The sequence below is a fragment of the Diabrotica undecimpunctata genome, chromosome 3 (assembly GCF_040954645.1).
Source record: "Diabrotica undecimpunctata isolate CICGRU chromosome 3, icDiaUnde3, whole genome shotgun sequence".
Taxonomy (NCBI): Eukaryota; Metazoa; Arthropoda; class Insecta; order Coleoptera; family Chrysomelidae; genus Diabrotica; species Diabrotica undecimpunctata.
In genome coordinates this window covers 148229550-148301638 of record NC_092805.1, presented here as the reverse complement: position 1 = coordinate 148301638, position 72089 = coordinate 148229550, and the positions used below count along the sequence as shown (strand labels likewise).

At 32.1% G+C, this 72089-nt stretch overlaps 1 protein-coding gene across 1 annotated transcript; it reads left to right on the top strand.

Annotated features, from left to right (window-relative positions):
• Positions 1-23960: 23960 nt before the first annotated feature.
• LOC140436083 (uncharacterized) lies at positions 23961-64546 on the top strand. Its single transcript, XM_072524791.1, has 3 exons — positions 23961-24519; positions 64257-64290; positions 64366-64546. Exons 1-3 carry the CDS (start codon positions 23961-23963, stop codon positions 64544-64546), a joined length of 774 nt encoding a protein of 257 aa, XP_072380892.1.
• Positions 64547-72089: the final 7543 nt, after the last annotated feature.

The window sequence follows — 72089 nt, the reverse complement described above, 5'->3', positions numbered from 1 at the left end:
ACTCCTTAATAAAATAAGTTCTGCGTCTTGCTTTTCTGTTAAGCTGAGTAGATATATGGCACGACAACGAACTCAGTTTATATTTAGATGGACAAACAAGAAGTAGAAGAAATGCAAAACTCTCGAGGGAAGAACAAACTTGTTGCGAAAAGTTTTATAATAAATGGCGATACGGCTGAAAACTGAAATGCATTTTAAAATCGTTATACTAAAGTGACTTCTTGACGCTGAGACGAAAAACTTTTTTAAATACACTGCTTAAAATAATAAGATAAACAAAAATGTGTTTAAACACGAATAAATTTAGTACTTAAAACAAAATTTACTTCACTGGAAATTCTATCTATTGTTTACCTACTACAGAAAAATAAGAAAATTTAAATTTTATAAATACATTTCAAAATAAAATATAAGAAAACATACAATTTATTGACATATAAAAAAATTAGAAATATGGAAAATACCGAAGGAACAAATTACACAAAGCAAAAAAAAAAATATATATATTCCTAACAATTATCTGATCAGATCTATAACTCTAGTTAATGCCAGTATTATTTCTTATCCTGTAAATACTAATAACAATAATTGATTTTCAAAGTTTATAATAAAATATAAGTACTAGCGTCCTTGTGAGTCTAGAACTAATAAAAGAATCTCTAAAACTAGAAAGTAGAATCCGGATACAAAATGAATTAACGGAAACAAAAGATGTGAAAAAGGGACTACGCCAGGGAGACGCTCTATCATGCATCTTGTTCAACATCGTACTCGAGAAAATACTGAGGGACACAACAGTCAATACACGAGGAACAATCATTAATAAAAGCGTGCAAATACTAGCATTTGCAGATGATGTTGACATAATCGTAAGATCAAGAAGAGAAATGATAGAGGCATACAACCAAATAGGACGAGCTGCACAAAATAGTGGTCTTAAAATCAATCAGACCAAAACAAAATATATTCAGGTAAGTAAAAACGCAGAAATAAGACAGCCACAAAATATAACAATAGGAGAATACAACATAGAGGGGGTAAAAAACTTTATATACTTGGGATCCCTAGTCACGTCTGATAATAACGTTACGGAGGAAGTGAGGGGGCGAATATTTATTGCAAATAAATGTTACCATGGCTTAATTATCGAGATCAGATAACGTAGCAAGAAAAACAAAATACCAAATATATAAAACACTAATAAGACCGGTACTCACATACGGCTCAGAAACCTGGACACTCACTAAAAGAGAGGAAATGTTGTTAGCCACATTCGAAAGAAAAATCTTGCCACACATACATAAGGGCACAAAAGAAAACGGAATATGGCGAAGAAGATACAACTTTGAACTATACAAAATATACCAGGATCCGGATATTATAACATTCATAGGACGGCTGCGTTGGATAGGACATGTAGAAAGAATGGAAGAAGGTGAAATACCAAAAAAAATATTCAAACAGATGCCAGTAGGAAAAAGAACAAGAGGAAGACCGAAGCTGAGATACTTATAACAAATAGAAAATTATATAACAACCTTAAAAATAAAAAACTGGAGAAAAAAAGCACAAAACAGATCAGAATGGATAAGAATCCTGGAGTAGGCCAAGATCCAAAAAGGGTTGTCAAGCCAGTGATGATGATGATTAGCGTCCTTGTAAAAAAATATAGTTTTAAACGGAAAAACTGACTTTCTAGCCAAGTCGGAAAGGTCAATACTTTTATAATAGGAAATGTTCTTTTCTATATAAAATAAAAAAAAACTTCCTGATAAAAAATAGTCAATTTCTGGCCTCCGATAATAAACAATTCCTCTTCCAAAATTTGTCCCAATATATTGCAATAAAAAATTGCAATCTTTCGTCTCCTTCAGACCAAAATCAGGATTATGAACTTCTCGAACCACATCAACAAATTAGGAAAGTATATAACTTACAGCTAATCTCCCTTTTAGCTATTTTTAAACTTTTCTAGGACACGTAGAACAAACGCTTTCCCTCAACTTTTTTCATCTTAATCTATGGAATTGACTTTGGTAAAAATTCACTGTTTATCAACTTCAACTCTTCAAAACTCTTTATAAAATTTTCTAAGATCCGGTCTTTTGCCTGTTCCCTTTTTCTTCCCGCCAGACTTTTTCTATCTCGTAATAAGCTCATTTATAACAAATTTTACAATAGAACAAAATATGAAAATCATGTGTACATTTTGACAGAAAAGATATCTATAAAACAACATGGATCTCCCCGGATGATAACACTACCAATCAAATATACCACGTTTTAATTGAAAATAAATACGTCAATTCTATCACGAATATTAGACGTTTCCGATGGGCACGTCTAATATTCGTGAAGGGTCCATGATGATTTTTACTATCGATATCCATGCGGATCTTTAATATCCGTGGCTTTCCATATCTCAATGCCGTGGACTAATTTAGCACCTTCGCCTTCGGAATCAATTTCTAAGCTCCGAGTCAATAAAGTGCCCTACCATGTGTCAGTTCTTCCACCCGCTGCTGCTGACTAACAAGTTCGGTATTACTTATTGACCAACATTGATAACCGAATATTCAAATATTCTTCTCATTTGACTTCACTCTCTTGAGGCCTTCACCTGTAATGCTAGACAAGGGGCCCTTATTGCTATCATCCGGGCCACAATATTCCTGGGTTTTATAGAGGTGGCACTCCTCTCTCCCTACTCTTTTATCCAGGCTTGAGACCGACTAAATCAGAAGTAAATCTACTCAATTCACCTCACAACAACGTAAATAATGTCTAACCTCTACTGATGTATTATCCTTAATGACTTTTGTACTTTTAAGCCAAAGATAATCAGAATAACAATTTTATTTCCAAATCTAGAAAGAAATTTTTGTTGGAAAATTTTAATTTGTAGTAGAGACTTTTGAAACCGACTACCTTTGTTTATTTAAAGCAGTGTATTCTGTTCTTTTGAACATGTAAACAAGCTTACTGTTCACTTGTATTTATGTGGAAACACAGCAAAACTTATTTCCTGAATACAGACATATAAATATCTGGATATATTACAAACTTAGCTGTCTAAACTTTATGAAACTTTTAAGCATTACCTATAATGCTGATAATTCAATAATATTATCTATACAGCAAATAATACTCTAACGAATGAATACAAAAACAGTAATGTACAAAAAAATTATACAAGATAAGAAAATTATAATTAAAAAGATAATCAATATTACCGCTGTCAATAATTTTTATTCGTTTCTCCCTGAATTATTTATTCATTATAATTTGATTAGTGGGTTATTAATATAACAGTATTTTTTAATTTTGTAAGCTAACCATGGACGTCTGTATTTAAGTGCATTTCACTTGTTTCTGCTAATAGTACATTGGTAGGAGCTGATTTCATACATCCGAGAACCCCTCTCAACGCTTGAAATTCTCTCAAATGAGATCTTATTAGCCCATAGTAGGCCAGGAGAATTGTTGCTGAGTCTACCCCCTCCCCCCAAACACTGCTGAATGATTTTAATATCTTTCAGAGCTTCACCTGTTATGTTATGTTTTCTCTATGGTTTTTCCATTTAAGCTTTTCGATAAATGTATTCATAAATAACTCATAAATGAATTAAATTAAATTAAGTGAGTTAAACTGTTTAAATATTTTAACTGTCTTCTAAGCGGTGGTCTACTAGATGAAAAATTATTTGAAAAATTATTATTCCCAGTTTTAGTTTCTCCCGGCGAATTCGCCAAAAATTAAAAGAAAATTTATGACATTTCAAAATTTATATTGCAACACCTATGGAAATACATTTCCAATAGTGTTTGGTAAATTGAAATTTATTTTAGTAAGAAGAAACTCACTAGTGTATATACCATATGTTGTATGGTAGAAACATGTAAATTATAATAGATAAATAATGGAAAAGTTTTTTAAAAATATAAAGTCGAGTTTCATGTAATTTACTCAAGTTTAAAAAAATTTAGTAGATATTTTGGGTGAAATAATTAAAAAACAATACATTTTACAATAGTAAATAAAACAGTATTTTGTAAATATATAAATGGACTGAATAAACATAGTAGGGAAATAAATTCATTTTTTCCAATATGCGAGAAATCCCGAAACAAGTCAATTTTTATTTTATAAAATATGATTTTTGGTATATACCATAGAGACGTTATCCATTTGGGCTTGATGACGCAATCCGTAATTTTTTTAAATGAGAATAGGAGTCCTGTGGTAGCTTATTCAAAAGATTACTCAATCTATTCAGTGATATAAAGATTAATATAATTTTAATAATAAAGCACTGAAAACTTCTATTTTCAACACTTCTACAAAATTTATTATAATTTATTATTAGTACAGCTGTTTCGGTAGAGTCTCTTTCTCAAGTGATGTATTTTACTGTTTTTACAATTCTTTATTTACCCCTGTCTCTGGCAACTCTTTTCCAATCTCTAACTAATAGATTTCAAATCGTCCTCTAAGTTATCTAGGTCTCGGTCTTTTTCTGGTTCATTAACCCATCGGCCCTCTCCGTCAAAAACTTTTCTGAATATTACAATTTTACAACTTCAGGTTCCACAAAACTTCTGTACAACTTAAAGTTGCATCGCCTGCTCTACAAACCTTTTTTTCCTCCATATATTCCTCTTAGGATTTTTCGCTTGAAACGTTTGTGCAATTCTTCACCCTTTTGGGTAATTGACCACGTATCTGCTCCATATTAATTTTTCTGAATAGTTTTTAGGTCATCTAAATTTTCAAGCCATAGTAAGACTTATTGGCAAGCACTATTCTCTTTTTTTGTTCACTTTTATTTTCTTTAGTCAACAGCGAGCCTAGGTATATGAAGGTGTCCACACCATCCAGTTCTAAACTGTCAATTATTCTTCTTCGAGGTGTCTGGTTGCATGACCTAGTACAAAACATATATTTGGTCTTTTGGCATTGATATTTATTCTTATTCTTTGTAAAAATGCCCTTAACGACCGAAATGCATCGGTTACACACTCTGTGGACCTAGCTATGATGCCGACATCATCTGCAAATCCGACAACTTATACATATCTGTTAAAGATAGTGCCCTATGTGTTGCTGGGACTCTCGAATTACCCTCATGAGTAGGCACCAGCCCAAGAGTGCGCACACCCGTTTTTATTAAAATATATATTTTAGAAGTGGTATTGACATCTATTCTTTACGTTTTTAACTTTTACATGTATAAATACAGACCCTCTGCTGGCAAATTGATAAATTAACACCTTTTTTTAGAGGCCATTGTCTAGAAAGGTTCTTGCAGTATACTACTTTATACACAGTTTTGCTCTTAATGCTTTTGCTGAAATTAACGTGTTGTGAGATAAGTAGGCACATTTATTACCCTTGAATGTGATTATTCTACAGATTATGTTTGGCTTTATTTATTTCTCTCTCGTTTTACTAGGTTTTTGTTTCGAAAATAAAAAAAAAACCGATTTTATATACTGGTTGGTATGCTGCCTCAAGAGTATGCATTTTAAACTCCCCAAGAGTACGCAGTGCGTACATTTGGAAACGATGTACTATTAAAGTACGTTAAAGTGCAATGTACCTACCATCAAGGGGAAAAATGAGTATATATTATAATCTAAAGCAAACACTTTGCTGCACTAACAGTTAGCCATTTTTTTAGAAAAAGAGTGCTCACACCTACAAGGGAACGTCCCAGAGGAAGCTGGTTTTTACCGAGTAACTGATGGAACAAATACGGACTGATATTAAAAATGGAAAATCGAGAAGGCAAATGTCTAGAGACCTGAATATTCTTGAGGCCATTTTTTACAAGCGCTTAAAATTTGGCACGATATTATAACTATTTAAGTGGATTCAAATGTATTTTTTCTAATAATATGGAAACTCAGCTAGCAGAACATTTAAGGAAACTTGATGTAAGGTTTTATGGATTGATAAGAAAATACCTTAAGAAATTTTCATTTAAATATGATGTCAAGACTGATATTGAACATCCTTTCAATTAAATTAAGAAAGCTGCAGGTGAAAAGTCGGTTAGGAACTTTGTCTATGATAGAAATTAACGCTTCGACAACTCGAAAAATGTTACATAGAGAGGTAATGTAATAAAGTCATTAATTTTTTGCTGATAAAATCATATTCATCTTGTGACTATGGCACCCCACATAAGTGACAGACTTCAACCACCTGATAAAGGGTTTTTTGGGCTTTTTAGGTTGACTGATAGTCAATTTTAAAGTAAAGTAAATAAAATCAACCAGACTGACGTAGATGGTTTGTTTTTAAAAGGTTATTATTAAGTTTAGAACATTGAACAGGCTGTAAACGCTTTAAAATCAACCACAATTTTTCCGTTTTCACTAATATTTTCAGAAGAGGACTTCACACACCCAAAAGCAACCTGAACAAGAAATATTGTCGGTGAAAGTAGCAGAGTCTGCATCAAATAGGGAAAACAATATGAATCAAGTTAAAATAATGATTGTTCCAAATTTAACATTGACAATAATTTAAAGGTGGTCCAGAAGACAATTAAGCTAAACAAGTTCCAGCAAGATCAACTAAGTTTTGTATTGACAACGTTGAGCTTTTAACTTCCATTCGGTCTACATCTGAAATAAGGCCATTAACAAAAATGAAATGTTCTGAAGTTCGAAAAAGAAGAGCTCAAAAATCAGAAATTTTAACCAGTACGCCCTTTAATGACACTCTTGAGATATTTGAGGCAGAAACTTAAAGAAACAATTTCAACAAGGCTTTTAAAAGGTAAATAGATGGAAACAAAAGTGAAAATGAAAATAAGAACACTGTAGTGTTCCTAAAGTTTGAATCCTAAAAAGTTAAAAAGAAAAGTGTTCTCGAAAACGGAATCTCCTAAAATAAGTATTGAGGATAAAGAAAATAAATCTGAATTGAATCAAATGTTAGAGAAATACATATTTTGTCCTGCATGTAATGAACAGTTTGTAGAACCACCAGTTGAAGACGGAATCCATTTCTTTCAATATAAAGCCTGGCGGCATGAAGCGTGTACAGTTGGTCAGTTCTGTTGTGACTTCTGTAATAATTAAAGATTCTAAATTTTATATTTTTATTTAACGTTGATTATAAATAAACTTATATGTAAGAGTAAGTCATGTTTTATTTATTTTAACGTTTCTTGCTCTGTTGTGCTTTTAAAAAGCTATGCGCAGTCTTAAGAAACACACTGCGTACTATTAAGACGATGTATCCCAAGAGTACGCATGTGAACCATTTCAATATTATTGAATTTTTTATTTACCGATTTTTCTATCAGATGTCGCTATTGCGTCTATAACGAAGCCATGTTATTGTTGCTTCCTTAAAAGACAGAGAATATTATTTTTCACGTTAAGAACGGCTATGAATAACTATTCTGATGAGACTTATTAAGTCGAAATACATATCAATAGATACATAGACGCTTTGAACGTGAAATCAAATCTTTTCTGTCTTTTCATTTTATTCGGATCTACTCTGTATGAGTACGAGAAACAAATTCGTTAAGGATTTCTGCTTAGATGAATAGACATGTCGTGGAATGCAAATTTTAGATTCCCCATGTCTCTATTAACATTTTCATCATCGTCTGGCCATGCCTTGCAGTTTTTAGAAGGCTCCAGATTAAAGCAGAAATCTGAATTTGTTTCGAAACTATCTTACCGATTTTTCTATCAGATGTCGCTATTGCGTCCATAACGAAACCATGTTATTGTTGATTCCTTATAAGACAGAGAAGATTATTTTTTACGTTAAGAACGGCTATGAATAACTATTCTGATGAGACTTATTAAGTCGAAATACGTATCAATAGATACATAGACGCTTTGAACGTGAAATCAAATCTTTTCTGTCTTTTTCATTGAATTTTTTATGTTTTATGTAACTCTACAGTCAAAAAGTTTTGTCATTTTTCTATACAATATAATACATATTTCAGCCATTAGTTATTTAATAATTAAAACCGAACCATTTATTTTGTAATGACAAAAATATGTTACATGCGTAGGTACTCTTGGGCCACTTTACCTTACTACATAAGAAAACTTTTTTGAAATTTTAATAACCATTAATTAAATCTTACCATCTTAATCAGACAAATACTTATAAGAATATAAGAAGTTACGTTAAATGCACTCTGTGTTAGTACAAATAAAAACTAATTTCTGAGAATGTTTGTTTTTCTTGCACGATAATATCTTGTGTATCTGTTCACAGCGTTCATTAGACACCACATGTCAGCGCTATATAAAAGGATTGCCTTGAATGTCCGGTTATTTGACCGTTTCTGGTTTGGTTTTTACTAAATTTATTATTTAATGAAATTTCAGACCACTTTTAAAAAGTTCTTTTACAAAAGTGCTTTTACAATAATAATAACAGTTGCTTACAGAACTAAATATTAGAAACCGAAAATTAAAATTTCCTAACTCTTATTGCATGATTTAACTCAGTTATTTTAATTACTGCTTTATCGTGTTTACTCTTCTGAAAGATGGAGGAAAATAATTTCTCACATGCTTGATATCACATACATTCAAATAATCAAAAAATACTGACACAATAGTTTAGGATACTGCGATACTTCTTCTTCTTGACTGGCTTTACTCGGTGGTAACTTAACTCGGGGTGAGTCTTCACCGCATCCACTATAGCCCTCCGTCTTCTACGATCTTGCGCTTCCATTTCCCATTTTTGTACCCCAATCATAGATAAATCGGCAATTCAACATCATCCTTTCATCTTTTTCTGGGACGGCCTACTATCTCTCAAAAAACACTGTCTTTAGCACTATGTCTTCTTCTGATCTTACCACATGGCACCATATCTTTTGTATGGCTGATGATGTTTTCAGTACCATATAAAGTCACCAATTCAGCATTGCGACGCCTTCACCACTCTTCTGTCAATTCATCTCTTTGAGGTCCAAATATTAGGTCCTAGCTTATTTATTTCTCGCTGATGTAGAGCTGATGTTTCACTTACATATGTAATAACTGGGCGAATAATTGACTTGTACGGTCTTAATTTAGATTTTTTTAAAAAGCTTAGATCTTAATAATAATGATAGGGAGTATAATGTTCTATTTTCCGCAGCTATCTTTACTGAGACTTCTTTTTCTATGTGGTCTTGGATTTTTCATCACTAGCATGTATTTCGCCTTCTATTCATTTATTCGAATTCTTGGTATTCCTATTTTTAGCATTGTTAGCCATAGTCTACTTCTTTTTATCCAATCATATGCTTTTTGGAAATCTACGAAAATTTGGTGTACATCTCGGTTAAATTCCCAGTGTTTTTTTAATATTTGTCAAATCGTAAATATTTGATCTACTGTTAACCTTCCAGCATGAAAGCCGGATTGGTAGTCACCTAGAATATCTTCCGAATACATAGTGAGCCTGTTCAGCAAGAAAATTTATAGAATTTTATACGCTGTGTTAATAAGCGATATGCTTTTATAGTTTCGAAATTGTTCTTATTTTCCTTTCGTATGTATGGGTATTATAAAGCTTCCATTTCATTCGCTAAGCATTTTCTATTGTTACCACACTTTCGGAATATTGTCATACAATTTTTGATGTAAAACGTTGCCTTCTTTTTTATTAATTCCCATTTATACCATCTTTAAGAGATGCTATCGCATTCTTTACTTCTTAAAGTATTGGTGCTGGTATTTCCAGATCTGCAGAATGGAATGTAATATTTGCTTCCTTTATCTCACTTTGAATTTTTAGTAAATTTTAAAAATATTCCTTTCAAAGTTCGACGATTTCTGTTTTTATCATTATTACCTCACCTGCTTTATTTCTTATAGCTTGTGTTACCCCAACAGTTCCACCTTGTCTGACTGTCTTCTCTTCGTTAAAGAATTTCCTCACCTAATACCTTTCGCGACTTATGTCCATTTCTCGTGTTTGCTGTTCGATATAGCCCCTCTTTTTAGTTCTGAGTAGCAACCCTTTACTGTGCTTTTGTTCTGTGAAAATCTGCTTCATTCTCATCTGTAGGGTTTTGTAGCATTTTTAATCTTTTGTGAGTTTTTATTTCCAGCATTTCCTTGCATTGTTTATTAAACCATTTTCGTTCTGGATGAGTCTTCTTTTTTCCAATGGTTTATTTCGCTGCTTGTTCTATAACTAATGCCATTCGCTGCTATGCTTGTCCTGAATTATGCTCTTTTTCTTTCAGCAATTAGAATCTATTGCTTATTGCTACTTGATAATCCAGTTCTTTATTTGGTTTTGAAGAGCTTCTATGAACCATATTTTTCTTTGTTCTTGTTGCTTCAGCTTTTGTACTGATATTCGTCTTCTCAGCTTAGATACTGCACAGTATCTAAGTAACAGTATAGTAGGCAATAAGAAACTACTATGAATCCTTAATCAAAATATAGTTCAGAAAATTTTTATACAATGTTTTCCACTCAAAGAGATGAATACAGCAAATAAAGAGAATAAATATAAAATAAATTGTAAATCTATGCTTGATGTTTTGTTTACACTCAATAGTAATAATATTTACAGGACAGAAAAACGCAAATACAATGCTTTACTCAACTTCCAATCTCGAAAAAATTGTTATAAAGAACGATTGAAAATAGCGAAAATAAAACTAAAATGATAAATGCAATAAATATATATATAATAAAAAAAAGAAAATAAATCAATTTATGATAAATGCAACACCAGAAGCTCTAAATAAAATAAAGCATGTAAAATATTTTTAATTAATACCGAACAAAATAATCACTGCATGTTTCTAACTTCCTTTTCAGAGAAAGAAATAAATAATAAGTCATAATAAATAACTTAGTAATAATAAATAACTTAAAAATAAGTCATAATAAAAAACAAGCATAGCTCTGGTTATGATGAAATATTAACCAACATAATTAAATATGTTTCATCAAAGATTTATCTTCTTCTTTCTTTTATACTTAAGGCAAAGTAAATTTCTTCAAAGTTTTAAACTGGTAATTGTCAAGCCACTACATAAAAAAGGTGATGTTACTAAGATAGAGAACTATAGACCAATAAACCTTCTTACATCATTCTCAAAAATATTCGAAAAAGCAATATATTCGAGACTACAAAACGTTTTTAATACAAACAACTGATTTAGTAGTTCACAGCATGGTTTTTTTTTGCAGGGAGATCTGTTAAGAAAGCTACATATAATTTTATATCAAAAATTTTAGAAAAATTAGAGGCAAAGATAAAAACACTAGGTGCTTTTTTGGACCTATCTAAGGCTTTCGATGGCCTAGATTATGTTCTCTTATTACAAAAACTACATCTTTCATGGAATACATGGACCGGCATTAAAATGAATAAAATCATTTCTCACAGATAGGTCACAAAAAGTATGGTTGGAGAAAAAGGGATGTAAGGTTTACTCTCTAAACCGATCAATTTAAAATTAGGGGATTACCACAGGAGAGCGTCTTGGGGCTTTTTCTCTTTTTGTTCTACATAAACGACCTTCCAAATGCGTTGGTTAGTAGTTCCTCAAACCTTTGTGCTTGTCCTAAATGTGCTTTTCTGAAAAAAACATTAGAAACACTCCTCACAGTGGCAGAGCAAACTTTAAGCAAGGCTAAACAGTGGTTTAGTGGAAATCGGTTGTTGCTTAATACTGATAAGACAGTTTTTGTTTACTTTAGAACCAGATAGTCACGAGAAGAGTTCCCAGATACCAGATAACCAATATACTTACTTTCTCAGCCATCTATATATTTGAATGTATTATGTTCCTTTTTAAACATTTTTCTTTGTTTTATCACCTGCTTCTCAATCATAAATATAATACAAGAAGCCTTAATTTAATTTCCCACTTGACAGATTGTCTATAACAGCGAGAGCTTCTTTGTATGCGTGTGTTAAATTTTACCAGAGTATACCATTTGACATTTAACAGGAAACACACTATAGAGCTTTTAAAAGAAAGGTTTTTCAACATCTAGTTAACATTGTCTATATTGTGGCGGAGTGCCTGGCCTATCATTCTTGCTGATCAGCATATTTAATTTGTAATGTTAATATATTTTAATGTGTGATGTCAATATATATATATATATATATATATATATATATATATATATATATATATATATATAAACATATATATTTTTTTATTCTGTGATTAATAATGTGACGTTATTTGCTCAATATTATGTTAAAACATTTATGCAAATAAAAATTTACGACACTCTACTCTAATCCGAATGACGTTTGACATTCTTCTGCGTTTAAGAAAGGTAGTATGAACTTCGGTTCCATGACGTGTCGTAATACGACAGTTTGTAACCCCACAAATCGTAACGGACAATTCCTTAACGCCATCAAACTTGTCAGTTCGTAACTACCACTATTTGTAACTGTATAATTCGTAACGCCAAAATTAATTTTTTTTAGAAAATTTAACATTACTGGATGTAGTTAAAAATTCATTTTGCATAATATCCTACACTAAAAATGGTGGTAATTTTTTCAAACGTATTTCACATATATTTTTGCATTTTTTTGTTAATATGACAAATAAAGAATATTAATGTTTTTTTTATATTCTTATCCTGAATAATTATTATTTCAAAGTAGTGAAAATGTGTCTTTTTATTCTATATTTATTTTGTGCCCAGATGCAGCGAGACAACAAAAATAGACGGAAACTGTAGAAAGTCTTAATTTTCAAACATCAAGTAGGCAAACCTGGATACTACTAAGAAAATTAGGAAGCGGAACTCCCATAACAAGAAACAAAACAACAATTAACCCAAATACTATTGCTTCACATCTGGTATCGAAATCTAGGGCCCCGAAAGACAAGCCACACACAATCAAGGTAATACGAGAGCTCAAAACTTTAGAATTAAAATCTGCAGAAACCGAATACTCTCGCCCTTTTACTTGCGAAGAAGACACTACAGCTCTCAAGGATATAAAGCCCCAGGTTTTGACAATATTCATCCTGAATTCTTAATTAACAGCGGCAAATATGCGAGAGAATGGATGGCCCATTTTTTCACAGATATTATAAAGACCGGTACCATACCACAGGAACTCAAATGCTCAAAGATTATTGCTATATTAAAACCAGGGAAGCCAAATGATAACAACCCTAAGAACTATAGACCAATAGTCCTACTATCGGTAACGTTTAAGCTACTAGAACGACTTATCTATAACAGAATTAGTCCAAAGCTACTTGAATCAATACCGGTTGATCAGGCAGGTTTTCGACCGAAAAGAAGCTGCGCAGATCAGGTTCTTTCACTTACCACATTTATTGAGACAGGGTTCCAGAGAAAACTTAAAACTGCAGCCGCATTCATAGATCTAACAGCGGCCTACGATACAGTCTGGAGAGAAGGCATGATATACAAGCTCCTCTGTACAATCTCCTATAAATCCACCGCTTGAATAATCAACAGCATTCTAGCCGACCGAACGATTCAAGTAGTCATGGGAACATGGGAAAACTTAAGAATGGACTGCCTCACGGATCTGTCCTAGCTTCTCTTCTCTTTAGCCTGTACATCGCTGATATACGTGTGAAAGTATTTCCGTAAATGGAGGCTCCAACCAAACGCTACCAAAACAGAGGTTTCCAGTTTTTATCTAAATAACAAGCTTGTAGGAAGAATACAGAGCATCCGATTCGAAAACACCACACTCGCTTACAATACCTTGGGATGACAATACCTTGACAGAACCCTATCTTTCAAGGAACATCTGTCAAAAACAGCGGAAAATCTGAAATCCAGAAACAACATCATCCAGAAGCTGTGCGTCACAACATGGAGAGTATCGGCTTCCACCTTGCAATGATCTGCCCTGGGCCTTGTTTTCTCAACCACAGAATACTGCTCTTCAACCTGGCTTAACAGCCCACATATACACACAGTAGTTGCCCAATTGAACAGTACAATGAGAATGATTACTGGTGTTACCAAATCCACCTCTATGCAATGGCTCCCAGTACTGAGCCACATTCCACCACCCAAACTACGGTGCATACACTCCCTCACTAGTGAGTACAAAAAGATACTTAGTAACGAGATCCTGCCAATTCATCAAGATATAGATGCTGCCAACGGTAACCCTTTACGCTCCAGACAACGTCCAATAAAAACAGCACAGATTGCTGTGGAAAATGAGTTCAACTTAACGACCACTTGGACTATAGAATGGATGGAACAACAAAATAGCAGCTTACCCTACATCACACAAAAACCACCAGGTTTTGACTTACCACGCAACACATGGACTATGCTGAACCGAATCAGAACCCAACACGGTAAATACGGATACATGATGCACAAATGGGGTAAACGTCCATCCCCACTCTGTGACTGCGGACAACCCCAAATCATCTGTCACATCACAGAACAGTGTCCCACAAGATCCTATCAAAGCAGGTCAGAGGATTTCCTAATGGCGACTCCAGAGTCGATAGACTATATTATAATATACGTATTATATTTTATACAAAATATATGTAAATTTAAATGCAAATGTGTCAAGTGCCATACGATAAATAAAATGAGCCCAGAAATTTGTATATTTAAGTTCACCATTATTATTAGGTATATATTAAATTTTCGTTTTGTACCTACTATTGTTTCGCTGCCAATTCTTGTATTAATGTTTCCCAAACTTATTATTGCAGTATTTTTTGGTATTGTGTCCCACGATTTCGACATTTTTTTAGCGAATACAGTGCCTAATGCATATTAAAAACTTTTATATATTAAATTATAATTAGGTAATAATAAGAATAACATATTTTATTATTTTGGTCACAGATTTTGAGAAATTCATATCTATATTAAAATATACTCTGATTATGCAAGGCACGCTAATGCTCGCCACAATTTTACGAAGACCCGAAAGAATCCTGCGCGGAAAACTTTAAAAAGCTTACCTGAACTTTTTGACAATGTCGTGAATAAAATTCTAATTAGTAAATATACAGAAAATAAAAACGTACGTAGTTAACAGCTATTAAGTTATGTTTGAATAGAAGTAGCCACGCAATTTTTGGCACAAAAAGTCTTATTATCAGTTGGTACAGTTTTCGCACATGTTTCATCATTTAGCATATACGAATTAATTTTTTTTTATTTAACATCCAATATTTATTGCAATCTGTCTCATTACAAATAATAAGCAATATGTATAATTTATGTACAATAACATAGTGGGAAGCTGCCCAGTGGTGAGCACCCAGGTAAGACATAATATAAATATAATCTATGATATAACAATTAATTTAAACTCTCACTTAACAAACAGAGTTTAATACAGATAAATATCACTGACACACATATCAGTATTACAAGGCTAAAAACACAAATTAAGGAAAGATTTAGAAAACACCAGAATAGAATCTTGTTATTTCACCGCACCATGATACTATGCTCTATTTCTCCTGATTTACTAGAGGTCCAAAGGGTCTGGTCGTTTTAATCTTCTTACGTGTGAAATGTCTGGTGTAAAGTGTCTGTGTTTGGTCTTGTATAGAGAGTTTACAGCAGATATTGCTTCGCAAACTGTTGGTAGCTGTAAATCGTGGTGTAATCTGTGGTTCGTGATATACCAAGGGGCATTACAGATCTGGCGCAGTACTTTCGATTGGAAAGGTTGAAGTTTTTGTATGTTGGTATTACTTGCTGTACCCCAGATTTATGCTGCATATTGCCATACCGGTTTTAAAATACATTTATATATCAGAATATACGAATTAAATAAAAATACTTAAAATAAGTCAAGCGTAGTCATCGAAGGGGGTTAATTAGAGGTAGAATGTTAATTAACGCACAATAATAATTATTACACCACGAAATCGAACAACCTAGGTATAGATTAGGTATTATATTTCTTAAAAAACAAACTTGTCAAAACTCCAGTTTTATTAATGTATTTGTTAGGGGAGGATGGGACATTGTGGACAATCGGGGCAATGTAAACCACATCGGTTTTTTTATAATCGGCAACACTGCATCTAGTAACTACCACAAATATCCGTAGAGTTTGGAGTTTATTTATGTACGAATGCCTCTCTACCCTAAGGTGTGAGGTAATTATTAACTACTTAACAAATACAAATATTGTTTGTAGCTAGTCAAAAATACATAGTATGCAAACAAGTAATATAAAACGTAACTTAAATATATCACAAACAAGAACACACATTAAACAGAAAATTATTTATGGCAAAGTCACGGTAAGTAGTTCAGTGGATGTTCTGCAATGAGTCATATATTCTTCTGAGCAGTAAATGCAATGTTTCAGAATATATTTTTCTTCTTTCTTCTTACTTTGTCGAAACTGTTACAGCTTAGCTGTTTAATACTTTTTGATAAAATATTGTTACAACTAAAGCTCGGATTATAGCCAAAATGCCTTTTTTGCCTATTTTGCCTATTATAATTGTTTTTTGCACTTTTTGCCTTTTTTCGTAAATTCCGCCTATTTGTGACTTTTTAAAATTTCATGGTACTACCCACGATATTATTCTAAATAATGTAATTTGGAAAAATTAAATTCCTCTAAGTTAGCCCAAATATCTCTGTGGGATAGTTTAAGCAGTTAAAAAACAGGAGGAAGACGCATATAAATTTGATTTATGCCAGATGATGATTGCATCCAACATTCCTCTATACAGGGTGGTCCTTAAGTAATTGTACAAAAAGAAACAGTAGATTCTACACTTTAAAATATTACGATTTAAGCTAAATTGCTTTAATAAAATGTTGATATTAAGAAAGATACAGGGTGTTAAAGTGCAAATTAAAAATTTTATTTTTGGCTATAACTTTCATGTTTGTAAACAGTTATGCATAAAAATTTACAACTGGGTACTTTTAAATATGAGAAATTATAATTTGATGCACACTTTGATGTAGCGGATAGAGGGCGCCACATATGCCACATATGTGGCATAAATTTGCACTTAACTTTTCTGCTCTTTGAGTGAACTGTATTTGTGATACAAAATATTAAAGATACATTATTTCAACAAAAAAAAGGTATACCTGTTAATAACTTTTAAACTCAATAGTTTTCGAGATAATCGCATTTTACAAATCAGCTGCATATTTCTGAGATAAGGCAATTACCCCAGGCAACGAAGGAAAAATAGACAAAAACATTAATAAATCTAAATTTTGGTATAAAATACCAATAACTAAAGTTAATAGTTAACGAAATATTAAATAAAATAAATATATCAGCAGGATAATTAATAATAGGATATGACAAAAAACAGAATAATAGGATTTTACATCAAACATTTTATATTTTATGTTAAATTAAAGTCGTAATCAAAACATTTTGTTTACAAACCAAATTAAGAAATAGTTAAACTAAATTACTAAACTTTTTTTTAAAGTAAGTGTTCGATATGTCTACCATTTTCATTAATTCATTTTTCAATATATTCCATAAAAATCATCTCATATTAAATAGCATCATTGGTTCTAAAGAAACTGTTGCAGTATTTATTGCTTCCCATATTTGGTTGCAAATGTTTATGGCATTGTTGCACGTTGTTTTAATACGCCCCATACACCAAAATCAAGCGGATTAAATTCTGGGCTACGTGGTGGCTATAATGTATAATGGACGAATCTATATCCAAATCTTATAGTATATTATGTTGCAAAGGTTAAATAATGTATTAAACTGTGATGTATCTCATTCATTGGTTACTTATATACACTCATATAAGCTTACGAGTAACTATAATTACATATCGAACAAATGGACTATTATGATAATGATGATAATATTATGAACTAACGAACTAATATTATGCTGAACTAAATTGCCTGTTTGTTTACTATATTTATAACAATATCGATTATTAGGCCAACGATGATGTTTTTGTAAAAATGCTGAGTCTTTAAGGTAAGATTTGTAGCAAAAGTATTATGAAACAAGACACGTGTGTTATTTCATACCTGTGCTTTAGTTTCCATTTGTCATAATAAAAATGGGTAAACAACAATTTACGTAATGAATAATAAGTATTATTTTGGGTTTTTTAATAAATTAAATAATTATATCAATATCTCACCACATTGCCAAGGAATATGACTGCCACGTCCAATCCAACGTTCAGAAAAGGTATATTTAACTATGTTCTCAACGCCTTCTCTCTAGAATGTGGTGATGTACCATCTTACATAAACCATATATTTTGGTTTTTCAGCATTTTACAATAGGGAAAAAGTAATACAAATACAACGCCAGTAGGTATAGAAATTTAAGAAGCGATAGAAAAGAAAAATTGTATACATGATGACGGCCAGCGTCTGAATACGGACACGGCACCTAAAGGAGAAGATGAAGAATATTTTCTCCAATAAGACATTTAGCAGCCATAACAAAAATTTTGTAATGTTACATTATCATCTTTGAGTTGTTTTAATAAGAATAAACTATGAATTATGCTTATCTACAGGTATTGAGTGCTTTACCGCACAAATATCACAACTAAGAATTATGAGGCAGCTGACTTATAAAATGCGATTATCTCGAAAACGGTTAAATTTTGAGGTTACTAACAAGTATATCTTTTCTTTGTAAAAATAATGTATGTTTAATATTTTTTAACACAAATATAGGTAACTTTAAGAGCAAAAAAGTTAAGCGCAAATCTATGCCACACCTGTGGCATATGTGGCGCCATCTATCAGTAACATTAATTTATGTATAAAATTATAATTTATCCTACTTAAAAGCGCCCAATTATAAATTTTTGTCCAAAAATATTTACAAACGTAAAAGTTATAGCGAAAAATAGAATTTTAAATTTCCACTTTAACACCCTGTATCTTTCTTAATATCAATATTTTATTAAAGCAAGTTGGCTTAAATCGTAATATTTTAAAGTGCAGAATCTATGGTTTCTGTTTGTACAATTACTTTAGGACCACCCTGTATAAAGTTAATAACCATAGTTTTAAATGCTTTTTCGAAAAATATCTTAATAAATCCTTACCGGACGAGACTACATTGAAAAAACATACTGTGTAAAAATGTCATGTGGAATGTATTTTAAAAAAATTAAGCGGGAGTTAGAGGGCAATTTTTTGTATATTATCGTGGATGAAACGACAGATGTATGCGGCAGGTATATAGCTAATTATTTATTGATTGGAATTTTATACGAAAACTTTGCGAGAAAACCTTATTTAGTTGCCGTTAAAGAATTGGAAAAAACAAACAATTTAACAATAAGTCGATTTATACAAGATAGTTTAACAAACCTCTTTTTACCCAACGCTATACCAGTGAATAAAATAGTTTTAATGCTTTCAGATGCTGCGGCATATATGTTAAGCTGCTGTTAATTTAAAGATTTTTTATCCTAATTTAATTTATTGCACTTGTGTAGCCTACGGGGCAAATAGAATTGCTGAAGAAATAAGAAATCTGTTTCCGTTGGTAAATCCAACGGAAACAGTAAAGGTAAATTCCGGTGTCCCTTTGCCACCTAAACCAGTAATTACAAGGTGGGGAACCTGGCTCGAAGTAGTTTTTTTTTTACTTTGAACACTGCAATGAAATATAATTAGTTATGTCAGAATTTGATGATGATATTTCCGAAGCCATTGGAGAAGCAAAAAAAATATTAAAAATCCATAATTGAAACAGGAACTCGCTTATATCAATGACAATTATAAATTAATAGTTACCATAATTACCTTATTAGAAAAACAAGAGATAAATTTATGTGAGTCAGTAAAATTAATAGATAATTTAAAGACGAAAATTAAATCGGCACCTGGAAGTAACGGTCAATTAATTAAAAAAAAAAAAAATGAAATATGTTTTCGACAAGAATGAAGGTTTTTCGTTTTTATCTAATGTTGCTAAAGTTTTGAATGGGACATTTTCCGAGGAATTTCAAATTATGCCAGATTTATTATCCGCTCTGAAATATGCTCCAATTACATCTGTCGATGTCGAACGTTCGTTTTCAATGTACAAATTAATTTTAAGTGATCGAAGACATAGTTTTAAGACCGAAAATATTGAAAAACATTTAGTTGTTTCTATTAATGATAAAACTTTAAGTGGTTACAATGTTTAATTATTAATTTACAGTTATTTAGTTACTAGTTTATTTATACTAATGTTATGATTATGATGTGTAAATATACCTGCCTTAAGTTAATATTACGTTAATTCACTTTGTACAATAAATAATAAGTTATATTTCTTTATTGCCTATATTTTGCCTAAATGTTAATATTCCTGCCTTTTTTAATAAAAATCTTTGCCTATATAGGCGCCTTTTTTTTTCAATTTTTGTTGCTAATTAAATTGGCCTGTCTTCTGTGAATTTTAGTCAGAACTTGAAACCTCAATAGAGTAGGTAGAGGCATAATTTTGAATTTAATAAACAAATGTCGGTAGTTCTAGATAACTAACCCAAACTAAAATCCCGATAGCTTTCTTTTGCACTCTAAAAATTTGAATTGCATTTCTTGAATTGCCTGATACGATTAATGCATAGTTTAGGTGAGAGTGGAATAAAAAACAATATGTAATTTTTACTGTTTCAAAGTTGACAACCCTTGCTAGTTGGCGAATAACATATAATGAACTTGATAGCTTTTTCTTTAGTTGTGAGATATGAGCTGACCAATTCAGTCGATTGTCTATGGTTATTCCCAATAGTTTAACAGTTTTTTTGTTATCTCGATTATTATCAGGAGTTCCACAAGGTTCTAATCTAGGTCCATTATTGTTCTTGTTATTTATTAACGATCTGTGTGAAACAATTTCTGCACCATGTTTATGTTATGCCGATGATTTAAAGATTTATTCATTGATAAGCGACCTTAATGATTGTCATTTTCTGCAGAGTGAACTGAGTCGAGTACATGAATAGTGTAATGCAAATCATTTAAATCTTAATGCCAATAAGTGCAAAGTAGTTAGTTATTCTAGGAAACAGTCTAATATATACCATCCTTATATTATCGACGGCAATGTACTTGAACGTTTGAATAAAATTAAAGACCTTGTGATTATAAACTCAGCTTTGTTGAACGTGTTAATTTAAAAGTTAAAGAAGCACTTAAATCTTATGGATTCATAATTAGAAATGGTCGAAATCTCACTAATACTAAGGCAATTAAATTACTTTATTACACTTTTGTACGATGTAAACTGGAATATGCCTCTGTCATTTGGTCACCTTTTTATGATGTACATATCCAAATTATAGAGCAGGTGCAGCGTAAATTTTTAAAATTTTTGTCTTTCAAAATTAACTGCATATATCCCAAGAGAGGCATCAGCAATAGTGAGTTGTGTAGCGGTTTGGACGTAGTATCATTAGAACCTAGACGAATTAATGCCTCCCTAATATTCCTGTACAAGCTACTACACAATCTCATTGACTGCCCTGATATTCTTCGACAAATAAATTTTAACGTTCCATCTTATCCAGTGAGAAATTCGATTAAGTTCAGAAATACACAAGCTAGAAGTAATCTTATGTTAAATTCTCCTCTAGAGGTCTACCTTGAGGTCTGGTTGAGATCTACCTAGGTGATTGAGTAGTTTCTTTATGTTAAGGTAAAATACTCGAAAAATGTGTTAGTTAGTTAGTACCTATGAATTATTAATATTTCATTTAACTTTAGTATTGTACTTTGTCCTATAAATGAATTCTGTTGGACAATAAACGCTATTATTATTATTATTATGTAAATTACATGCAGTTAGAACCAAATTTTACGTTTTATCGAAGTTAAGTTTTAGTTTATTTTGCAGAAAACCATATGCTAGATTCTAGTAGAAACTTCCTCATAAGACATTTTTAAATCGTCATTATTTGTTCCTGATATAACGTATGTCCTATCACTTGCGAATTGTACGGATTTGTACGGAGATATGGACTTAGTTAAATCCTTAATATAAATAATAAACAAAAGAAGTCCTAAGACCGAACCTTGTGGGACTCTATGTTTTACGGATAGAAAATCAGAGAAATGACCTTTTGTCACTACTGCCTGGTATCTGCCACATAGATAAGAAGTTATAAGCTTAAGAGGAAAACCTCTTATTTCATAGTAATTTAATTTTTGTAGCAAAGTGTCGTATGAAACGCAGTCAAAAGAAACAATATGATTGTTAGACTCCGCCCCTCTTAGATAAAAAACGGAAGTCAAACCGGAAGTAACTTTTTTTTGCATATTTTAGATTGTAAAATGCCACGTTTAAGAAAAAGAAGTCGCTTTGAGAACTCTAACTAACTAACTAAATTTATATTTAAATATTATTTAAATTTAAAAAATACAGAAAACAGTACCTTCCTCATTACGGTACTTACCTCATTATTTAATTCTTCAAGTATTAAACTCAAAACGTAGTCTAAATCTCAAAATATCAATCACAACACCTCACAAACGCTGCACTTGTTGGAAACAGAATACTTTCTAACTAAACATAAAAATAAAAAAATACCAACTCATCAGATAGTGTAAAACAGACCCCATAAATTAAAATCGGAGACAGGAGGATCTCGAATTTTGAGTGGTCATTATCGTTATTCCTTAAAAGTGGAAACACTTGTTGGTGCATTCCAGCATTTCGAGAATTGACGCGTTGTTGCATTGTGTATAATATTGAATTCCTATACTTTACTATAGGAAAAATTCATTTTATGGCCGCCATTTTTAAACCGGTTCGATTTTTTTAAATTCTAAACCTTAGGGGGAATATAATTAACAATCTGTTTAATTATTGGAAAAAATTATTCTCCTATCTATCACCGTTTAGGAGGAGTATTGCGCACACGAAAAGGGCTTAGCCTTTTAGTATATAAGATATTTTTTTTTTTAATAACAAATTACTTTTTCCTTCATTTTATTTGCAAAACATAGCCATTAGGTAATGAAATAGTTTGATTTTCGGTAGTAGTTTGCATTGTCCTACCCTATGGGGCAATGTGGACTTTTGACATATATTATCAGTTGTCATTCTTTTGCCGCAAATACGTTAAATAAATTCAGTTTTAATTGCAACTAAATGACCGCTAAAAGTTTAATGAACGTTCCTAATTAATTTTTTTCTGGTTTAACTATATATGTATATCTTTCTTAGATGGTTCACAATGCTCCATCCTCCCATATAAATGTTATAAATCCAAACTAATTATTACTATGTTTTTCGTCTTTTGGATGCAAGAATTTGTATTCTTATTATTTTAAACGCGTCTACCAACTACATACTGTAACTGGGTTTTCTTTCCTCTAAGTGCGTTTTTCAATATAGGTACTTCTCACTCTGAAATCCTGTGTTCTCTCAATCATTTAGTACCTTAAACTCATAGTATCAAAAATACAGAAATAACCAAAAAATGTTTGATATTTTATAACTTTCAAAATGAAGACGGCACTGGGAGATGCATGTGGTATTTTAATAATATTCGTATTGGGGACAAAGAGTCTCCCAATAATTTACTTGTTAGATTTCTTTTAAAACAATAAAGATATTCAAACAAACGCATGCTTAGGCATTATATAATACCTCTTAACCTTTTTAAAGCCATTATTTCATTCCCACAATTATTTTTAGACCTATTAAAATAGAAGAATAATTAAAGATTTTCACCCTGATATATAAATAGCAGCGCGACCACCTCTAGCATTCGGGGGAGAGAACGGCATACCTCTGTTCTTTCCGTGGTCCGCGTTTAGTCTGAATCTGTGCTTTGCGTAAGAAGGGTCGTCAATTGTTTTTCCGAATATATCACGCGCCGAAGTGTTGCTCAAAACACGCCTCCTGCAAAACCAAAAATAATAACAATGTACCGCGTGTTCGCGATTAAAGTGTATTAGTGAAGTGATTTTATACTCTTTCTGGATTTCAGTGATAAACGAGGATCAAAATGGATGACATTAATTTCGCTGCTCAGTGTTTGCTTGAAATGTCCCACAGCAAGGATTACCTCAACACAAACAGACCCCTTGATCTTTCTACCCACGTAATACGAGAAGTCGTGTTCGTTAATGCTCCCGGACCAGCAGTGATAGTCGAAAAAATACCACCCATACCCTCCAATTATGTCAAGGAAGAAACTAGCACCACCAACACAGAATCTTCATCTTACATGGTTGCTCGCATACTCACAGACCTTACCAGGATCAAACAAGAGCCAGTACCAGAGGTTCCCAGTGATTCAGAGGGCTCTCTAACGATAGATGAAGACAGCGATAAAGAGAAAAAGAGCCCCGCCTCCGAAACACCTAAAGAGAAAGCGGTAACGCCCCCTCCGGTACAAAAGACCGAAGGGGTACCGCCCACTAAAAAGGCCAATGTCACTAGGGCTCAAACGGGTACTCGGTTGGGTTCACAGGTCAGGAAGACTCACAAATGTTCGTATGATGGTTGTCAAAAGGTTTATGGAAAAAGTTCTCATCTTAAAGCTCATCTTCGTACACACACAGGTAAGATCACGATATTTCTTTTGAACTAATAAATTTAAAGTTAAAACTTAAATGATAATTTTTTTATTATACTGATACACATTATTTTAATCGTTTTGGTCCAATCTTTCCGATTAAATGAAAATTTTAGTTAAGGCTATTTAATTATAATTTGAAAATATTAACTGCAAGTTAGAAATAGAAATAATTAGAATAACTTGCAGCCTTATTTAAATTATTAAAGACTTATAGGTGAGATTTTAAATAAGAAGTATAAGCTAACATTTATTGCTTTTGTCTGAAAAATTTCCTCTAACTTTTTCTTAGTCGGCTGTTCGACTTTCAAATAATTATTATATAAAATAGTTATTTTAATAATTTTTATAGCTGCTTCAGATTTAAAGTAGTATCGTTGAGAAATATTTAACTTTCGCGATTGTTTAATATTGATCACGTAGTATATCGAAAAATGAAGATGTTAACGATTAAGAACTTTCGAATATGTCTCAAACTGAGCTTATATATGCTTCCTTTTATGACTAAAAATTTCACACTTACTTGTGCTAGACATAGGGGTACGTCTGAGGGCGCGATAAATGCTTAGACTACACACTTAAATGTACGTATTTCAGTCAAAAGGGCTGCCGTCGTCTGTCTTCCAATTTTTTTAATTTTTGACAATTAAAATTTTAAATACCTGTTATTTGGATATTTTGTTTTTGTTCAAATGCACAATTTTGGGGGTCGAACGTTACAGATTACCGTTAATAAATTAGATGACCTCTGAATTCATCCCCGAGATATAATTAATGCCATCCAAAGCAGTGAGAATGAATAGCGAGGTGCTGAGAAGAATGAGGACTGAGAGAGAACTCCTAAATATTGTAAACAATAGAAAAACGAGTTATCTAGGACATATTCACAGAGAAGAAAAATATAACTTTCTACGACTCATAATGGAAGGGAAAGTAGAAGGAAAAAGAGGTCCAGGAAGAAAAAAATGCTCCTGGCTGAAGAATGTAAGAGACTGGACAGGTATGGACACACATTCCATACTCAGAACAGCTCAAGATAGAGAGCAATTTGCTGTAGTTATAGGCACTCTTCTGTAATGAAGAAGAAACCTTAAGAATAAGTTTAAACAGCATTTTATTTAAATTAATTTATTCAACAAAAAACATAATATAATTAAGGAATAGTTATTTCTATAATTAGGCATATTAGGCTATAAGTGTACGAATCGTCAGCAACAGCCGGCAACGAGTCGTAAATAAAAGTTCCATGATTAAAAATACTATAAGAAAAGTAAATATTATATAATTTTATGAAGAGTGCTAAAGAGATGAGTGCTAAACCAGTTAACAGAAGATCTATTTCTAAGCCAAGTCTTTGGACGTTTAAGCGTAGAACGCTCTGTTATTGCTGCAATGACTGGCAGTGTAATTAATATTTGCAGAAATAATAAAGCTATTTTGCACGACTCTTTTCCACTTTTGAATTCACAGTGAAAACTCTTGTTCTACTGTGGAATATGCAGTAAGTAATTGGTCCAATAATATCCTGGAAGTTAAGATATTGTCTAAAAGGGGTAAATAAATAGATCTTCGGAAATATTCTTCGCAAGAGTTAGCAGATTGGTTTTGACGACAGATTTGACGAGAAACTATATGAGGCATCTTCCATTCAATGTCTAGTTCTTCAGCTATTTGTTTACTTCATAGTAAAGTTTGCTAAAAACAGATTCAGCATTTGATCTTTTATTTTGAAGAATGCATTTAGTGTCCTCTATGGCCTCAGTAGTCTACTTAAAATCTAATATTGGTGACTGAAGAAGACGACTAAGTGATACAGTACCTAAAACATCACTAAGACAAACTACTGTTTCACAGTTTCACAAATACCTTGGATTGGACAGCAGCCCCAGTTCCTTTATTTGTATTCACTAATGTATCAGATAAAGCTAATGCAACAACAATATTCACTTTAATATTTATTATAGATAAATTATAAAATGTAGCACACAGTCTCAACAATTATAATACATATTAAAATTACAAACAACCAATTCGTAGACAAAACTGATGATAAAAAATACGTATTAAAATATAAAAATATGCTTATTTCGAGCGAAAAGTCATGTGTACATTGAGCAATAATGTGTGGGCGGTAATTCTATCTCATCGATAATTGAACGATTCTCTGGCACTCAAATAACGAATTGTCAAAATTTGAAAATCGCGTCTGAATTCGCGAAAGTCAGGTTGTTAATCGAGGTATTACTGTATTCAGAATTGTTGATTTTTTTAAAGAGCAATTTAAAAAGGCTTCCGTATAATTCTACACTTACCCCTACAATAAATGAGATTGAATCATTTCAGCTCTTGACTTCCTGCTTATAGGGTTGATGGGTTTTAAATTATTTTTTTTGGATTATTTGATTGATATTTAATTATGTTTTGGGGGTGGTCGTAACCCCCCCTTGGATCCGCCACTAATCCAAAGTCATTTAAATATAGTTTTAGCGTCATACTAAACCAAGCTTGGTTAAAATTGCTTGTTAAAATTGCTTTGACCGGTAGTGATAAAGCCAAATGGGCTAACCTATCACTTAAATGTAAATACACGGAAATCTCCCATTGCCTGACGGGGGATATCGCGAAATAGTCAAGACCTGGCTCCAAAGGCCAGGTAGCGGAGGAAAGGCGGGGATGGTTGTACCGCAGGAGGACAACCTACCTCGGTGGGTTTAGGAAGGTGTGTGTGGGAAGTAGGAATAAGTCTTTGTTTTATATAGATATATATTTTTATAGATATATTTATAAAATATATAAAAATTAAAATTTAATACAAAATTTTGAACACCCAGTATTAACATTGGCAAATTTTTTTATGCTTAAATAGAAATAGAGTTTAGTACACGCTGAAAAAGAATTTTTGTTTTTTTAGCATAAATATTAACCACAATATTAATTTTTGAAGTTGCATGTGTAATATGAAACATTTTTTAAAAACTTTAAATATCTCAAAAACGGCTATTTTTTCGAGAATAGTATCCCAATAAAAATCGATCCAGAATTTTACGTAGATTCTAAAAAAAATAACAAAAAGCACAGTTTCTATTTAAAATAAGAAACTTAATGGCGACTTCCGGTACAACCGGAAGTGCTGGAAGAATGCAAATATTTAAAAAATAAAGAATGCTTTGCATAACCCATTATTCCAAGTTTGCAGAAACCAGTGAAGACAAGAACTTTGAAAACTTTTAATCAACATGTTGCGTGAATGACTCTGCATATTTCATACTCAATGTTTATCAATTTACATTATGATATTCAATTTTTATAAAACATAATACAAAGATATTTTATTAAAAAATCCGTAATGTCGTATTATCAAATTAAGAAAACCGTACATTTTTAATTTGAGAACCGCTGACTACCTGAGACAAATCTGAACAGACACTTTAATTACTTATGCGACAGGCTAAAACGATCCTACTTATAGAAATATTTTATTTAGGGTTTATACTTTCAACTCAAAAATAGTTTACAAAATGCACATTTTTTTTGTGTATTTTTAAAAACTATTTCTATTTGTTAACCACTTCCAAGCCAAAAAACCAAAATATTAAGTAAAGTAAATTGTCAAAGGAAATTGGCAAAGAAATTGGCAAAAATTGTCAATCTGGAAGTTCCGAAATTCAACCTCTTTATATACAGTTGGTGAATGTTCAACCCATATACGTCCAACCTATTGACTGCTGCAGCGATATTCTATTGCTTCTTTTTTAAATATTGTTTATTTTACTAATATATTAATGAGTTTATGCGTACCTTGTATTCAGCGAACACTGTGTGTTTAAATTTGTTATTTCAGTGGTCTATTGTTCGTGACAGTAAATTCAGCTTTTGAAATAGGAAGTGCATTTAGAATTTGCAATAGCTGGTCTATATGTTCTATATTCTACTAAAGGTTGAAAGTGGCTTTTATCAAATCTGTATATAAAGTAACATATATATATATATACATATATATATATATATATATATATATATATATATATATATATATATACATATATATATATATATATATATATATATATATATATATATATATATATATATATATATATATATATATATTGTTGTGATCTGCTTTATGATGTTTTATTATTGATTAACACTAATTTAATTAATCCCATTATTTAATTAATTAATTGACTAATTTATGCAGAGTCATACAATTCAATTACTATTAAAATTCTCAGGGTGCCTTTTTAATTTTACTTTATATATCTCTTCTAATGGGTTCAGTATCTCCTAGTTGCTCATAATCGGGATAGAACAGGAAACGGAACTAAGATTAAAACAATATAAATATGCACACAAATTATTATTTATTTTCAATAAGCAATACGGTGAATGTTAATAAATAACTTTTTGTGGGCAATTATCTTTCCCAACAAACTCCTATACTCTAAATTTAATTTTAATTAACAAACTATCTATTGATCTGTTTTATAATAATATCTACTAAAAATTTACCATATAAAATACAATTTATTCACAAAAAAATAGCTCTTTGAAACTTGGAATCTTAGTACGTATGCTTATATTTGATTTTATCTTTAGAATATCTTAAAGTTTTCTTTCATTCAAATTATTTGACTGACCTTTATTTTTTACAACCAATGATGTCTCCTCTCGATCAAAACCACAGTTCCTTCCTTGATTGATTATGTCCGGCTACCATCAAATCCTTCCCGTTCTCAGCATCGATCCAAACCGCATACCAGCAAACTACTCCTCCGAAAACACAAACCCAAGCCTCTTTTGACCGGTACTCTTTATTCACAAATTCTCCTTTCTTTCTCAATTATATCTCGTGGACTATGCAGACTCAAAAGAGGTATTAATCTTCTCGATTTTGATCTGCTCTCAGCTTCCACCTTTTTCACTAACAAACGAAAACACTGGTACTCAGATTGACTACACAAAAAACACGTCTTCTCTTCTGGTCTGCCGGGAACATAATAATCTTTTCAATCTCCCCAGACAACCTTCTCAAACTCTCTCATCCCCCATCATTCCTTTTTAACCAATCATTCATCTTTCCCACTAATTTTCGATTTAGAAAATTTCCAAAATAATATTTAAAACAAATAAACTACTTTCACTCAAATTACTTTTCAGAAACCATTAACAATTTTGCCTTTTTCAACCGAAATAAGCTTCCAAATTCTTGTTATCTCATATCTAAATCTAATTCTTATTTACTTTCGAAAAATGTCCACCGCAAAATACAATTACAAAGTTTATTCCTTAAATATATAATTATACGGGTCCATTGTCATTTCACTATTCACTCAGTCTTTCAAGGAAAAACTGTTCCGTCACGGAAACAATGTCTTCTCTTATTCTAACTATTACAAATAAGTACAGGGTTGTATTTTAACTTATATGCCCGCGGTATATTAAAATAATAAAAAAATTCTTTATTCTATTTCTGATCGATAAACTGATCCATAACAATATATATATATATATATATATATATATATATATATATATATATATATATATATATATATATATATAAATATATATATATATATATATATATATATATATATATATATATATATATATGTGTGTGTGTGTGTGTGTGTGTAAGTAATTTTCGCGAGTAATAAAAAGCTTTTGATTAATATTCTTAATTACATTTCTAATTAGTGAATATGTAGTTTACATTTATTTAGAAAAATATACGATTATTATTACAAAACTAGAAGAAAATTCCATATTATCCTTACAATGTAATCAAGAATTAGATCCATTTTCATAATCACTGTCGTTGGTATTTTCCTTTGGATTGTAAATTCTACACCCTTTGGATTCCATACCCTTTTTTCACAAGTTGCAGGAGTTTCAGTAGTTTATTTGCGCTATTATTTTGTATTGTTCTGAAGCTATTTTCTTGTGGCATTTTAAAGTAATTACTATTTAAATGGGAATAAGCCACAATTAAAGGTTAAATGTTAAAAAAGTAAATTTACTAATGTCTGTATTTTGAGAACGATTTCCGAAGTGGAAATTGAAACGTCAATAAACGTAATTTAACCTTTAATTGTGGCTTATTCCCATTTAAATAGTAATTACTTTATTATTTTGTAATGTACTATTTAATTTTTCTTGTAAGCGGCTTATGGGTCTTACCTAATCACCCGAGCCCTTATCACTATGTAATAATAATAATTTTCATTACTAGAGCAATTTACTTTTTAACTTCTGATGCTGTACAGTATAGTGGACCATCCAAAATAGTCGCAAATTCGTAAAATAGACTATCTTCTTCTTCTTAAAGTGCCTATCCGTTCCGGATGTTGGCGATCATGATGGCTATCTTTACTTTGTTTATTGCAGCGCGCCACAGTTCAATGGTAGTCGTGTTATACCACTTTCGTAAATTTTGAAGCCAGGAAATGCGTCTTCTTCCCGGTCCTCTCTTACCATTTACCTTCCCTTGGAGAATCCGCTTTTTAGTTTTGACGGTCATGAGAATTTCACATTCTTTCCCCATTCTACGCTGGACCTCCACATTAGTAACTCTGTCAACCCAGGATATACGTAAGATGCGCCTATAACACCACATTTCGAAAGCTTCGAGCCGATTCATAGATGCAACAGTCAGTGTCCACGCTTCCATTCCGTAGAGCAGAACTGTGAATATGTAGCAGTTCAATAGACGGCATTTTATTTTTAATGATATGTCTCGACTGTTGAAAATGGTTCTCATTTTAACGAATGCTGCTTTTGCTTTTATTATTCGCTAATTTCTATTGAGTGGTCCCATTGGCTATTTAGATTGGTGCCTAGATATGTATTATGCTGGACTCTTTCGATATTCTGTTGGTTGATTGTAAGTTGAGCGTTTAGTATTTTTACTAATTGTCATAAATTTGGTTTTCATTATGTTAAGAGCTAGTCCGTATCTGTTGCTGACTTCTGTTATGCGATTTGTTAATATCTGTAAGTCATTCAGATTATCAACAAAAACTATAGTGTCCAGCGGCGGCTCGTGGCCTAAAAAATTGGTGAAGATGAGGAAAGCTTGCCGGAGCCAAAAGGAGTTTTGGTACCTAAGTCGCGTCCAAATCTCATTAAAAATTCGTTAAAAAAATAGAGTTTAGAGACCTGATAACTTTAAAACAGTTTTTTAGGGCACTTATACTAGATACGATATGTTCTACTTGCTTGGGGTATTTTAGTTCTGAACCTTGACATTTCATTGGGGGTTTTTTGGCGATTAAAACACCTCGCCTGCTAAACGGAGTCTCTAATATATTACACACCAAGTCATTAATGGGATTCATGTCTGTCTAAAATTATTTTTGTTCAAACGAAATCCACGAGAACACTTTATATCCGAAATCCGAAACAAACCACAGAGAAATGTATTAATAAAGTGCACTAAACAAATAAACTTAATACTGTGACTAAACTAAACTTATAAATACTATACTATACACTATACTATATAAAAAATATCTATATAATAGATTAAATTTCAAAATATTGTCGCTGCAAATACTAAATAGGTATCCATGCAACTAGTGGCCAGTGCGTGAAGACGAATAAGATATTTTTCAACGGCACTGCACTTGTTATTTTTCTCAACTATCTAACTATAGCAACGCTAATGCAGATGAATTTCGCATTTCAAAAATAATCTTCACCGTCCTATTCCTGAATCATACGCACTACACAGCAAGTGACACAGGTCAGGACTTGACCGTCAAGTACCTACCGCACCGATTATAAAGTTAGCTGCCTTTTTTAATTTTTAGATTAATTAAAAGAGAATAAATAATTGATTTCAGAATTTAGATATATTAATGTTGCTTTTATTTTTTATTTATTTGTCTCAATTTAATTCTATTTTTTTGGTGAACCTCACCTTCACCTACTTCACCTGGCGAGCCGCCGCTGATATTGTCATCTGCATATCTAATGTTATTCAACCATTCACCGTTTATTAGTATTCCTTTCGCACAACCGTCTAAAGCTTCCTTAAATACCCATTTAGAATAAATATTGAACAACAATGGAGACAAAATACAGTCCTGTCGTACTCCACGTTCTATTGCAATTTTATCAGTTAACTGGTCTTCTATTTTGATTTTGGCCGTTTGATTGTAGTAAATGTTTCTGATAATTCTAAGATCTTTGTTGTCAATTCCAATTTCTTGCATTAAAGTCATTAATTTGTCATGTTTTACTCTGTCAAATGCCTTCTGGTAATCTATAAAGCATACGTATACGTCACAATTCACATCCCTGCATCTCTGAAATAGCACCTGTACAGCAAAAAGGGCCTCCCGTGATCCCAGAGCATCACGAAATCCGAATTGTGTTCTTGTTAGTTGTTCCTCACATTTTGTATATATTCTTTTGTGAATGACCTTTAGAAATGTTTTAAGTAAATGGCTCATAAGGCTTATAATTCTATAGTCTTCGCACTTTCTCGCATTGGGTTTTTTTGGAAGATTTATAAAAGTTGACACTAAAGAATAAATAGACTATATATTTGTATATTCTTTATATCCAATTATATAAATAAACTAAAAAGGAATAATTCTCTATAAAGGGATATATCAGTCGCGGCTCGTGGCTTTAGAGAAAAGGTCGGCAAGGTTTTTTTGTCTCCTCAGATAGGTATACCGTCTAATAAAAATACTTCAATCATCATAGGGATTTTTGTTTTTGTTTTAGCCTACGTTGTTTGGAAGTAGCAAAATGGGTTATAACGTCATCGTACAATTTATTAAAGTTCTGGAGAGATTTTAAAAGTTTTTTTTCTATTGACATTTGAGATAAGCTTGACATTTTCTCTTGTTTCATGTGTGTTTGGACAATAAGTTTTGATTCTTTTGAGACAAGAGAAATCTCTTCATTTGACGCAGAAGTTGGTGGTAATGAGAGAATTAATGGCAATAATTTATTAATTTCGGTAACAGTTTGTTGTAATGGATGGCAATATATAAAATTATACATATCGTGTAACTAATTCCACCTTCCGAAAATATTTGGATCAGCATATAAAACTTTTAATTTATTTTCTAATTTTATTTTAATAATGAATGATGGATAATTTTTAATTAACCTGTTTAATAAATATCTTGGAAATTCTTTAGCGTAACTTTTAAATTTTGAATCGTCAATGAGGTCAAAAATTTGAAAATCTTTAAAATTCGAAAAACAAGTATCTATTTGCATAATAATAGTATCCAAAATTTCAAAATATACTCGTTTCTCGAGATCTGTGACTATGTCATGCCTTTGTATTTTTTTGGGGGGAAATATCAAGCGAGTCCAAAACGTCACTGCGTATATACTGGAAATTACTATCATTACGAAAATCTCTGAGATTTTGCACCAGTTTTGTTATTCTATTTTTGGAATAAATAATGTCAGTTGATTGATTTTGAATAACATTGAATATCAAATCGGTTTCGGTAAATACTTTCTTACAAATATTTAAAAGTATGTTAAAAGAGTAATAATTTAATAAAGTTTTCAAAACGATTGCTTCATGGATCGAGATATCATCACTTTCAAAATCGTCGCATTCAATAGTAAAATCAAAAACATCCAAAAGCTGTTGACGAAAATCTGCTACAGTTAAAACTAACCGAGATTTAAAATTCCATCGCGTCTGACAAACTGTTGGCATTTTTTTCGAAACGAACTGTTCTAAAACACTAATCCGTTTAGGCGAGCTAGAGAAAAATGAAGCAAATCCGCTTAAACTGGCAAAAAAGACGACATTCTTTAATTTTTTTACATGTGTTCTGCAAAACTAAATTCATTCTATACGCATGACAGTAAGTAAATAAAGCTTGCGATGGAATAGTGCTGGAGACCATTCGGTTTTCTGAATCTCAGATTCAATAACGTTACTCAAAATGTAACCAATTGGACCACCTATTAAATAATTCTGGATTGTTTTAGATACACCTCTAAATGTCTTCGAATCAGAAAGTAAATTAGAAAATTCCAAATCATATTTCTTTAACATTTTTATTAGTTCTCTATAATTGCCTTGATTTAACGAATGCTCGGATTCATCGTGTCCCCTCAATGATAATTCCTGCCAACTTAAAAAAAATTACAATATCGATTATAGTGTATTTTTATGTATGAGAGAGTAATAAAACAATAAATTATGTATGCAAATCCCTAAACTGTTGATACGGGTGACTCAATGAAAAACAGATATTTGTCAACAAGTTTATAGAAGTATATAGGAAAACAATTTTAAATTGAGTATGACCACCAGGTATAAAGGTTGGAGCAGAATAGAATACAATAGTTGTGAGGGTTACTAATCCCTAAATAAGGTTGCCAGTGTCGGAGTGATGGAGGTTAACAGGTACTAATGAATTTCCAAGAAATGTAAGATGTTTATTTTATTGGTTATATATAACCAATAAAAGTTTAATAAGTACCTACCTATTTGCAAAATAAAGTTTAATTCTTTAGATAAAATAAAACGTTTGATTTTATCTGAAATGAGTGCATTCCACGAAGTAAGGGTTTCAACAATCAAACATTTAATTCTTTAATTCCAGGAATCTACGACAGTAATTGACTAGATAATTACCTTCTAAACTTATTCCACAGAAAATGTGATAGTGGGTTTTTCCATTTTGTAGGAAGGTCCAAGTGGCGTATTCAAAATTCTTAACAGTTCACTAAAAGTAGGTACTTCAGTTGCAAGGTGCAGTTTATTGTGTATACTAGTGTTATGGAAAATTTGGAAGTGCCGTGTAAACGCCGAAAAATTGGTCCTCTAACAGTTAATGAAAAAACATTAATATTTAATTGTTTTAAATCATTTACAGACAAACGTTTATGTGAAAGTGTTGATGAGACCGTTGAGTTAGTTAGCAGTACACTTGGTGTTGGGAAATCTACGATTTACAGAGTTATTAAAGAAGAGAAATGTGGTAGTTTTCAAATGCTACGTAATGCTCCAGGGAAACCAAAATTTCAAATAGAATATCATTTTAAAGAAGGACTTCGACGGAAAGTGCATGAATTCTTTTTTAGACAAGAATTTCCAACATTGGATAAAGTTCTTGTCTCAGTTCGAGATGATAAGGATTACCCAGAAATGAGTCGAAGTACGTTATGGAAACTTTTAAAAGAAATAGGCTTCCGCTGGAAAAAGAATCCCAGAAAGGGATTCTATTTTATTAGAAAGAAGCGATATTGTCATATGGAGAAGACATTTTCTAAGAACCATAAAGGAAATGAGAAACCAAAAAAGAAAAATATTTTATCTTGATGAAACATGGATCAACGAGGGTCATACACCAAATAAATTTTGGCAGGATGAAACTGTTACAAGTCAAAGGCACGCTTTTGTAAATAACTTATCTACTGGTTTAAACCCACCATCAGGAAAGGGACGCAGGCTGATAATAGTACACGTTGGCAGTTCAGACGGTTTTGTTGAAGGTGGTTTATTAACTTTTGAATCAACTCGTACCGGTGACTACCATGAAGACATGAACGCTGATGTCTTTCAAGAATGGTTCGAACAAATGATAGATCTTCTTCCTAAGAACTGTGTAATAGTAATGGATAATGCAAGTTATCACTCCAGACTTATAGAAGGACTGCCCACAACCAAGTGGTTAAAAAAAGACTTGCAGAATTGGCTGAGTTCAAAAAATATTACGTACCATCCCGGATCTATAAGAAAGGAACTTTATTCGTTGTGTGCCCTTCATAAAGAAAAATTTTAAAAATACGAAATTGATGAAATTGCCAAAAATCGTGGAATGACAGTACTTAGATCCCCACCATATCATTGTGAATTAAACCCGATTGAACTGGTATGGGCACAGATAAAGAGTGAAGTTTCAAGAAAAAATACCACTTTTAAAATTCATGATGTTAAACAGTTGTTTTTGGAGGCCGTAAATAATGTAAAACCTGAAAACTGGGAAAAGGCAGTAAATCACACTATTAAAGTAGAGGAAAAAATGTGGAAGCTGGGCAATATTACTGATAAAATGATCGAGCCAGTTATTATAAATCTTGGTTCTGAAAGTTCATCTTCTGAATCTGATTTGGATTTGTAACAAGTAGCTGTAAGTTTTATATTAATATTTTTATTCATCTATTTATCATACCTTAGACGGTTTTAAAAACTCTTTTTCTCTTTTGTAATTTTTAAAAATAAAAAAAAATGTGAATTTTTTAAAACGCTTTTTAATGTAGGCCAGTCAGTTCTAATATAGTGTGTGATAAAAGAGGTCACTTTTGTTTACATACACATAACACTTTATAACACTGAAATAATTCATTTATTTTTTACAATTATTCAAAGTAATTTTTCAATTAATCTTAAGCACGCCCATGGAGTGGTCGGAGCTACCAGTTAAAATTATGCTAATTACTCTCTCGTTCATAAAAATAAACTATAAACGACGTAAAACTGCGTGATGATCTTTTACAATTTCGTTATGTTTAATAGCATGTTCGCGTTGGGAATTATCTAATGAAACATATATATTTTGTTTTCCAAATAAATCTAATTTAATCAGGCTGTATGTATGATCTTTCTAAATATCATGTTTCTGTAAAACCATAAATAATTCCTTCAAATTATCGTAACTAGATTCACACCACGAATTTTAATGTTTGCCCTTATTGGTAGAAAATAAAATGCAAGGCCAACAGAAAAGTTTGTTTTTTATTTCACTTCCCGCACTAATATTTATAAGTCGGGACATTTTAGCAAAGGACGCCGCTTATTTTTAATAACAATTTGTTCTTCGTATGGAATAGATGAAAACCCATTTTGCAAAATATAATTTATAATATCAGATTTATCAATACTTACAGTTTCTCCCATAGCTTGTATTTTTAGGTTAATTTAACTGAATTTTTTTACACTTTAATTAAAAAAAACTTCTAATATGTCAAAAAACTCTTTAACTATTTACGGCAGTGGTAACTTATCACAGTATTACTTTAGAAAATTAAAATAAATCACACTCCATTCACACACTCGTATAGAGTATCAAAAGAAACTTTAGACGTTATTTTATTTTTCAAGATGCAACTACCAGACACTAGTAAAATGCTAAAATAGTTAAATTTTTTGCGGATATAGATATCTGTCATTTGTCAACCCCTCAGTTTATTAATAGAAGAACAAGGCTGAATATGGGATATAATAGTTTTTTCTTTAAAAATTAATGTCGGGGACGGGCTTGACGGTTTCAATTTCTCATAAAATTTTCATCCGAGGCATTTTTAATTATTTAATTAATTTTCTATCGATATTTCCCTATATTTTCTATATTCTACATTAATATAAAAAGGGAATATCTTACCAACGAATCCAATTTACTTTAAAAGGTGAACATGCTGCAAATATATTTGATAAATTATTTAGACCATTCCATTAGTTCATATTTTCTAAAGAAAATCAATAAGTTCTTATTACATCGGAAAACGAAATATCATCAGTTTGATTCCTAAGGAAAGGAGAATTATTAAAAGATCCAGAAGTGGATTTGTGCAATAAGAAAAGGGAAAAACAGAAACGTGGACGGATTTGCAAAAGGTGCATTTTGTCAGAGCGCTATGTTTGCAGCGTTAAAATAATTGAGATAAATTATTCCATAGTTAGGCTTTACAGAAAATAAAACAACTATTTCACAGATTAAGAAATATTATTTATAAGTCGTATATCGGGTTAATTTTATCAACATCATATATGTAATAAAACTAGTTGAAAAAATTTATAAAACGGGATCAGTAGCTGATAAAAAAGGGAGTGTGAATAACGTGTTAGGGTTAAAGCAGCAGAAGTAGCAATTTTAGGTTAATTTGGAACTTACTTAAAGTATTAAAAAGTTCAAGAGTCTGGTTTTTTGCGCACTAGTTTCCACACCATACTAAAATATTAACATTGATATAAGGTTGAATGGTCGAATAAATGAACTTTGAAAAATTAAAGGCAAATATCGAGCACAATTTTAATAATCAAATCTTGCCCAAGTAATTTCGCTTTCTACAGCATCATCAGGGGCATTTCGTCAAATTTGGGCTATCCAGCAAGCGCAGAATGTAATAAACATGAAATTGAAACATAAATTGTACATAACACTACACTAGAACAAGGACAAACACGTTAAAATTATTTAAAAAGATTCTACGCTACATTCTTGTCGGCAACAGGAGAGAGAATGAGGTAACAGGAGAGATATTCTCTCTCCTGTTGCCGACAAGAATGTAGCGTAGAATCTTTTTAAATAATTTTAAACTTTTTGTCCTTGTTCTAGTGTAGTGTCATGTACAATTTATGTTTCAATTTCATGTTTATTACATTCTGCTTGCTGGATACCCAAATTTGACGAAATGCCCCTGATGATGCTGTAGAAAGCGAAAGTACTTGGGCAAGATTTGATTATTAAAATTGTGCTCGATATTTGCCTTTAATTTTTCAAAGTTAAAATATTAACAATTTTATCCCTACAGAGAGAACACAGTTGATCCCAGTTTGACAGATATAATCGAAAATAATAACAGGTACTTGGAAGATGACTTGTTTTCCCAACAATATAGCGCACCTCCGCATTATAGCATAAACCTAAGGCGATACATAAATGGTTTACTAGATAATGGATTGGCCAAATAGATTTTATTGAATGGCTAGCAAGACCCTCCGATTTAAGTATCCTGAACTTTTTCCCGTAGGGTTATTTAAAAAGCAAGATTTATAATATAATCATTGATGCTTTATTTAAAAAACTAAGACGACGAATAGCTCATGAATGTATTCTAGGAAACCCTAAAATGATTTAAAATGTTCGTCGTACGTGTAATTTTGTTACGTTCCAAATTTAAAGTAAAAAGTCCCACCTCTATTTTATCAAAATTTAAATAATTCAGGACGTGTAAGAGCGGTTGCCTATAATATATTATAAGCAAGGTGGCGAAAATAAAATTAGTAATTTTCAAATAGGGGTAATGTCTGGCAAATTGTGCTGAAGTTAAGGGAACACGTCCTCTTTTTTGTGAAGAAACTAATTTAGATCGTTCTTTCTAGAGTTATCTTGGAAGAATTGGGATCATAAAATTGAAATTTTTGAATCTCGGTATTATTCGGTGACCTCCGTGTGTCAAGTTGTCAAGTGTTCGGAAAGACGACGGAAAGAAAGTGATTCCAGGTTTGACGGTGTAACTGAAAGGTTGGGCTAGATTAAAAACGGCATTTTGTTTTTTGCTTTTGCTGCTGTTCCATGTGGGATCTGGACTAGTCCGAACCGTGTGGATATTCAAGGGGATTTGCTGCCTTCGTGGAAGGGTTTTTTTTTTGGAATATCCACAATTTCGCTAAAAAAAAGCGGATCTACAGTACACGTGAATACCGGGAGTCGTATTTAGATCAAGAAATTAGCCTTAATCACGAGTCCAAATAGCCGGCTACGCTTCGGTCCAATTTGGGATATTTCAAACCCCTAATCTGGCTAAGAAGGGGTTGGTTGGTTTGTTTGTTTTTTTTTCTTCTTCTTCTTCTTCGTATTTTTCCGTCTGGCTGTAATTTTCAACTTTTCAACATTGTCACACAAGTCTATGTACATCGGCAATCGTATGGGATTTTGGATTGAAGACACGCTGAACTATAACTGGAATTCCACGCGGTGAAGTATATGAAAATTCGAGGTATGGATCGATAATTAATTTTCAACGGAAGATTTAAGCGCCGTCTAAGTTGGTTTGCGGAATACAATAGTTTTTTTTTAAAGATTATTTGCTGTTAGCTTTTATTTTCATATTTACAAATACTTTACAGATTTTTTTTAAAGATAATTTGCGGTTTATTTTATTAATTCAATATTTACACATACCTATTTTAATTTTGTAAACTGCGTCTAAGGGGGGGTTATATATTTGAAATTTATTTTTTTATATTATTTTCTGCGCACGCACTTGAGCTCACGTGGTGTCCTATTTGCGTTAATTATTTTTTTTTTGGTTGGTATTGAACCGCACACCCCTTAGCGTCCGGTACTTTTGATACGTCTTACCTTTCATTTTGTTCTGTTAAATAGAAATAACTTATGAGTTTTTGTTAGGCAAGTAGAAGCCGCATTTTTATATTATTTTTTTATTAAGCCTATGGTAAAGTTAAATAATATTGTAATATGTAATATGTATGTATTTATTTTCAACTATCTTGGGAATCTATTTATTAAAATTGACTAAATTCTAATCTGACAATTTCATTTATTTTTTTATTTATTCAGGTTGTATACTGTTACTTAGTATTTTAGTAGTAAACCTATTGGTAAGTTGGTGGTTTATTGAATAGCAACGTAGGGAAGGCTGTGGGCCAATTTACCTGGCGCCCCTGATATAACTTCGGATTTTTTTTGTTTTGTGGACCGCACGACCATCTCCACTGTTTTGTCTAGCCGCGAGCCATTCCCAGACTGTCACCGTATAGTACTTTTCTTTCCGGGTGTACGTCTGATTTATATTTGGTACATTTTGTAATTTTTTTATATAGATTCGGTTTTGTACGCCACATATTTTGGCGCCCAACGTGGGGCCCTTAATTAATTAACCTTTTTTTGTCAACCCCTTGTGTAGATTCCTTTTAATTAGTTAACCTAACGTGTTTGGGCTTTAATTGACTAACTTCGATTTATTTACTTTACCACTGGTTTTGCACTTAGTAGTAGTCTTAGAACTTCGTGTTTAGTGGAAGTGTATGCCAAGAAGTGCTTACTAGTTTTTTTTTTGTGTGACGTGAAGTTGGAAGAAGCCAAAAATGGAACTTAAAAGAAGATACTTTGAAGCGGTGTTGTAGAACTTAGAAGAATTATGGATATATTAGGACTTTGAAATATTTCTATTTCAGTTGGAGTTCAAATTTATTTTTTTGAGAAGTTGGACTTCGAAATTCTACATTGTGGTTTAACTTACTTATGTTAGGGAATGTAAAATCTTTTTTTGAGATTATGTTGTGACTTGTAATTTGTTCTGAAACAATGAAATTTTGAAAATCTTTTGTGAAATTTTATAGATTGAATAAAGCGACTATTACTTTTATTTTGCTTTTGGTTTGCTCCCATTAATAAAGTAAACTGTACCTGTGTGTTAATATTTTTACTTATATCTTGATTTTGTTTGAATATTTGCTCCTTTCGGTTGATACATTTTTTTTAAATTTTGAACTTTGGCAAGATGGTGCGAAAACTTGTACCCAACTACTTAAGGAAAGAGGAACTGGAATATGAACTCAAAATTCGTGGAGTGTCTACTGGCACTGTTGAGTCTATGAGGTCTAGTCTGTCTGATGCACTTAGTCGTGAGGCAGCAAATGAAAGCTTTAGATATCCTGAGCACCCATTCACCTTTTCACAGGATAAAACTGCAATCGAGACTAAACTTGCGGAGCTGAATACGGCTGTTGGAAAGTTTGCCGGAACTCCTACTTGTGCTGAGTCCTTGAGATTGCGGACACAGATTAACCATGTCTTGGGGAGAATTGATCTTATGGTATTGCCAACAGGTGATGATGCAGACGCAGCCCAGGTTGTTAAGTCAGACTTTCTTGCTGAGATTTTGAAGTTGTCACAGGATTTACATGATAAGCAGCATCCAATCGGATCTGGTTCGGTACCAGTAGCGCTCGATGTGATTTCGGTTTTAAATCAGTCTTTTCAGGCAGGGGTAGGACAAGTTCATGCTTCTTCTCCTGGAGCGATGTCACAAGCTGGTAATAATGTTTTTTCAGGGTCTGTCTCTAGTTTTTCTTCTGGGATGATACTTCCTCATAAATGGGGAATAGAAAAGTTTTCAGGTTCTGCTAGGGGTATGTCTATTTCTGCATTTTTTGAGATGGTGAATGAATTGAGTCTCGCTCGTCATGTACCAGATAGTATACTTTTGGAATCAGGTATAGATTTATTTTCGGATAAAGCCTATCAGTTTTATAAAGATGTTCGTCTACGTGTAGGGAGTTGGGCTGAATTAGTTGAAGAGTTTCGTAGGGAGTACCTGTCAGCTCACCATGGGGAAGCGCTTTTTGAAGAGCTTCGGAGGAGAACTCAGCATTCGTCTGAGACTATTGGAGTTTACTTGGCAATAATGAATAGTTACTTTAATCGCTTGCGTTGTCATGTTCCAGAGGAAGTTAAATTGTCTATAGTTATTAGGAATTTGCATCCGTTCTATCAAGATAGATTACGTGATCCTTTGCCAGCTACCTTGGAGGAACTTCGTGTTCTATGTCGCAGTATGGAGGAAAGACGTGATTGTATTAGGAACTATGTTGAACCGAATAGTAGGAAAATGAATACTTTGGAAAAGGACCTAGCTTATATCAGTGTGGATGCTGAAAGTTGTAGTAGTGTTAGTGAGGGTCCTGTTGCTTCATCCGAATCGGAGTCCGCTAGAGGAAAGTTTAGGACTTTAATCTGTTATCGTTGTAATCAGTCAGGCCATAAGGCAGTAGGGTGTCTAATGAAGAAGGAGGCTGTTCACTGTTTTAAGTGTAAGAAAGAAGGGTTTACAGTCAGAACTTGTCCTTCGTGTAATTCGGGAAACGGAAGGAAGCGCACCTAACTGGTCGAAGAGGTGTTGCCGACGTTGACTCGACCAATCTACGTCCTATTTTAGACTTTATTTTACATCATTCCGAAGGAGATGAACGTCCATATTTGAAAGTTAAAGTCTTAGGAAAGGAAATTTTGGGATTATTGGATTCTGGTGCTTCAAAGACCATTGTAGGAAGAACTGGTTGGAAATTTTTACAAAACTTGGGTTTAGAGTTGGATACTTCGAAGAAGACCGTTTGTAGAGTGGCGAATGGTCAGATGTGTGAATCGTTGGGGGAATGTTTAGTACCTTTCATGGTTAGGGATCGCTTGCGTGTCTTGCCAGTATTAGTTATTTTGGACGTACCGCACATTCTGATTTTAGGATCTGATTTTTGGCGTGTTATGGGTATCGTTCCAGATTTGAGGCATAACGAATGGTATTTTTCGGACGCTCCAGCAATGGTAGGTTCAGTGGATCATCTCCGAGGTCAAACTATTTTGACCGAGGCAGAGAAGTCGCAATTGGATGAAGTTATTAATAGAAGTCGTGAACTAATGGGCACTTCTCTTGGTTGTACTGATGTCACTGAGCATGTGATTGTTTGTAAATCTGCACCCATAAAACAACGTTACTATCCTGTATCCCCAGTAATCCAAAGCCATATTGATAAAGAGCTAGAAGATATGTTGGCGAAAGGAGTAGTGGAGCGATCGAATAGTGCTTGGTCGTCCCCGATTCTCTTGGTGAAAAAAAAGGTTCCAGAAGGTGAAGAACCAAAATGGAGGTTCTGCGTAGACTATCGAAAGCTTAATGCCGTAACAGAGAGGGATGGCTACCCATTACCGTACATCTCTAATATTTTAAATAAATTGAAGAACGCGCATTATCTTTCCACCATAGACATTAAGTCGGCGTATTGGCAGGTACCTGTTGCTAAGGCTTCCAGGCCTTATACTGCTTTTACGGTTCCTGGTCGAGGTCTTTTTCAGTTTTGCAGAATGCCTTTTGGATTACATAATGCCCCGGCTACATGGCAGAGGTTGATAGATCGTGTCCTCGGTCCGGAGTTGGAACCCTATGTTTTTACTTACTTGGATGACGTGGTCATCGTGACAAAGTCTATTGAAGAACATGTAAGGATCTTAGAGGAAGTCTTTAGACGCTTGAGAGAAGCTAAGTTAACCGTTAGCTGGGATAAATGTCAATTTTGTAGACCGGAACTAAAGTATTTGGGTCATGTGGTTGATAGGAATGGACTACATGTTGATGGTGATAAGGTCAAGGCTATGCTACGTATCCCAACACCCACATCCGTCAAGGAAGTTCGTAGCATCATAGGCACATTTTCCTGGTATCGAAGATTTATTCCTTCCTTTGCGACACTACTAGCTCCAATTACAGCGATATTGAAGAAAGGAAGAAAATTCAATTGGACCCCGAGTTGTGAAGAATCTTTTCAGAAAATAAAAGAATGTCTAGTTTCTGCTCCGATACTTAATTGTCCTGACTACAATTTGCCTTTTGTTGTCCAATGTGATGCCTCAGGATATGGAGTGGGCGCCGTGTTATTGCAGCCAGGCCCGGATGGTGACGAAGTAATTAGTTTCCTGAGCAGATCACTAACGCGTCAAGAAAGGAATTTTTCCACGACGGAACGGGAATGTTTAGCTGTGTTATGGGCAGTCGAAAAACTGCGTCCTTATTTGGAGGGTGTTCCTTTTACGGTCGTGACTGATCACGCATCCCTCGTATGGCTTCAAAATTTGAAGGATCCTACTGGAAGATTAGCTCGATGGGCGGTAAGATTGCAACAATATGACTTTAAGATTGTGCATCGGAAAGGAAAAGAACATGTTGTCCCCGATTTGTTATCTCGTTCAGTTCCCGTGCTTGATATGGTTGAAGAGGTTGTACCGCTTCCTAGTGGTGATAGTTGGTATGATAAACTTTGTAGAAAAATCGAGTCTAATCCCTTGAAGTATCCTCAGTGGAGAATGTCTGGTGGCAAACTTTATAAATACATCCGTCCCAGTCATGGATTTTTGGTCGAGGAAGTGGACAATTGGAAGGAAGTCGTTCCTAAGGGTCAACGATTGGAAGTGCTGAAGTTGTGTCATGATAGTCCTTTAGCAGGTCATATGGGGATCCTGAAAACTTATAAGCGTATTAACGAGAAGTATTTTTGGCCGAAACTGCGGAGTGATGTGTCTCGTTACGTTGGACGTTGCTCACTGTGTGCCATGCATAAGGTGGAACAAGGTAAGCCCAAAGGCTTTATGACTCCTCAACCTAAAGCTACTCAACCATGGGAGATAGTAGCAACCGATCTTATGGGACCTTTCCCAAGATCAACTCAAGGCTATAAGTTTATCTTAGTGGTAATGGATGTGTTTAGTAAATTTTCTTTGGTATTTCCGTTGCGATCCTCAAAAGCCGTGCATGTCGTTAAGAAAATAGAAGAAGAAGTTTTTCTCGTATTTGGAGTTCCACGTCTGTTACTATGTGATAATGGTGTCCAGTATACTTCGGGTATTTTCAAGAAAATGATGGAAACCTATGGTGTCTCAGTTCGTTATAATGCGTTGTATCATCCACAGTGCAATCCATCTGAACGCTATAACCGAACCCTTAAAACAATGATGGCAACTTATATAGCTGACAACCATAGGAAGTGGGATGAAAATTTGGCCAAACTAGCATGTGCTACGCGCACTGCATACCACGAGTCGACTGGTCAAGATCCCTACTTCATAAATTTCGGTCGGAAGATGGTAGTGGATGGACGAGATTTTTCCCGAAAGGACAAACTCGGAGACCCGGAGGACGAAGTAGCTAAAATGGGATATAATCGATCGCGTGGACTCCAGGAATTATTTGTTGATGTTAGAAAACGTTTAGATAAAGCTTCGGCTAAGTGTGAGAAGACCTATAATCTACGGAGACGTCCAGAGGAATTTCAGCCCCATCAGTCAGTATGGCGGAGAAATTTTGTGTTGTCAGATGCCGCTAAATATTTCACGAAAAAGTTAGCTCCTAGATGGATAGGACCCTACTTCGTGAAGAAGAAAGTTTCCCCCTGGACATATAGTTTAGAGGATGAAAATGGCAAGGATCAAGGTATTTGGAATATTAAGGATTTAAGGATTAGTAACCCGACTGGTGATCCCGATAGGATTTAGGTCGGAGTAGAACGGACTAGCAAAGTTTTGTCTAGTCTAAGTAAATTTAGTTAGTCTTCTGAAATTGGTTGTATTTATTTTTTTTTGTTGTGTCCGTGAAGGATGACTGAGTGTTGGCTATGATCGGTTCTTAGGATGTATTTGGATGGTCAACCGATTCGTTTTTTTTTTTGTGTTAGGTAGCCAATACGAAGTCGTAGGGTTGCGGTAGCCTTAATTTCTTTTGATTTATGGAATTGAATGTCACTTAGGTTTGGTCAGAAATATGTTGTCTTCGATGATATGGCGTTGGGATTTGTTTTGATGTTAGTAAGCCATTCTATTTAATTGGGATTTTTTCGAAGCCACATAATTATGTTTTGGTGAATCTTGTTTTATAATAGCTTAGTTTTGGATGATTCACTAAATTTCGTTGTATACGGATTTAAATTCTGGAAGACCTATCTCATTTTTATTTTAATGAACAATTGGAATTACACTACTGTTTCGGTAAATGTTTCTCGCAGTATCAGTAAGAGTGGAATGGTGGAGAGTTTCTTATGGACTCATGTTATGCGAGGTATAGTGAAGTACTAGCGATGCCCCAGAGCTGGGAGGTCGCGAATAAGGGCAACATCCAGTAACCGACCAAATCAGTGTTGTCAGATTGACGTTGGAATTTGAAACTATTCTACTTGATCTCATACGATGAGAGATGACTGTTGTGTGGAAGTGGAGTAAGTGTTGTAAGTAAGTTGTTGCTTTGTGCGTGTGGTTTGAGATTGGTATGTCTTTCGTTGTCCAAGTACTTGCGCATGGTGAAGACGGTGTGGATGATGATTGTGTGTATTGTGTGGACCTCGCTCAGAGTTTAGGTAGTGTGTCGCTAGCGCGAGGGAAAATTTTCTTCGTCTAGTTTTTCCTCGTAAATTTTCCTCTGGGAAAGGGAGGTGTTGTTACGTTCCAAATTTAAAGTAAAAAGTCCCACCTCTATTTTATCAAAATTTAAATAATTCAGGACGTGTAAGAGCGGTTGCCTATAATATATTATAAGCAAGGTGGCGAAAATAAAATTAGTAATTTTCAAATAGGGGTAATGTCTGGCAAATTGTGCTGAAGTTAAGGGAACACGTCCTCTTTTTTGTGAAGAAACTAATTTAGATCGTTCTTTCTAGAGTTATCTTGGAAGAATTGGGATCATAAAATTGAAATTTTTGAATCTCGGTATTATTCGGTGACCTCCGTGTGTCAAGTTGTCAAGTGTTCGGAAAGACGACGGAAAGAAAGTGATTCCAGGTTTGACGGTGTAACTGAAAGGTTGGGCTAGATTAAAAACGGCATTTTGTTTTTTGCTTTTGCTGCTGTTCCATGTGGGATCTGGACTAGTCCGAACCGTGTGGATATTCAAGGGGATTTGCTGCCTTCGTGGAAGGGTTTTTTTTTTGGAATATCCACAATTTCGCTAAAAAAAAGCGGATCTACAGTACACGTGAATACCGGGAGTCGTATTTAGATCAAGAAATTAGCCTTAATCACGAGTCCAAATAGCCGGCTACGCTTCGGTCCAATTTGGGATATTTCAAACCCCTAATCTGGCTAAGAAGGGGTTGGTTGGTTTGTTTGTTTTTTTTTCTTCTTCTTCTTCTTCGTATTTTTCCGTCTGGCTGTAATTTTCAACTTTTCAACATTGTCACACAAGTCTATGTACATCGGCAATCGTATGGGATTTTGGATTGAAGACACGCTGAACTATAACTGGAATTCCACGCGGTGAAGTATATGAAAATTCGAGGTATGGATCGATAATTAATTTTCAACGGAAGATTTAAGCGCCGTCTAAGTTGGTTTGCGGAATACAATAGTTTTTTTTTAAAGATTATTTGCTGTTAGCTTTTATTTTCATATTTACAAATACTTTACAGATTTTTTTTAAAGATAATTTGCGGTTTATTTTATTAATTCAATATTTACACATACCTATTTTAATTTTGTAAACTGCGTCTAAGGGGGGGTTATATATTTGAAATTTATTTTTTTATATTATTTTCTGCGCACGCACTTGAGCTCACGTGGTGTCCTATTTGCGTTAATTATTTTTTTTTTGGTTGGTATTGAACCGCACACCCCTTAGCGTCCGGTACTTTTGATACGTCTTACCTTTCATTTTGTTCTGTTAAATAGAAATAACTTATGAGTTTTTGTTAGGCAAGTAGAAGCCGCATTTTTATATTATTTTTTTATTAAGCCTATGGTAAAGTTAAATAATATTGTAATATGTAATATGTATGTATTTATTTTCAACTATCTTGGGAATCTATTTATTAAAATTGACTAAATTCTAATCTGACAATTTCATTTATTTTTTTATTTATTCAGGTTGTATACTGTTACTTAGTATTTTAGTAGTAAACCTATTGGTAAGTTGGTGGTTTATTGAATAGCAACGTAGGGAAGGCTGTGGGCCAATTTACCTGGCGCCCCTGATATAACTTCGGATTTTTTTTGTTTTGTGGACCGCACGACCATCTCCACTGTTTTGTCTAGCCGCGAGCCATTCCCAGACTGTCACCGTATAGTACTTTTCTTTCCGGGTGTACGTCTGATTTATATTTGGTACATTTTGTAATTTTTTTATATAGATTCGGTTTTGTACGCCACAATTTCGAGTAGCCACCTTATAATTATATGGTTGTTGGTGGTTATCATTTTGAACATTTTATTAAATTACTATAGCTAATTAGTGAATTATCTTGAATTATGAATTGATTAATTTAAAATTTGGTTAATTTTATTTACATTACATTTAATTAATATTTAATTTACGAGTAATTTAATAGAGTTGCAAATATTGTATTAATGTAGTTTTTTACATGATAGGAAAAATTTAAAATTGACCCTTTTAGTTTTTAAGAGATGTAAAATTTTTAATAAACTGATACTTTTTTACAAGAATAATTTTCCAGCGAAACACTGTGTAATGATGTGCCACACCTGGTATATTCCCTATTTTAAATTGAAAGTTTGTGGTACTGTAAGGGAGGGGGTCGACAAATGACAGATGTCTATATCGTTAAAAGATGTTCATTTTGAACTAAAAGTCGACCTGTTCTAACATTTGGAGTTCTATTACCCAGGACTCCCACATGAAGGGCATTTGGCTGATAGTTTTGCTCCTATCGCGCATCAGAGTGCTATGGGAAAGGGATAGTCTGGAGCATTGGATTGCGGTGGAGTGATTCCTGTTCACACACGAATTAATACACCTCGCTCCAATGAAATGTTACATCAAAACGTAAGTCCAAGGAGTGAACAAGTCTCACAGGCTAGGTTTAATTAAATTGCTTGCTTGCTTGCTTGTTTTAAAGTTTTCACGAAATCCAATGATTATTGCCAAATATCAGGGAGGACAGCCCTGTATATTTTTATTTTTATTTTATCTGTCGTCATTTTCTCTAGTAAATTTCCAGTTTGAAAAATCTACTCTTTAATGTTATATATTTAGCGTTAATGTCTTAGGTTTAATACTAACAAAAAATTCAACTAAAAAGCAATATCTGATTCAAACCTAGTAGCTGCCAAAATTGTCCATTGAGTTAAAATGGAGAATGGAAAAATACCCATATGTCGGACAAGCGTGATATTTTAGTGAAAAATACCCCCTTTAAAAACATGTTCAATCAAAAAAACACGAAATATTGTACCAAGTGGGTAGAGAAAATATTTCACAAATCTACATTGGAAAACAAGTCTGCATAAAGCAATCTGCGAAGCGCAAAAATGTGAAAAACGAAACATACACATTTTGTCTCGCTAGGCATAAGGATTTTTAACAGGATCAGTTATCGTTGTTTCTAATTAGGAATTCCGGGGAAAATTTGCTAATGAAGAGTATGAGTTATAGAATGTTTTTGAATAAATTATTATGAAATATACTATACATTATACAATAATACAGATTGTACAGCAAATTCTCTTTTAACATTAATTTTTTTTATTTACATTTACCTGCTTGGCATTATGGCCACTAGCATGGGGGGAATTACAAACAACATTACAAGAGGTAAAAGTAATTAAGTTATTTCATGGAAAAATATTTTAGAGTTTATGATACAATAATATTTTTCTAAAAAAAACTGAAGGCTCACAGAGAATGTCGCGGAGCTGCCGTTTGAGAGTTAGCTGTCGTCTTACTTCACTGTATTGATGACATTTGGTAAGAATGGGTTTCATTGTTAGTTGGAACTAACATGTTTGACAAATAGACCGGACATCTTATGTCATCAGGAAGCTGTGTGTTAGTTTAATAATACTTTATTTCCTTTTTGACAAATACAATTTGTATAGGATTAGTCACAGTTTAGTAAACAGTTTAGTGTGTCCTATACGGATTCTTCGGTTAATTGTAAGGTCTTGTCTAGATAGTCCTGTTAGGCCAGTGTATAATAGCTTATACAATGAGGGTTGCAAGTAAGGATGTATTTAAGGAGCTCCAGTGGGTTCGATATGATCTCCTGGTGAATCTGTATGATTGTATTTTTAAATCTTTGCTAATTTGGATGTGAGTTGTTGATGTGGTATCTGTTGAAGCTGTTTTAGCATGATGATCTACGAGTTCGTTGCCAGGTATACCAATGTGAGACGGAATCCATATAAAAGTAATCTTAGTGTTTAAGGTGGAAAGGTGGTGGTAAGAGTAATGGATAATTTGGTAAGCTTTTGTAAGTGGAAGCTAAAGAGTCTGTACAAATGGCAACATTTTTGTTCGGGAGATTAATATCCTCAACAGCCTGTAGGACACCATACAATTTTCGAGTATGTATGCCACAATATAATATGTATTAATATGTATTTGTTGTGGATTAAGGGGGTTAGACAGGACAGATGAGGCATAGAAAGAGAGAAGGTATTGCCATCTAATCCAGAGGGGAGTTCATCGGCTTCACAGTAGAGACTCTCAGATGAAGAGATGCATGATAGACTAACACAGAAGAGCTGTATTATGGATATAGTTTAAGGATTCTAGATCTTTCTTGGAAGCAGACATATAAGCGATACTGCCACAATCTAATTAAGAGTGAATAAGTACTTTATATATTTTAGGGAACTACTTTTCAGCTGAAACCCAGTGATAATGAGAAACCCAGTGATAATGAGATAATGTTTTAAGAATATTTATTGTTTTGTAGCAGGAACTTTTTAACTAAAAAACATGCTGCTCTCAAGAGAGGCGAGAGTCAAATATCAATCCCTGTCTTTAACAATGATTAACTACGGGAAGAGGTGAATCATTTATAAATATAGGTATAGGAGGTATTGAACGCTGTCTGATAAATTTAATAATATTGGATTTGGCTAGAGATAAAGTTTGTTCCAGAGAGTGGGTCCTGTTGATTTTGTTTAGTGCCGCTTGCAAAATTTTAGAACTAGTGGGTGCTGAACGACCGTGACAGTATATTATTAAATCATCTGCATAACCTACATATTTAGTGGGAGAGCGTAAATTAAAACAAAGATCACTTATGGCGAGGTTAAATAAGGTAGAACTTAATATTGAAACTTGAGGGGTGGTCTAGATTTGAAGGTCCTTTGAGACAAAATTTTTTGTATGAAATTAAACATAATTACGGTGGTATTATGTTGCTTTAGCTTGGCGAATATAGCTTATCGACTAATCTTGTCAAATAGCCCTTTTATGTCAATAAAGACAGCCGTTAGTGCCGTTACTTCACATTTTTCATCTATTGACATGGCGATGTCATTCTGGAGAAGGACAATATTGTCTGTGTAGTCGAAAGCCCGACACTGTTCTTTCGGAATAATTTTGTGTTTGACAAGATACTATATAAGACGTTTATTGATAATTTTTTACACATGACACAGGTAAGAGATATAGACTAATAAAAATTAGGGGCGGAGACAGGTAGTTCATTTTTTTTTATTGGTAATACTATTGACGTTTTTTATTCATTCGAAAATTTGCGGAAAAGCTATATTTTATTTTATATCTCGAAAAGTTTATACAAACATAAAGATGACAATTTCTTTTAGAATATGTCGGGAAGGTCATCGAGATCAACAGCTGTGTTTTTATAGGATTTGAGTGAAGATTTTAGTTTAAAATAGGTTATAGGAGAGTTCAGATAATTTGTATCTTGTGAAATGTAGATGAATAAGGAAAGGATAAAGGAAGAGAAGAGTATATAGAGTTAGGTTCAGATTTGTTGCGAAACTTTTTTTTGAGTTTTTTGCCGTAACCTTGGCTATCTCTTGATTGTCAATGAAGATGGAAGTTCTTTTGATGACGTTAAGAGGTCAGCTGAAAATGAAGAAGAGGAAGAAGCATTAACTACAATAAGTGTGTGGTCTGGTCCACTACGAACTTTATCGCAAGACTCCGCGGTATGTTTCGTAAGCTTACAAAGAAAACATTTTAGTCTCTAAGTGGATAAAAATACTCAAAATGGTATATTTTCATGATCAATTAGAAGGGAAGAATGCACTTCGAAGTCGTCCTTATCAACGATTAAATAAAAACCATGTATATTATCATTATCATCATCATCCAGCCTTCATTTATCAAGTCCACTACTGGACATGGGCCGCCCTTAAACTCCTCCATTCTTTACGATTTTGTGCTCTTTGTTGCCAACTTGGTAGGTGGTCTTCCTGTACTGCGTTTGTTTGCTCTTGGCCTCCAATTTGTAATTTTGCTCGTCCATCGTGAGTCGTGCATTCTCGCTACAGAACCTGCCTAGTTCCACTTCAGTTCCGCTATGGGTTCCACAACATCAGCAATACTCGTCCTTCTTTACAGGTCTTCGTTTCTTATTCGGTCTCGCAACGTCACTTCTAGCATAGACCGTTCCATTCGTCTATGTGCCACTCTCATTTCGAAGCCGTGGTCTTGGTTAGAGTCGTAGTTTCCGCCTTATAGGTACAAAACCAGGTATAAACTGGTCTTAATTACTAAATACGTCATTTTTGTATAATAATTCATAATGCATAATTCATAAATATCTTATAAACAGTAGCGTTTCACACTCGGCAGAGGTAAGACGTATTTACAGAGATTGAGTTTGTATACACCTATACCTGGTATTACCTAGTTTGTGTGAATAAATTATCTTCATAAGAAGAATAAACTTCAATAATTAACTAACAATGAAAATGCCTCGAGTTTTTGGGGATTGGTCAATGTACCAATCAACAGAAATTAATTAGCAATAAAATATGCCGCAAAGATAGGCCCAGTAATCCTTTTCATTGCCTAGATTATAGCTATGGCTATGCTAGCTTTACCGTAAAGTTAGCGTAGCCATTGTATCTCAGAAACATTTGCAGCAATAAATTATTTCTTGGCGTAAAACTTCGGCAAGAAATTAGCAAATAATTCCTTGCAGTTTGCTTTTTGGTCGATATCTCGGTTTTTCCGGGGATGTGCTTTGAGTTCTGCGATGATGGGCTAGTTTTTGGTAATTGGTTAATACACCAATCAACAGCAATTAATAAGCAATAAAATATGCCGCCAAGATGGACCATTTAGTCCTTTTCCTTCCCAAAATATAGCTATGGCTATGCTAGCTTTACCGTAAAGTTAGCATAATCATTGTTTCTCGGAAACCGTTGCAACAATAAATTCTTTTTTGGCGTGAAAGTGCGCCGTTCGCCAATAAATTAGGAATAAATTTCTTGCAGTTCGCTTTTTGGCCGATATTTTGGTTTTCCAGAGGTATGTTTTGAGCTAGGGGATGATGTGGTAGCTTTTATGAATTGGTTAATACACCAATCAATAGTAATTAATTAGCAATAAAATATGCCGCCAAGATAGACTCTGTACCCGTTTTCATTACTGAAATATAGCTATGGCTATGCTAGTTTACCGTAAAATTAGCATACCCACTACAGCAATAAATTTTTTCTTTCTGTAATAAATTAGCAATAAATTATACTTTTATAAAATTATTTATAAAATTATTTTTATAAAATTGGTATTCTACCTTTGGAGATATCTAAATCACAGCTCTTATGACATTCAACGACTGTTTAACGACATATTATACGAGTTTGCCACTAAAGTTCTACAGTTCGAATGTAAAAATAATTTTTTCGATTAGGGGCTTCTGGTTCACGGCATTTGTAATCTAGTAACCATTGTTTGGATTTGGGGTCCGATACGTAAGTACTACAAAAGTTAACTGAAGATGACCTGACTAGTCCGAAAACGTTCTGAACTTTTTGAATCTGAATCCATTTGGATTTTTTAATTTAATTTTTTAATTAAATGTACCAATTACAACAGTTTTTTACTTCGATGTTTTTTAACTAATATGGTATACAAGCAATTAATACTTAAAAACGTAACTGTGAATGTCACAGTATTTGTTCTTCTTTCTTACTTTTAATTAAGGTCTCGGACCCTATTCTGTGGCCTTGTCTAAAAGCATATACGAATAATTTCATTTTTACTATAAATAACTATAATACTATAATGCATGGAAATTTCAGAAATTGAAAGTTATCTTAGCGTTCATGAATATTAAAAATATTAAATAACTGTATTTTAAAACTACGAGTTATTTCATTTTAAAATACCATGTAAGTATTTTTATTTAATAAATTTATATACCATATGTTGATATTTAATGGACATTGAATTTTCTGTATTACACAATTCTGATGGAATTTTTTGAGTTTATTTTAATCGGATTCGTTCATTAGCAGTACTATATAAACGGGGCTTACTAACAAATAAAACAAATTAAGCTATTATTCCATAAAAAGTTTGCAGCATAACACCAGATTCTGTACAAAACAAATCAGATTACTCTCAATTAATGTCTATTTTTCTAGCTAAAATACGTTTCCACGATCACATCGTGTTTTTTTAATTAAAAATAGCATGCTTTTGTGAATATTTTTTTGCTGACGAAGCAGAAATAAACATTTATTTTAATATTTATTTTAGGCAATGTTAAAATATGGTGAATTTTTATCAATTGTAAGCTTGCAAAATTAAAATTTATTACATTTTTTATATAAATTGGTTATGTAAATTGATCTACATAGGTAGCAAAGCGGATAACGGGACAGGTCCTGCAATTTGTTTATTAAATAAAGAAGATCTCATGTCTATCGGAACGGTATTCGTTACAGGTAGCACATCCGTTCGGACATGATAAAAGAGTATTAAATCATAAATTTACACAAAAGACAAAAGTGTTATACATAATATATCTAAACAAGTGCATAGAGACTGCTTCATTGCATTTCAGTGTACAACTCATCTATGTAATCTGCAACAAAAGTTAATCTGAAAAAACGGGTGTGGCAGCCCAGTGGGACTGCCGGTAGAATTTATACTTCTATACACGCGTTCGTCGTAACAAATTTATATGGGAGTCAATCTGCACAATAATTACATATGTAATGCTATAGGTAAGAGAAAGCAGAAATCGAAACAGAATTAGGTATACAGGTATATGGTGCATCGTTTGCTGTATATAAACATTTGACCTGTAATAGGGGTATAGTAAGTAAATGAAGGATTGAATTAATATTTAATGAAAATATATATTTTTATTTTCATATATGTATAAAAATGCAAAAATTTCTTTTTAAACATACTCTGCAGTAAAATTCATTGTTAATTTTGTTATTAGTATAAAAATACAATAAAATACACTGCAACATAATTCAATATAATAATACAATACAAATTAAAATGCAATATTCATAAGTATTTAAAAATGGCAATATACGTAACTTACTTATATGTTTAATTTACCATGATAAAAATATTAATAAAAAAAATGTTGTTTGGTGATACAACTGTCAATTTATCTGACATTGGCAAATACAATAATTAATTGTTGTTTGTTGTGTATATAAGTACACATTTGAACTTTCTTGAGATATTTACAAGTTTTAATTTATATTTTAAATGCCTAACGAGGCTTGTTACTCCCGCGCAAATTTCCGATTCACTCCCGTGCAAATTTCTAAAGTCGACCGCGCGTATAAAAGTATAACTTCAAAAACCAACAACTCGGATTATGTTGTAAATTTTCATTTTATTTTAAAATTTAGCATTTTTGCGTATATTACATATATTTAATAAAATTAACGTGAGGTTTTTAAATATTTCAAAAATAAAAAAGGAAATTCATATTGGGATTCGAACTCACATCCACCAGCGTATGAACCAAACACGTAAAATATTTGCCAATTAGACATGACACAAACGTATTTCAAAATTGACAGTTCTCAGTCATACAGTGATTTATTGAGATTATTATTTTGAAATACAAAAGACTAAAATAATTATGAACATTTAATAAATAATACAAAACATATCACATAACTAATAGTATTAATAAATATTATATTATATATATAATATAATAGTACTAGAAGTAGTAGATGAATACATATACCTGGGACAGCTCATACATAAATCGGGATCACTACTTCCGGAAATCAACAGACGAATAAAACAAGCGTGGTCAGCATTCGGACGAAATTCCATAGTCTTCAAATCCAAAATGCCACTATACCTCAAGAAGAGAGTATTTGATCAATGCATATTACCCGTCTTGACATATGGATGTGAAACTTGGATATTAAAGAGAGAAATAACGTCGAAACTCCAAGTAACTCAAAGAGCAATGGAAAGATGTATGCTAGGGATAACAAAGAGGGATCGTAAAAGAATTGAATGGATACGGAGGCAAACCCAGGTGACTGATGTAATCCAAAGAATAAAATCCCTGAAATGGCAATGGGCAGGACATATGGCAAGAAGAACAGATAACAGATGGACCACTAGAACAACTATGTGGTACCCCAGGAACGCTAAGAGACCAAAGAGGCGCCCGAATCTCAGATGGGATTATGATATTAGAAAATTAACAGGAACAACGTGGTCTCGAATAGCACAAGATAGAAAAATATGGGCGCAAATGAGCGCAAATTATTAGAACAACGTATAACTAAGACATCGTCGAATAATAATAAGAACATACAACATTGAAATAAGGGAGGCTGCACCGTAATTGGAAACGGTTGATAAAGCTGCACATGATGATGATGATGATGATGATATATATATATATATATATATATATATATATATATATATATATATATATATATATATATATAATATTAAATATATATACAAAAGGAACATTTTTATTCTCGAGAGAGGAAGAGAGAGAAAATATATCTTCTGTCTCTTTCTTACTCATTATCTTACATATGTAATGATTTCACCGATTCACTCCCGTACAAATTTCCAACGTGGAGCGCGCGTATAGAAGTATAACTTCAAAAATAGGCGTTACTTCTTTTATATTCCAATCATTCTACTGAGTCAATCGCACAAATTAAGGTTAAATATATTATTTAAAGTCTTCAACCCTTTCATTGCTGATTTCATTGTAACTAAATAAAACTGTTTAAAATGCCTTTATCCTTTATCCTTAAAAAGGACATGGAAGATATATGTCCCATTAGTGTTTAATGGTGGGATAAATAAATCCCATCAATAAAGAAACAAACTTATAGTCAAAATAAAAAAAAGTACATTACACAAAAAACATTACTTCTTATGAATGATGTGGTAACAAATAATTTTTGCATAAAGACACATTGCTACAAATAGTCGTACTTCGAGATTCTGATTTATTTTATGAACATATAAACACCCTCTTCTAGTAGGTATTTGTTGTGGCAAATGATCTCCAACGTTGATCATCTGTTTCTGTCGTTTAGATATTCTTCCAGAACGGCCCCTTATTCGTCTTTTGACATTTGATTTCGATCTTTCTAATTCAATTAACTGTTCTGCTAGTTCCACAAGAAAATTGAAAAGTAAAAATTTTGTATTATATTGTTGTACACTTCTTTTGTGAAAATCCTTGTGTATATTCCAAGAATTTACAATAGCGTAACTCTCACCTAAGGTGTATCGATGTGGATAATAAAAGATATTTCAAGATATGCTTCAATAGTATGCGTTTTTTTCGTGTTTTTTACGGGAACCCTCCTTTCGTAAGGTGAAACGAATAAATAGCATTTTAATGACTTTTCATGAATTATTCTTATTATAAGTTTATTATGAGTAGACTTCGGCAAATATGCATATTGCATATTTTGCATATTGTGCATATTTTATGCAAATATTTCATATTTTGGCATATTTGTATAAAAGTTTGCATAAAGTGCATAAAAGTTCAGATTTTTATACTGTATTTGAAAATTTTTAAACATACCAATTTATTTCAATTCTTGTATAAAATTTTGTAGTCATTTTAATCAAGAAATGATCTAAGTACGTAATCTCTACAGGTACAAAACATTTACAATTTCAAAGAAGATCAATTTAATTAGCCCTCAACATTCTTAGAAAGTCTCGGTCACTGAGGCATTCAGTTATTGGATAATCGCTAAGGGTTCGCTCATTTGCATTTTATGATCTAATCCCCAAATCTATCTACAATTTATTGTATCTTAACAGCAGGTAAACGGCGAATAGTTTTGTTCCTAATTTAGGGATTTTCCAAAATCTCCCAGTTTATTGAATTAGGTACCTAAACATTTCTAATTTGATGCTCAGATTTGTGAATCATTTTTGTTTTGATATTCAAAGCGTAAACACTCGTTGTGCGTAACAAAAAGGAAGATTGTGATTTTATAATGCCTAAAACAACCAGTGCTTCAACTTGGATTAAACCTTATAAAGAGCTGTCTATGGATATGGGAAAAATCTACTGTTTAGTCTGTGGCAAAATTGTAAGTATCTAATATTTTCTATTAAATATCTAATATTTCATACATACAGGGTGTTTCCAAATGACACTTACAACGTTTGACTGTAGATACTTCTCGAAAAATTGAACAAAACTATATAGTTAATGAGGGGTCAAACTTATTTACTTTTCGAGATACAGGGTGTTAAAATTAAAAAAAAATTAAATTCTTTTAGTTAATAACAACAATAACTTTAAAACCAATAAACGTATTTACTTGAAATTTAGTACTTAGTAGGTTAATTTAAATGAAAAATAGCTTCCTTTAGTGAGAAAAAATTGTCCATGGTACAATACAATGGTGTGTATTTAGAAAAATTTTTCACCTTTACTTTTTTTTATGAAGTCAGCTATTCTAAAACACAATTATTTTTATTGTAATTGAATTAACAAAAAAAAAACTTTTGTTGAATTTTAAAATAAGTTATATGATGTACTAATGGTTAGTAACAAAAACTAATTTGTGGATTAATACTGCATTTAAAACACTTAGCGAGTGTTTTTTTTTCCAAACCAGTTATTTGATTAACCAAAAACACCTTGTATATTTTTATATTTTAAAGGTTGGGTTAAAATAAAGGTTTTTATTTTTATTTATAGATAGCATGTGAGAAGAAATTTCAGATAGACCAACATGTGAGAACTGCTTCACACATTGCAAAAAAAAGAAAAATAGGGGGAAAACATCAAACTTCAATGGCTAAATGTTTCCAATCTACTTCAAAAAAATTAGATGAGCAAGAAACTTTTAATGAAGACTTGTGTCGCGCATTAGTGTCTGCAAACATACCGCTTTCAAAATTAGCAAATGTAAATTTTAGTTCGTTTCTAAAAAAATATTGCAAACTTAATGTTCCAAGTGATCGGTCTCTAAGAAGAAATAATGTGAACGGGCTATACTCGTCGGTGTTAATTAATATTAAGGAAGAAATTGCAGATAATTATTTTTACATATCTGTAGACGAAACCACTGATTCCTCAGGAAAGTATATTGCTCATTTATTGATTGGTGTTCTTAAAGAAGATACCTTACCAAACTCTCATTTTATTTTATGCCAGCAACTTGAGAAAACAAATGCTTTAACAATTTCGCGTTTTATACAAGAAACATTAGCAACTTTTTTTCTTCCGACAACTATTCCTTCTAATAAATTACTGCTTATTTTATCGGATGCTGCTCCTTATATGGTGAAAGCAGGACAAAATTTAAAAATATTTTTCCCAGATTTAATACATGTTACTTGTGTAGCGCATGGATTAAACAGAGTTGCAGAGGAAATACGAAAAAAGTTTCCTCTTGTAAATACCATGATATCCAGTGTCAAAAAAGTATTTCTTAAATCTCCTATAAGAATTCAACTTTATAAAGAAATGCTACCTAACATTCCTCTTCCACCACAACCTATTTTAACGCAATGGGGAACATGGTTAGAAGCAGCTAATTTTTATGCAGATCATTTTGTTAAAATAAAGAACATAATTGATAAGTTAACAGATGAAAGTTCTCAATCTCTTTTGGATTCTAAACAAACTTTTCAGAGTAACTTGCTTCAACAAGAACTTTCATTTATAAAATCAAATTTTAGTTTTGTTCAAAAAACAATTACTCAGTTAGAATCACCAAAACTGTCATTGTTCGAAAGTACAGCATTAATAAAAGAATTTGCGTCATGTTGTCGGAACCTTAGAGGTAATATTGGAAAAGATATTTTAAAAAAATTTGAAGCTACTATGGAAAAAAATTAAGGTTACCATATTCTTTCTGAAGTAGTCAGTGTTCTAGCTGGAAATATTTCGAAAACAATTAATTTAGAACCAAATGTTTTGGTTAGTTTGAAAAATGCTCCCGTTACATCAGTTGATGTTGAACGAAGTTTTTCCATATATAAATATATGTACTCAGACAGAAGCCACAAGTTTTTGTTAGAAAATTTTGAACACCACTTGGTCATTTATTGTTACCATAATTCTAAATAAGTTTATTCATACTTAAAAATGATGTATTACTTAAAATAAAATGTAAATCTTAATGAATAGTAGGAAATATTTAGTTATGTACACTTTTTTTTTTAAATAAAATTGTTACTATTTTACGATTTTTTTATTTATCTGTATGAATATTTTGTAAAATATTTGCATATTTTCGGGTAAACACGTGCATATTTATGCGCATATTTTTATTTGCATATTTGCCGAAGTCTAATTATGAGTATCACATTATAGCCCAAGAACAATGTGTTATATAAAAACATCGTCTATTATACTTAATATAAACAAAAATTGGTAAATCAGTTCTGAATAATCGATGGAATAACAAATTTTTTTGAAATTTGTAGGAAACATTGCCTTCGTTAAGTCAAGTTTTGACAGCTTGTAATTTTGTGGTGGACAATGATTGTTATTCGGCGCTTGGTGTTCTTCAGCTTTCAGAATACCTCTGGCAAATAAATTGTGATTCAATTATTCTTGTTCTTGTTCTTGTGGATCTTGCATTCGGATGCTGGTCTCTCTCTTAAGTTGCGTAACAGAGACAGTTTCTTATACTCGATTTATTGCTTTTTTGTGACATTTCCTTGAATAATAGAGTGGCAGTCATAGTTTTCCTTGAAGTTGTAGTAGATAGCATTCAAGGGCTATTTTTGGATATTGAAAATAGGCCATTTTACTTAAAATTTACTAGCACGTCGTGACCACTCCGAGTTGGAATGGTAACCACCCCCAGGAGAAAAGCATATTCTACCATAGGGTAGATTTTGATCTTTAAGCTATTTTTTGACTACTGTCAAAATTTTAAACTAATCGATGCTTATAAAAAAAAAATAGACGTTTTAAATATTTTTACCGTCATATACTGGACTAATAACCATTATCTTTGCTAGTATTTATTTTAAGGACCAATCCTTCCTAAGTTACGTGGTTTAGAAACCTTTGAAAAGCTTCTTGTTGTCAGCAATAATCAAAGTATTATCTACAGATGGTAAGTTGTCTGCATCTTACAAAATCTTATCAAAGATATATCTTAAATATATATCAAACAATAAAAGGTATAGCACGAATTCCTAGCGGATTCCTCATCATATTAATGTTTTGTTAGCTTCGTCATGTTCTACCCTTACAAAATCACCTTTACTTTCAATAAAGTTTATTAAAACTTGAATATCGTTGTTATCTAGAATATTTTCGTAGCACGGTGTATTCAATTCTATAGAAAGATTTCTTATAGACGATGGAGCATATGTATACGCCTTTTGTTGATCTCTACATTTTTGTAGTAGAACAGATAATCCAGGTATTGTCTCTGTAGTTATCATTCCCTCCCAAAAACCAAATTTATCACCATTTAAGTAAATTTTACATTATCTTCATAGGTATATCAAAGCTTTAAGTACTGATTCAGATTTCATGATTTTCATCCCCTATACTTTACTCACTTTGCGCAAATATATTATTATATTTTTTTAGTACGACATTTTTTAATATTTTTAATTGTAAAAGACAAGAATTTTATATAGCATATAATAGTTTTAAAGCCAAAACATGTCGCGCAAACTTTTCTCGTATCGATGTAGCTATAGATAAAGTAGGAAAAATATAAAAAGTATGACCGGACAATAAGGGCTATTAAAAAAGTTTGTTCTCAAATACTTTTTCATGTTCGTGGTAGGTTATTGCTCCAATTTTCGGCATATCCTGATCCTGATACAGGATCCAGGCGTGGTTATGACATGTATAAACCGAAAAACTTTCTAACAAGTTTCGTAAAGAGTTCAACGTTAAGCAACTACAATAAAATCATAACTGTGCGGTAAAAAGTTTTCTAGGGGTAGTTTGAAATAATTAGGTTTTAAAATAATAAATAAATAAATAGAATTAATGTTAGTTCAACAATCTACTCTAATAACGTAATGCCTTAGCTGTATAGCTTAGTATTTAAATTTAGAGTCTTTATCGAGAAAAATTAAACTTTGTTTCTTGTTTTTGTTGCTGAGTTGCTACATACTTTGATTTACCTAGTACTATTTTATTTACTGCCACTACATTGTTACCACTACTGCCAGAGATATGTTGACCCGCTCAAGATATCAAACGGAAATAATAATATTTTTCACACAGTTTTACTTAACTTTGAATAACTTGATCGAAAACTGAGTAATTATCTTAAAATTTTTATGGGCGAAACAGAGAAGACGATTAACGAGAAGGTAGTAACTATCTTGGTATAAGCATCTGGCAATGTAAATAATCACTTTAAATTCTGATAGCGACAGTTTAAAATTCAAATAACTTATTCGATTTTGTTTATCCTAATTGATTATTTTGAGACACAATTTTAAAACAATGCAAATCTCTAAGTGCTTATGTCAACTTATGCGGTTAACGGAGAAAGCGTTTTACCCAAGGCAATTTGAAAATATACATTTTTGTTTGTTCTCATTCGAATATCCTTAGATGCAATTTCTCTTTCTGACATTTGAAAGACGTGCATTAAAACCTTATGCTAGGTAAAAGAAAAATAGTTCAAAATAAATTTAGTTTTTGGATGTTTTAGATAATTTTGTTACAGGTTTAATATTTCCTTTGTTTATTTTCCTTATGTGGCCAATGAAACTAGAAATAAAATAGACAATAAATTTAATTTGAATTTATTTTATAAAAACTTACTTAGTTATAGTTTCATAAAGGGCTTGATTTTTCTTCTGGTAGTATCTTCATGTATCTTTCAAATTGTTCTTCTTTAGGTTATTGTTTTCTTATCAAATGTTTTCTTTATTAAAACTGTCACCTGTGAGGTTAATGGCAGGGTATGATTATCTTGAGTGACATGACATTTAGCCTCTTCTTACAGGTTATTTGACATCAACTTCTAAAGGTCAATTTATTGGTTCATGGAACTAAAAGTTGTACTTTGAATTGATGGTCCTAATAGGTTGGAGACAGGATATCTTGTCATCAGTTCGTTTAAAAGTTGGATTTGTGGGTTTTTTGAGTTTTTTTTTTGAGGAAAAAAGTTGAGATTTTTGGGTTCACATGTGCCAAGGGTACTGAATATACAGAAAATTTCTGGATTTAAAACTCAATTTCACCTCAACAGGATCAGGAATCAATTCTATTTGTAAAATAGGCGCTTATAGCGGATTAAATTCTTGATTAAGAATTATTTTACATTAAGGTCACCTTACATCAGCGGTAAGTCCTATCTAAGACCTATTATTCCATCAATCACAACTTAAACACTTTCTAAGACTATTCTTTTACTTTCAGACCTTATACTTTTATTTTATATTCGGCTCTTCCTTCAAATCTTCTATCTGGTGTTTACTTTTTATTGGCTTCCATACAAGCTGTTCGTCGTTTGGATCTACAACTTCCAGAAGCTGATTGTAGGGTTATTGGATATAAAGAAGACCAAGCTATAGACCCTAAGAAGAAAAGTGAACAATAAACTTGGTGAGAATGAACCATTTTAGCTTCCCTGCAACCATCTTGTCTACCTTATCATATTTGGGATATTACTAGTCACATATTTAAATAGTTTATCCGTGGTTACATACAACTGATGTATTTATAATAACCTTCTCTTCCACCAGACGTTTAGATAATTGAAACTATTGATATCTGAAATAAAAGTAACCTTAAATTATAATTAGTAGTTTAAAGTATAATTAGATTAAAATAGATCACAAGTAAAGTTAGATATTTAGTTACTAATTAGGGGTATAGATTACAAGGTTTATTTAATTTAGTTAAGTTAGTGTTAGAAACTTAGTAGGAATAAATTACCACAAAATACAAACGGTGTGATATAATATTAAGTTAGAAACTTACCGTTGATAAAGTAGTGTACACCTAAGGTATATATATATATATATATATATATATATATATATATATATATATATATATATATATATATATATATATATATATATACGCTGGGGTTATTCAAATCATTGTAATAATCCATATTATTTGCTCTAAGCATTCTTACAATTAACTTCACTATTGAATAAAAATTTAAACTATAAACATAAAGTGTAGTTCTTGACAGGTGACAACCATAGATAGGTGACAACAACACCTCCGCTGGGTTATGGCTAATGGTCTGATACGCGGCATTATTCGATAAAATTGGGCCATAACATTTTACCCACCCCACTCTCCGGGTATATATTGGATTTAAACCAAATCTTAAAGAGCTGGTCTGACTATACTACCTTTAATTTATAAAAATAGAATATTTTGTAACAATTTCTTAATGAGAATTCTAAATTCCGTATCGTCTAAAACAACCAAAAGTGAGGGGATTACACTATCCCGACGCGACGGTTTGAAAGATAAAGCTTTGACTATAATTTTTATATAAATTGTTGTCCACTTCATAAACAAACTATAAGTGCTTCAAGTTCTTGTCGTTAAGATACATTCTTGCGGTTATGCCTTTCACGACTTTTCGACAGATCGAAGAAAAGGATATCTGCAGTTCTTTACTAAGTCAATTCTGTCTAGAATTGCCGTATCTATTTATAGACGCACATTGGAGCACATTTATTAAACTATAAAATTTGTGTAATATCTCATGACTATAGTTTCTTAAATGAATATCTAGATTAAAAAAATATTCAGTTATTAAAGAACATTAAACGAATCAAATGTTTGTAACTATAAACGCCTTAATGTCTTTGAATCAACTACAAATTACACCGTAAAGTAACCTACCTGATCGATATTATTGCATCGGTCTTGATAATAAACAGACCGATAACTAGTCGTTAGATACATTGTCTCGTTATATCATTGTTCTTTTTGCTCTTATTAAAATGAAGTAAACTGTTATTGTACTGTACGTGATCCATCGGTATAAACGGTGTTCGTTAAGAGAACAGACAAAACTGAAATGACGAAAACAAAACAAAATGGCAAGCAACTAAATTCCGTGAAGCGTAGAATTTAGTGTGACAGTAAACCAGAATTTAATAGAAACCGAAGGGACCTTTTGTTGAAGGATTATTCTCTACATTTACGACAAAATATATACCTCTTTGTAGTTAAGAACCTACTCTACCTAAATAAATAGAGTTTTAAAAAACATAATAAAGTATAATTGAACTTTTGGCTCTTCTGAATTATCTCAAATCCCGTAAGCGGTGAAAGTTTTGTTCTTAAACTAGTTTTAGAAAATTAAAATGTAAGTTGGAATATTTCTTGTAGTAAAATTGTTGTATAACCTTGGAGACAGTAAAAAATAAAAAAATAATCGTTCAGGTGACACTTAACTTGATATATTTTATATACATTTATTTTTTAAATAAAACAATGAAAATCACTAGTTTGACACAATAATTCCATTTTTTCATGCATACATATAGGTATAGTCGATTCGATAATTCCAGGCCCAACTGTCCCAACCGAAGTTAGTTATATTTTGACAGACTGAAAATTACTATACAACCATAGCCTATATTGATTTAAACAAACATTTATTCACATGAAGTTCAATATCATACAAAACTACGTAAATTAAAACAATAACTCAAAGGACTAATGTTTGTATTTTTGAAATTGTGTAATCGTTAATATATTTGTATATAATTAAAAAATTACTACCTATATGTATCATCACCATTTGTTTCATGTAAATATAGTAAAAAGTAAGAAATAAAATAAAATTGTAAAATTAAATATCGCCAATCAATATTTATTTATTTACAAAATACTTTGAAGAAAAAAAAATCAACAAAATTAAGGAATCAATCAGAAAACCTTTAAGCAATGCGACATACTTCATTGTTTTTGATATTTTCGTATGATAGAACCAACATAAACTTTGGTTTTTTTATTCTATAAAATAAGTATAATTCCCTATTAGAAGGTTTAGCAAAGCAAATAGTAGTAATTTTCCGCCGCGATACTATACAGATTTGTGAAACACGGGAAATAAAAGAAATAACGGGAATAATACAAATATAATTACTATTTAAATGGGAGTAAGCCACAATTAAAGGTTAAAGTACATTTATTGACGTTTCAATTTCCACTACGAAAATCTTTCTCAAAATACAAACATTAGTAAATTAAACAAATTTTGTTTTTTTGTTACTTAGTGAAAAATTCTTCTTATAATTTAATTTTATCTGACTTATTTATATTGACAATTCAGACATACATTATACATTTTAAAGTAGACGACTTTAAAATGATATTGTCAATAGTGTTGAGTTGCGCTCCTGGGACGACTTTGCTTATAAGATAGTTCATTCGATTACATGAAATCTTTAACTTTAACTTTAACTTGAGAATATCCATCAGAAAAGATCATAGTATATAATTCGTCTTTAAAAAGACAAATACTTGCCATGATGACAGTAAAATTCTCCTGTTAGTGATTCCATAGTAAATTATGAGGGAAAAACCAGGAAAAAAAACCTCATAATACTATCTCGACATAGTAAGTATTTGGTCGTGCATTTAGTTTACCTTCAATACACACCAAATTCTGATTTTATATGTTTGTTATTTAAAAAACATAAATGATGTATGCTCTATATGTTACTGACTTACTAATACTGGTATTTTCCTTTTAATAACTTCCTCTTTCAATATGGGTAACCAGATCCTATTATATTCTGCCAAGGAATTTGCGACTCAATTGGTCTCATTTAACATAATTAGAGCCGCTTCTTTGATTTTTCTCTTTTTACCATCCGTTTCTTTTAGGACTATATTTGTATCATTCCATTGAACCCTATGTTCATTATCCCATGCGTGTTTACATATTTGAGATCTATTCAATTCTCTATTTTTAATATAAGATTGATGTTCACTTATTCTAACATTTAATGGCCTTGATGTTTCACTTTTTTTTGAATTTTTGAACCAACCTTGACAAGCACAAAAATCAGTTTTCTTTGTTAATTCCTGATAAAAAAACTGAGCTTCATTTTTTAAAATATCACCTGAAATAGGAGCTTGTCTGCTTCGTTGTTGCTTAAACCAGATGTGCAAATCTTCTTCAATCTCAGGAAATTCACTGATTTTAAGGGTTTTTTCATAAATTTTTTAAATTTTTCGATTTTGACTTTGTTTTTCATAATATCGTACACTGTAGCTCATCCAATATCATAGAATCTAGATGTCTCAGTCGGAGTTTTACCACACTCAAATCTCTTAATAATATCCCATTTATATTATGGGTTTAGTATACATTCCCACTATTTATAACAATTCTTCTTTAGTTAATGAAAGAAATCTGCTTATTTGAGCTGTTAATAGTGGGAGGTAGTAATTTTTGTGCCTGCCGACTATATGACTGTCAAAATATTCATGAGCTGAGCAAAAGAACTAAATATGTAAAAATTTTGCTGTCATGGTACAAGTAAAGTATTACAGTAATAGTCCAGTCAATGACAATTTTTCTGCATAATTTTCTGAGGCTGCACCGATTTGCACCAAAATTTCGCAATAGTTTCAATTTACCCTCAACTTCAAAGTTAACCCTGTGTCTTCTGAAGAGTAAAATTTTTTTTAATACAAATGTTACCGGAAATAAATATATTAACCAATTTAGCACATGTATATTTATGTTTATTTATTTCTACTTTTTTAAACATTTATTTGATTGTTTTTATCTTGAGATATTTACTAATTTTGAATAAATATTTTTAGAGATTATTTCTCTCTTTCGGATATTCCTCTTTAATATTCAGTTTATTAGGGAATTATGCAAAAGTCATTTCTGTTGTCCTTAACTCATTTGGATGTACCTACCAACAGATAAAACTTGGTACGTAATTAAAATTTTTAATAAGACTAATAATACCGATTTCACGCTTAATTGACCTTAAAATATGAAATTAAATCTCTTGAGATTTTTGCCTACTTTTAATCGCATGTTTTCGATTCAATGAATAGGAGAGAAATGTTTTAATTCCATCGAGAACTTTATTACTTTGTATAAATTTCACGGCATGGCAACACTCCTATTGATAACAGAGTAGGACTTAAGCTTCCCTATTTTACATTAGAAGGAAACAGCTCCCGATTTACTCTAAAACTCGATATAAATATATATATATATATATATATATATATATATATATATATAATATATAAGAGTAAGAAAAAAGAAGTACTTGTGACTCGTTTGGAAAAAATATATAAATGTTTTGGATGGGTTGGAGTCAATAAAAGGGGCTATTGGTTAACTATTTATTATCTCGAGCTTTCAATTGTGTTTACAATTATTGTCAAGAGCAATTGTTGATACAATCACTGATAATATCATCCATGACATTACTACTTAGAATGGGTGAAAGACTAGATCCCATAGGACTACTAAAAATTTGTTTATAAAAGACACCATTAAATATAACAATATTAGAATCAAAAACAAAGTTGATAAGTGTTTTGAAATGTAATAAGTCAATATTAGTGTGTTGCGAAATCTCATTCCAATGTTTTTCAACACTACTTATGATTAAATCTAAAGGTAAATTGGGAAAAAGAGATCAAAACTAGCTAAAACATAATTTTGTGGTAATTAGAAATTATTAATGAAAGAACTAAAATCAAATGTAAAAATTGTTGTTTAAATTATAAGCTTTAGTTAAAATGTCAGTGAGGAGCTGTGCTATTGGTCCATTAGGAGGGCATAAAGATGAAACAATTGGTCTCATAGATAAAGTTGGTTTATGTATTTTAGGTAGAGTATAGAGTTTAGATACCAGACAATTTGTTTTTTGTTGCAAAGTACAAACAGGACTCCTAAGTGTAGTGTAATACTTAGTATCATTTAAGAGTTCTCCAGTTTTTTGTAGGTAATCCTCTTTATACATTACCACAGTTACGTTACCTTTATCGCTTTTGACAATGTAAATTTCAGGATGGTTTTTAAGAAAAAGTTTAGTTTGTACATAGTATTTATTTAAAAAATGATCTTTGACTTCTTTATGTAAAAAGTTTGTAATAACGTTTGTACATTTAGATCTAACAACATCCTTTTGACTATCATTAAGTGGTCTGATTATTGATTCAATATCAGTAAGTAAATTGGGAACTCTAATATCAGATTTGGAAGGACAAAAAAAAATCCTAATGCAAAAAAATTTTTAATTTCAAAAATAAAATGAATAGATGTTAGAATTTTAAACCATTTTTCTCGAAATTTAATCTTATCAAAATTTTTAATTTATTGAACTTATTAATTTGTATTTTTTTTGATTTTATGAAATTCTGTGTTGTATTAATTTATATATATATATATATATATATATATATATATATATATATATATTGTTAATTTTAGTTCTATCCTATAAATGCTAACCTAACCTCTGACTTTTAATATCACATTAACATATATATATATATATATATATATATATATATATATATATATATATATATATATATATATATATATATATATATATATATATTTATTGCGACTCACATTGATCAAAACCAACTTATAGGTAAACAGACTTAGTATACGGTTATAAAGTATTTACAACACTGTACTGTGACTCTTCCATGTTTGCCTCCCCACCATCATATTATTGAAACGTGAAGTATTCCCATATCAATGGCGTACGATTGTGTAATCTATTTAATTAATATGCTTATTTTTTGAATAATTAAACTTAAACAATTGTTGCATAAAATTTAGATTATAAATTATAAGAAATGTTTTGTATGTTTATTCAATATAATTCTAAAATTCTGAATGAAATCATGATTACATTTTTCTTATTATAATACCAAGTTGGCGCCTATGAAAGATCGAGCAACTCCGTAAGGATGTCGTATTTTTAGCTTTGCTAGGGAAATTCCAACTCGTGGATGTTCTGAAAATTTTAAATGCAATTGACGCCACTTTGTATAAATCGTGACGTGAAACATTTTTACTTTAAAAAATGGTATAATTATTATACTAAATTATTTCTTTATTTTAGGGCCAGTCCGGTTCTGAAATTGCGTTGCTGTAAAATTAATTTCCCTAACTTTATCACTAGATTAAAATATCACAAGAGTTTAGAAAATGAAACGAATCTCGGGCGTCGCGTCGCCAGCGATTTCACTGTTCAAATCGTCATTTGAGGTGAATTTTAATTCAATTTCGACTTCTATAATCAAATTACATTTACATCAGGCTTAGAAAATACTGGCACTTTCTTAACTTAATTTTAAGCGGCGAAATATTTCAGACGTTTTTTAATTTTGTTTTCTTTAAATTGAAAATATTTTAAAACGAAATAAAAATAATAAATTAGAGATTTTTTAGATAATTTTGATCCAAATTGAATCTCGTAATCCTTAGGCTCCTTATATAGTCCTCTTTATTTCTCAAACGCTTTCGGTAAGAGATGGATGTGCTTGTTCTAGACAAGTAGTACTTGCTGCATTAAGGGAAAGGACGTGCTTGTTCTGGACAATTAGTACTTCCTGCATTCCCTTCTCTACATCTATTCTAAACAATAGGTGTGATAACATATTTTGTGTATCGATTGCATTGGCATTGTGGATAGATAATGCAAACAACGATAATATAGAAAACATTAGATAGCTATTGGCGTTTTATACAATCCTTATGGAGCATTTTATAAAATTTTCTTTGGAGTTTTGGAATCAATTTTATCATCAGTACTGCCAAGTGTAGATCATTTACTTTGTTTGGGCGACTTTAGTGTTGATCTGTTCAGTGGCGGATCCAGAAATTTTTGTCAGGGGGGGTCATGGGTCTTTAGGATGATTTTAATACAGGATTTAGACTTTTGCACCTTTACGATTGATATGATTTGTGCCTCATGTGAGGGAACCATTTTCTCAATAATTATTCTCAATAGTTATTAAAACCCAAATAACCTACTACTGCAAAGAAGGGTACAACATTAAGAGGTCAAACTTAAACCAGAAAAAAAAATAATTTAACCTCACATACTCTATGACTGTTCATCAAAATCAACTGTTCAAAACTATTAAACCAAAGG

Bases quoted from the DNA above. Each gene is read 5' to 3' on its own strand.
- LOC140436083 (XM_072524791.1), top strand. From the start codon at position 23,961: ATGGATGACATTAATTTCGCTGCTCAGTGTTTGCTTGAAATGTCCCAC. The intron at 24,520-64,256 runs GTAAGATCACGA...TTCTTGATTAAG, and splicing joins TCATCTTCGTACACACACAG to AATTATTTTACATTAAGGTC. The intron at 64,291-64,365 runs GTAAGTCCTATC...TTTTACTTTCAG, and splicing joins AAGGTCACCTTACATCAGCG to ACCTTATACTTTTATTTTAT.